The following is a 72,089-nucleotide window of genomic DNA, read 5'->3' on the forward strand; positions in this document are numbered from 1 at the left end:
AAGTCTCTGGCCTTTACCCTGGCATCTTTAGAGACCTGGTGTCCAAGCTTTCCACTGTCTTCTACCACTATGTTTTCAGTGAATCAACGTTTATTTATTTTCCTCTTTTCAAACATATTTTGCATTGATAATAATTTCTATATTCCCTAATTTATTTTGGGTCTTAAAATGTTTCTTCTCATCTAGTGTTTGGGAATCTATAATCATAATTCTAGTTTCACACTTACTGTTCTTAATTTTTAAATGTACACTCATGATATATATATAGATAGATAGATAGATAGAGATAGACTTTATATATGTATAAAGTCTAAAGTATGTGAGGGTTTTTTGTCTTTTTCCAGAACACATATAAATTATCATGTTTTAATGGCCACTGATCACCACTAACCTATCATTGTTATCTAGAGGCTTAATTTTGCACTTTTTAATATAAAACAGTTACTTTTGTAACCAATAGTTTCTGACATATTTTATTAATTTATATATCCCCTCATTATTATTACTTTTACCCCTGCCTTTGTTTAAGTGTCATCCTCCTGCAGTAGATCCTTTATAAATATGTTTAATGAAAACTAACAGTAATAAAATTCTCTGGTCTTCTTACACATGAAAATATAATTGTTTTGTTCTCAATACTGAGTGATACTTTTGCAGGGTGTAAAATTCTCAAAGCTTATGTCGATCACTATCCTTCAGTCCCAAAGTTGGTAAAATATGAATCCAGTTGTTTTTGTTCTATAAATTTAGCTCAAGTCAACAGTAACTTTCTATGTGGTTCTAGGCACTTTCCTAATGTGTTATCAGTAGTAAGATTAGAATATTGCTTGGCATTGATGATCCTTTACAATTAAAGGTTAATATTTCCAGTTGGACAAATCCAAGTATAACATAAATAACAATATTTATTTATAAATAAATAGCTACATAAATTTCCATATTAAATGATACACACAGATTTAATATAGAAATGATCAAGGTTGGAGGGCTGAGATGGCAGAAGGGCCCTTGTAAAACCCAAAAGTTATAGGAAATAACCCTGGGTAAGTTATTAAGAATATTTATTCTGTTTGTCTTACACTATGCACTGTTCTGTGAATTATGGAATCTACTGTAAATAAGACAAATAGAATTACTGCTTCCCAGGAACTAACATTCTAGCAAAATAGGCCATGACAGAACATATTAGAAAATAGTCAATGTGGTCACCACCTATAAATAGTAGTAAGTTTCCTTGCTTCATGGGAATAATGGAAGAATATAGTTGTGCCCCAGATGTAGAAGGGCAATGTATTGTGCAGGCGAAAACTACTGCATGTCCTGTGGTTCATGATAAGGCAAGAAGTGCAAAAATTCTATCTAAATAAATAGGAGGGGGTCTTGTACCTAAGACAGCAAGAGCTGACAGTCGGGGACTCCCTAAGTCCAAACAATTATCAGCATTCACCCTGGAACCTAGGAAACCTGTACACCGGAAGGTCCCACATACATTTTGTCATCCATTTTTACTTACTGTGTGTAGTCTACCCACTTAGCATGGCTTAGAGTGCTCTTTCTATTATTTAAAAATCTTCATATGCCTCGATGATAACAAAGACTGGATTTTATGTGTGGTATTTCTAGAACTAAAATAAAGAAGAATTTGTATCTCAGAACAAACATATTTCATGAAATAAACTATCTGGGCAATTCATCAAATATCACTTGGATTGAGTTGCTACTCATATATAATACCAAGACTTTATTCTATAACTACCAGATAAAAACTTTACAAAATATATATCAACAACTAGAAAGGTGTAGGGAAAATGTTATCATCATCATCTTCACAGTGATGATCATTTGACAGCATTGATTTTAATAATCTAGAAATGTATGGTTCTTTATGGTGATTTTAACCTCTTTTTCATTCATATTCTTTTTTTTTTTTTTTTTTTTTTTTATTTTTGCAGTACGCGGGCCTCTCACTATTGTGGCCTCTCCCGCTGTGGCGCACAGGCTCCGGATGCGCAGGGTCAGTGGCCATAGCTCACGGGCCCAGCCGCTCCGCGGCATGTGGGATCTTCCCGGACCGGGGCACGAACCCGCGTCCCCTGCATCGGCAGGTGGACTCTCAACCACTGCGCCACCAGGGAAGCCCCCTATTCTTAACTGGTACAGAAACTTGCTCTTGGGAAAATCATGAAATTATTCATACATTTTTTATTTCTCGAATTCTAATATACATGATGGCAACTTTCTGTAGATTAAATGCAAGTATGAGATAAAATGAATGTGAAGAAATGGATTCTGAGATAGGCAATTTTTCATTACTATTTAATTGGTTGCAAATTTTGCTATCTCAAAAAGTTTCTGCTCTCTGCCTCAGTAAGTAAGTTCTGTCATTATTCAGTGTAATGATAGCTTTGGGGGAATTTTCCCAATAAAAGCTTAGGAGGGAAAAAAAGGAAGCATAACAATTAGTGATAAAAGCTTAGTTAATAGTTCTGTTTCCAGACCTTCTCAGACTTCTGATCATGTAAGTTTCTATGACCTATAAGGGTAGGTTGGATGAATGTTCATAATTGATTTAGACAAGAGAGAGGGTGTCAGGAAAGCAAACAGATTTTTCTCCACTTAACAATTTCCCTCTCTGTCTGAGCATTTCCTGAATTCTCTGTTTCACTCGTCTGTTTAATATATACTGTGTATATGGAAAACATCTGCGGATTCTCTGCTCTTGCCAGTTTCCCAAATGTTTGCTCAAACTCAATACGAGACATTCTAGAGCCATGTTTAGAAGCATTTCCCATAAATGAAAGACTCATTTTTGACCCATTTAGATCCAATTTTGTTGAAGCATTTGAATTCCTGACATGATTGCTTTCTATCTGTATGGTTCCCAAATGTGAATCAATGCTTTGAATTCTATTATGCATAAGGCATGATGTATTTTCAAAGGGCAAGTTGCCCTCTCCACCTTTTATAATGTGTCTTTCTTCTGTGTTTTCTTATATATTGACTGCAGGGCAATCGGATACGACCTAAGATGTACCAGCTCGTGCAAACATTTTCCTACAGCTCATACCATCAGCCCCATGAGACGCTACCAATCTACTTTGAAGTAAATAGCCCTGTGACCATTTTAAAGATGAGAAACTTAAGACTTAGAAGATTAATGGGTTTCCCCAAACACTTGGGTCCAGCAAAGTAAAAAACGAAGAGAACTTCTGTCTCCTACTTCAGAGTACTTTTCATCATAACAGATACCCCCTAAATGTTGTAACTCCCTCCTTTTTGATGGAGTAATTGTTTTGTTTGAGAAGAGGGAGACGGCTGTCAAATCAGATTCAGTTCCATTACTAGAAAAAAAGGGAAAAGGCTCAGCTACCAAATGATGAAAAATTCTCCCCTGTTATAGACTGTCAAGCTTCTAAAAATATTTCACCACTAGCCTCTTCTTTCAGTGAAGACACTGAAAGCTCCTAGTAGAGGTCAAAAATGGCATCTGTGGGTAGGAGTAAGTTAGATGATGATCCCCTTGGCACCCAGAGTAGATCTAAGTAAGCACAGTTGGAGGATTGAGTTTGACCATTCACCTGATCATTGCGTAGTTGTCAGTTAAACCTGTTCTCCACTCCTGACACGATGATTCATACATGGATATATAGCTGAAAACAAAACCAAAAAAAACAATAGTGAGATCATTATAAATAAATGATAATGATAAAACAACGCAGTGTGATTATCCTCTAAGATGATCAAATTTCGCTCCTTACCACCTGTTTTTAGAAGTAAAAGTTTATTGGAACACAGCTATTCCTGTTCCTTTACACCATTTTCCATGGCTGCCTTCACAGAACAATGTCAGAGTTGAGAAATCACAACAGAAATCATATGACCCGCCAAGCCTAATATATTTGCCATCTGGGCCTTTCTGGAAAACATTTGCTTATCCCTGCCCTAGGCCATGAGCCTTATACTACAGCAACATCAGACTCTCAACTTTTTCAGAATCTCATGTAGTTCCAAATCTTTTTACAGGTGTTTCCCTCTGCTTACATATCATTTATGATAAGGTTCAGTTGTAATTAACAAATCCTACAGTAATGTAAGCTGTGAAAAGATCGAAGTTTATTTCTTCCTCACATGAAAGCTGAGGTAAGTAGCCCAGGTCATTCACCCCATCTTTCAGGGCATCAGGCATTTGTGAACTGTCCTTGCTGCCATCTGTAGGTATGGTCCTCAACCTCAGGATCCAAGATGGTGGTGGGGACTCCAGCTGTCACTTCTAACAGAGTAGAGGAATGGATAAAGAAGAAAATGGGGGGCTTCCCTGGTGGCGCAGTTGTTGAGAGTCCGCCTGCCGATGCAGGGGACACGGGTTCGTGCCCCGGTCCGGGAAGATCCCACATGCCGCAGAGTGGCTGGGCCCGTGAGCCACGGCCGCTGAGCCTGCACGTCCGGAGCCTGCGCGTCCGGAGCCTGTGCTCCGCAACGGGAGAGGCCACAACAGTGAGAGGCCCGCGTACCGCAAAAAAGGAAAAAAAAAAAAAAATAGAAAATAGAAAAAGAGCACACAGCTGATCTGAAGGAATTTCTTGGAAGTGATCACATAACATACATATGTATCTCATTGGCTGGGACTTAGTCACATGACTCTACCCAGCCGCATGAGAAGCTGGGAACTGCAACCTCGACCCAAACCAGGGTGATTTTTTAGCTGTCCACCAAAGATTCCTATTGCCTTTTCATAGTGTCAAGTTGTTGCTGGAAAGTGTTTGCCCAGCCAAGGACTTGATTTCTCAGCTTCTCTTGTACATAGAAGCACTCAGTGGACAGAGATGAGGTGGGTACTTCCACACCAAGGCAACTCAGAGGCAGATGCATCCTCTCCTCACTTGGAAGTCAGATGTTGAAGATGGTGGAGCCACAAGATGGAAAGAACCTAGATCTCCCATTTACTGCTTAGAGGAGAGTTTACCCCTTACTGATTAGAAAGGCACATTTTAGACTTTATGTGTGCAAGAAATGAACTTCTGTTGTGTTTAGTCACTTAGATTTTAGGGTTTATAGTATTTCCCACAGTGCATTATAATATTACAATACTGTGTTCAATATTAATGAGAATACCACGTCAAATTCTCATCAATTTTCTATACTCTCAATCTCTGTTGCATTGCCTGGTACCATAGGATAGGCTGAATACACGCTGGGTACATTATCACTGAGTAATAGAACCATGCACAAATACTGTGGGGACACAGAGGAAATAGTAGTTAATTCAACCTAGGAACATTATTTTTCAATTCAGGGCCATATGTGTAATAATACTCTATGAAGCATGAATATTCCGTTGGATACATTTTCCAGTTAATCTCACATGGGCCTTTTTGTTCTGTCCCACGTTGCACATTCAAATACTGTTGTCTGTGCTGCCTCGATAGACACCTCGTATATTTTAAAGAAGAGACCCTAGACTCTGGGAAGATTTATGAAGAGTGACTTCAAGGAGAAAGATCAACTTACAGGCAATAGGGGTTCTCGTTCAAACCCCGAAGCGGTGACTGCGTGGAGAACAGCAGGGCTTTCTTCATGCCTTCATTTTAAAATACCCACACTCGATCCCTGTGACAGCCAGACACTTTCCCACCAACATGGAAACCCAAAGTGTTGATAATTCTTAATGGCAAGGTGAGTTTCCAAACAGAGCTTTTCCTTCATAAGTGGAACGAGTAGATGAAAACTTGGCTTGGCCCACCTCACTTTTCTCTACCCCTTCTCTTTTAGCAAAACTTTCTCATCCTTGCTCTTAGCAACCTAAGCATTTCCTCGTATTCTTGTTAGAACACTGCATTATGTTTACGTGTATTCGTAATGATTGTCTCTCCTCCTAGAATTTGTCTTGAAGATTGAAACTTCTTTCTTTTTTTATTGATTGATTGATTGGTTGATTGATTTTTGCCTGTGTTGGATCTTCGTTGCTGTGTGCGGCTTTCCCTAGTTGTGGCGAGTGGGGTCTACTCTTCGTTGCATTGCGGTAGCTTCTCTTGTTGTGGAACACGGGCTCTAGGCGTGTGGGCTTCAGTAGTTGTGGCACGTGGGCCTCAGTAGTTGTGGCTCACCAGCTCTAGAGTACAGACTCAGTAGTTGTGGTGCATGGGCTTAGTTGTTCCACAGCCTGTGGGATCTTCCCGGACCAGGGCTTGAACCCATGTCCCCTGCATTGGCAGGTGGATTCTTAACCACTGCACCACCAGGGAAGCCCTGAAACTTCTTCCTTATTCGCCCTTAATTTTCATTTGCACAGTGCCTCCTATGTAGTTGCAAATTCGAGACTTATTTTGAACTAGTTGTCCCTAAGTTAACTGGAACACTGGAGGAGAAAAACTACGTCTGGTAATGGGACGGGAAGAAAAACAAAAAGCACAAAATCAGAGAAAAAGAGTGAGTCCCAGAGTCTCAATATAGTGAAACAAGTTCTGGGCTAAAGGCAGGAGGCTTGGATGCTGGTCCCAGCTTGGCCACCAACTGAGTGACCTTGGACATGCCAGATGACCTCTCTGTCTCAAGATCATGATCCTTAATATGCTGGTGTTAGAGGAAATGACCTCTACAGGCCTCTGGTGCTCTACAGCTTCCTTCGAGAGAGAAAAAGGCCACAATTTAAAATAAGACAGGGCCATGTGTGTGAGCCCCCCCCCAAAATAAGGGGAACCATCAATGAGGTATGAAAGCAGCCCATCTTGCCCTCCCAGGGGAAAGTGAGCAGCCTCTTGTAATTCTAAACTTGAACATCTCTGTGGCCATGAAGATATGTAAAGGTGGAGCCCAGTGAGATCTGCCACGAGGGGAAGAGTGCTCACCTGCCGAAGCACAATCAAATCCTTTTCTTCTCCCTGTAACCTTCTGTCTGACAATCAACACATCTTGGTAGGCAGCATTGGCCATAGCTTTGCAACTAGGGAAAGCTGGCCAACCCTGGAGTCGCTCCCCCAAGACTGGAAAGGGCAACGTGACTGTCAGTTCCACAGGGGCCAGCGTTCCGCATCCTCTCCAGCCAGGCCTTGCAAGGCTACGAAAGGCCGGGCTTGGTCCAGAGACACAGGGATTGTTTGGCTTAAACAGGAAGCTGGGTGAGAGAAACACTGCTGCAGAGTGGACCAGCAACCCCACCTGCACTGCTCTGGATGGCGTCCTCCCATGGCAGAGGGCTGGAAGGGCCATGGTGAAGGCAAGGCTCTGCCCATGGGGGAAATCTTTTCTGGATTCCGTGAGCCCCAGAGTTTATGTAAAAGCCAGGCAAAGAAGAGAGCCAGAGAGCTTGGTATCGGGTTTGAGATGACTCCCCTCGGTCTCCCCACTGCAGTCACTTGAGTCTGTCTGCTGTCCTCAGATGAAATAGACATGGTCCTGCCTCAGGACCTTTGCTCTGCTGTTTCTTCTGTTGGGAATGCTTTCCTCCAGATTCCACTTGCTAATTCCTTCACCTCCTTCAAGACTTCATTTAGATGGCACTGCCCGTACAAGGTGTACCCCCAAGCACACTGTCAGATACCACACCTGCCCCCCCCCGCAACCTCCCTGCCCACCCTGCACCCTGACCCCTGTTCCTCCTTACCCAGGTCTACTTCTCCGTTTGGATTCAGAACTTAACCACTTTCTCACATGCCATAGAAGTTGGTCTAGTATTTCTGGTCTGGCCAGCCCCCTGCCCCAAAATGCATGCTCTTCATAATCACAGGTGTCTAGGAATCCTTGTTTTGCTCACCTGCTCTAGGGCCATACCGTTGATGAGCAAATAATTAATAATTATGATGTAATGAGTTTGATACTCTTCTTTGATAGGCCAGTTCCCTGAGTTTTTCCCCGAGATAAATATGCAGTTGCAGGACTTTCTTCGATAAGTAGAAAAATAGCCCCACCTTGGGAAAAAACTGTTGAGGCAACAGACTAGTAGAACAAGCGTGGGCACATCTCTGTCCTTGGAATCCACCGAGGAGCTGCGAACCATTGCGTTCCTCTCCCTCCTCCTTTGCCTTGCCTCAGAGGATGCTGCCCAACAGCGCGATCTTGGCAAAAGATCACAATTCTGGGAACTCTTTAGAGTGGCATGTGGTCTTTTCCTCCTCCAATCATCTAGCCCAGGGCTCTTCACACTTTAATGAGCACAAGAAGCACCTGGTGGGGCTGGTCCTTGATAAAATGCAGATTCTGACTCAGTAGGTCATGGGTGTGCCCATTCATCATTTTTAAGAAGCCCTCAGACGATGCCAGTACTGCTGGTCCAAGGACCATACTTTGAGTGGCCAGTTTCTAGAGCACCGCCCATGTTTCTGCTCATGGTCCTGTTTCCACCTTGCCTACATCATTGTTTTTCATTGAATTATAGTTCATTTACAATGTTGTGTTAGTTTCAAGTGTACAGTGAAGTGATTCAGTTATACATACATATATTCGTTTGCAGATTCTTTTCCATTACAGGTTATTACAAGATATTGAATATATTTCCCTGTACTATACAGTAGGTCTCTGTTGTTTACCTATTTTATGTATAGTAGTGTGTATATGTTAATCCCAAACTCCTAATGCCTACATCATTTAGAAACACAGCTTACCGCCCTAAAGAAGCTGGAAGACCATGTCAAGTAGTTGGAAAGGTATGTATTTTGGAAGCTGAAAAGCATATATTTCATCCTGGACCCTCCTCTTAATGGTTTTGTGACCCTGGATGAATTAACCAATCTTTCTGTTAGTTTTCTCCTCTTAATATGGACATAATCATTATCGCACGAGATGACTGGCAAGGATTAAATGAGATCACATGTTTTTGATCCCTTATCCAAAATACGTGCGGCCAGATGTATTACAAAATCCAGAATACTTTTAGATTTAAAAAAAGTAATATGGCGCATATGCAATATATTATGTGACAGCCCCCAAGAGGTCTGGGGCAACAATGCTTAATCAAGTGTGTTCATATTTATGCAGTAAAATATGTGAAAACGACACCAAACAGGACGACTAAGCATTATAAGCAGCTAAATTTCTCTACTCAATATTCTGTAATAAGCTATATGGGAAATGAAGCTGAAAAAGAATGGCTATACAGACATGTACGACTGGATCAATTTGTTGTACACCGGAAACTAACACCACATTGTAAATCAACTATACTCCAATATAAAATAAAAATTAAACTAAAAAACTAAGTAGCTAAAGTTCACATCAGGTTTTGCTGCCAGATATGTTCAGGCCAGGTAAGAGATACCAAAAAGCTTTCAGTTTTCAGAGCTTGCATGATTTCGTCAGTATGGATAAAGGGACTGCACCTGTGCCCCACCTGTGAGTGCATCATCTTTTTTGTTGAAAGAGCAGGACACACTTATTTCTTCCTGTGTATCATAGGCTAAGAAGGCAATGCCTCAGAGACTGGGACCAGACGTGGAGCAGTATCAACCTGGGGCACGAGGTGACCACATCAAGGTAGAAGCACATAAACCAGGACCAGGTAGGGTTCAAGGTCAAAGCCACACCAGCACCTAGAATACCTCCATATTGAATCCTGTCAGCACTCTTTTAACCACATGTGTGTGCGTGCACGCACACACACACACGCACACACACACACACGCTCCCATTCACACACCTAAAACCTTCAGGACCTGGGTCTAGATTCAGAAGTTGGGGTCTGGCAGAAACTGGAGGCAAGAAGCCAGATAATTTCTGAGAAAAACACACCCCAAGTCCCCTTTTAGCTCATAAAATTAGATGAGAATCTCTCCGTGGAGGGCTTTCAACCACCTTTCTTAAATATCTACTTAGGAAAATGAGCTAGACAGAAGAACAGTCATTTCATACCTCCTAGTTTACGTGGCGATAAGGTGTTTGCAGGTGCAGTTCATTTATTTTTTCCTGATGCTCTTAAAATGACAGCTCTTTGTGAAGTTGAACACTTTACATGGCACTAAAAATAAAGAAAAAGTAGTTACTTGTCAAGTGGTTACTTGTCAAACCCAGGCTCTGCCATTCTCTCATTTTTTAGGACACAGGCTTCATAACCATAGCTCATGGCCAAATCTAAGTGTAGACAAGCTATAGGGCCACCCGTGTCCTGTGGCTTCAGTAACACGGTGTGCAGACACTGGACACGTGCTGCAAAGAGAGATAAAGACACATCCTGAGCGTCTGGCTGAGGGGTCGAGATCTGATATGAGTCACAGGTTCTCACCCTGAAATGTACTATATTCTGCAACAAAAATTGGACTCTGAGGTTGTTTCGGAGACTAGTTTGGAGAGTATATTAGGAGAGGTAGTTTGTGTGGTGGTTGTGAGCTTGGTTTCTGTAGCCAACCTACCTGGATTTGATGCTCCACTCCGCTGCTTGTGAATTCTGGGACCTCTATCTAGTCGTTTCAGCTCTAAGATTCAGTTGCCTCCCATGTAAAAGAAGGATAATGTGGTTAAACAGCAAGGTCCTATTATATAGCCCAGGAAACTATATTCAATATCCTGTGGTAAACCATAATGGAAAAGAATATAAAAAAGAATATATATATATATATATATATATGTATAACTGAATCACTTTGCTGTATCACAGAAATTAACATAACATTGTAAATTAACTACACTTCAATAAAAAAGTTTAGAAAAGAATGTATCCTAAGGAAATAAAGGAATTAAGCACAGAAAAAAAATAAAAGAAGGATAATAATAGGACCTATTTCATAAGACCAGTGTGACTGTTAAAGGATTTGATATACATGAGATCTGAGAAGAGCCCATTGTAGGTACCCCTGCATTTGTTGCTTCTCTTGTATTAATCTAGCTCCTGTGTCTAGACTGAATTGGATGGAAAGCCAGTCCCTGTTGACTGACCTTCTCTGGAGGATGGCGGTTCTTCCCGACATGGAGGGAGATCTTCTGGGTGTGGATGGGGGCATCCTCACTCTGCTCTAGAGCTCTGAGTGGGTCCTCACTCACAGGATAGAATTATCTACCAAGCCCCACGCACTGTATCTCACTAGGTAGATATTCGTGATCCCCATTTCATGGATGAGGACAGATGCTCCATGGATTTAAGAGACTTGCCTAAATCCACACAACTAGTAAGTGGCCAGGTCACATCTGGAAACTATGTCTAGACATAGTCTCAAATACCAGATCCTCTCCATCAATTTCAGCCTCCAGAATTGTACACAACTTGTGGAATCTTTATCTGGAAAGTTTAAGGACACACATAGGATCACTACCTTTTTCAGGAGAAGGGGACAGGGCAAGGGAGGAGGTCGATCGTGAACCGAACAACCATAACACAGAAATAATGACCAAAAAACACATGAGGTATTATCACCATCGTGTCCTTACATCCAAGGCATGTCAATGACAAAAATGTGGATCCAACAGAATAGCAAAATACAGGACAGAGCTTTGAACCAGATCAGTCCAGCTTTCCAGATAACTCATAACTCCAGCCTCATTTTCTTCATTTACAGTCCAGTCTGCAGACCACGTCTGGGACCCCTCTGAGCTGAGTCAGAGTGGAAGCTACTGACCAGCAGACAGCGGTCCAGTGTAGACTCCCCCCACACACATAGCTCTGGACCCCATGGAGCCAAGAAAAGGAAAACACTCTTCCTTTCAATAACTAAATAATTCTGCTTGGGGCCCCTGGAGAGGTGCGGCTGGGGCCTGTGTGGTCTAGCAGAGGGTCTCCTTGGCTGCCTGAGGAAAGAGAGATGCTCACCTACCCCTCATCTATGTGATGGGGAGAAGCATGCAATTGCTCCCATGTGTCCATGGCCATGGGTCCTGCCAGCCGGGCCATAACTCAGAAGCAGCACCGCTCAGCACAAGCACTTCCAAACAAGTAACCTGTAGCCTGCATTGGAGCCCCAGCCCAGAAACCAAAAATCTGGCTGAGAATGCATGGGACACCTCTCAGCAGAGTTCCAAGTTGGAAAGGATCATGACAGATGTGGCCATAATGTCTCTGCAGAAAAAAAAAGAGACACTCGGGGTCATTCTCAAACAGTCTTGGCAGGTTGCAGCTCTGCTAAGCCAATGCAGTACACGGTGCTTCAGGTCTCTTGGCAAGCTGATGGAAGGGTGTTTGCATGGAGAATAATACATTTTAGTAACAAATGCCCGGCATGTCTGCAAATATTAAATTAGAGGCAGCACAGGTCGGGGCAGGCTGGCGAGGGAGGGCGCATGGCTGAGCTAATGGCCTTTCTCTGGCTGCTGCAGGCACTGGAGAATGTGACTGCAGGGACCTAATGAATCTGATAGCAACTCTGAGTCCAGGCTGGGAGATGACTCATCAGCCAGAGACTCATTAGCTCAGGGTCAACCAGGGACGAGGAGGTTCCTTTCAAAAAGAGAGGCAGAGGCGTCCAGGACCCTCCTTGAATTTCAATAACTCCTTTAAACAACTAGAAACTGCCTCTGCAAGACTGTGGATTTACATTCTCAGAAGAAGAGCTTTATTGCAGCTCATTAGGAGCGGTCTTCTTGATTTCCAATAAGATTTGGGGAATTTTAAAACTCTGGGTGTTAAGTGGAGTCAGCGTTCTTTTGTTTCATTCATTGTTTCTGTCCTGAAATGCTGGCTGCTGCATCCCATGTTCCCACAACTCTGGCCACAGATGCTCCTGTGGGACCTGAATGTGCAGTGTCCCTGTCAACACTGGTAACATCAAATGCCCTATTTGCATTTGTAAAAAAAAATGTCATAGTAGGATTAGAAACATCAGTCAGAGAATCATGTTAATAGTAAAAGACAAAACTCTCCTTCTGAGGATGAAAAGGGCACATGCAGCTCATCTTCTCCAATGGAACCACTGCTCTGGTCCAGCTCCGGTCCACTGGAGGGGACCTCTTTGCAGAAGTTGACATTAGAGTCCTCCTTCCTTAAAACTCATTCTCTCTTGGTTCTGGTGACACCATTCATGTCTTGTTTTCCTCCTGCGTCTCAGACCATTCTTTCCAGACTTTTCTTTCAGGCTCCTCTTCTCTGCATCCCTTATAAGCTGGTGATCATCCAGTTTCTTCCCCAACTCTGCTGTACTTCTCTGCATTCACCCTCAAGATTTCGATTTCCATTTCTACACTGATGACCTTCATATCTACTCTCTAGACCCATCCTTCTCCCAAACTCAAGTCCCAGGGAGCCAACAGCCGGTGCATAAGTCTTTCAGGGTATCTATCCCACAATACATCCTTTTCCTTTGCCTCTAATCCTGCTGCCATCTTGCATTTCCGTCATCTGCTAAGTCAAGTAATCCACAGACCTGAGAATGGTTCTAGACCATGCTCTTTTCTCCATCTGCCTCAAATATTGTGACCCTGACAAGTGGTATCCCTGCCTCTAGCCTCATTCCTTTCCATACTTCCTTTTACACTTTTATAAAATGAAACTCTGATCATATGAGGTCATAGGTAATCCTCCTTTAGGTCTTCCGGGTGCCTGGGGAACCATTTCCAAACAGAGAAGTCCATCATATGAGGCCCTAGTAATCTAGTCCCTGTGTTATTTATCACAGCAACTTGCCTTTAATGTTAATTCTGACCTCGAGTCAAGCATAACCACTTATAAGTCTCCCAAATTGCCTTGTTGCGTCATAGCTCTTCTTTCCTTGAAGCTGAAATACCGCCACCACCCCTTCACCCTTTCTCTCTTGTAGTTCCACCTTCCATCACAGATTCTATCATGCTGCATTGCACATGTTTACATGTCTTTGGTTCTGCTACCTCCCAGCTGTGTGACCTCGGCTAATTACTTCACTCTTCTCATCCATCAAATGGGTATAGCAATACCTACCTCAAAGGCCTGCACTCAGGATTAAGTGAGTCGATATGTTTAAAGCCCTTAGAATGGCATCTGCCAGAGTGACAGGCACAGGGTAGGTTCTTAGTAAATGTAGGATCAAAGAGATGGAATAAACGAACGGATACTAGTACTTTTGGCGGTCTATGTATGAGTTTGCCAGTGCTGCCATAGCAAAGTACCACAGACTGGGTGGCTTGAACAGCAGAAATATATTTTTCTCACAGTTCTGGAGGTCAAGTTCTAAGGTCAAGGCGTCAGTGCGGTTGGCTCCTTCTGAAGCCTCTCTCTTTGGCTTGTGGATAGCCATCTTCTCCGTGTGTATTCACGTGGTTTTCCTTCCTTGTCTGTCTGTGTCCTAATCTCCTCTTATTATCATTATTATTAGGACACCAGTCAGATTGGATTAGGGCCCATACTAATGACATCATTTAACCTTAATTACTTCTCTGAAGACTCCATTTCCAAATACAGTCACCTCCTGAGGTCCCAGAGGTGAGGATTTCAACATGTATGTTCTGGGGGGACACAATTCAGCTCATAACAGCCCATGATTCTCAATTTCTGCAGATGTTTTGCTTTAATCCCTTGAGAAGTAAACAGAGAGACCTGAAATGCCCAGTGGTTGACAGCATGACAGTGTGATAGCCCAGTGCTGCCATGAATATGCTCTGAGGCCTTGGGTGACTCTCACTGCCCCTCTAGGCTTTGGCTCCCCACCCTACAAAGAGGGGAGATGGACCCTAATTGATGAGTTATGTCTCTTCCAGCTCTGATTCTCTGTGATTATATGTATAACAAATGCACATCCCAAAAGTAATTCAGAACATTTCCTCCCTTGCACGTTGGTACCAAGGATCTCCCACTCCTACGTCTGGGTCACTGACTCATGAGTTCCTGGTGGGCGTGGCTCATCTGTTTGGAGATGACTTACTTCTTTTCACCTCACCAAACACTAAATCTGAAACATTTGTATATATTTTTTTAAATTTCATCTTTTTATTTGTTACTGTGTGCTCATTTTGCTCTAAAGTTTCAATGTGAATTTAAATCTAATATAAAATCTTGTCCAAATATAGAAATCAAGATAGTACTAACCTTGAGGGGGTGAATATTGACTAGGAAAGAGCATGAAGGAACATCCAGGATAATGGAAATGCTTGAAATCTTCTCCACTGGGTGCTGGTCACACAGGTATATACGTAAAACTTCCACCCAGCTCTCTACCAGAGAGATTTGGGTACTTCACTATATGCCAAGTTGTTCCCCAAACAAAAAGAAAACAATAAATACCATCAGAATATACTGCATTTGGTGACAGTCACTGTGAAAATGCTGACTTACCAGATTTTCTCTGAGAAGCTGATACTGTCTTATTTGAAATCTGAATCTTAAATCCTGTGATCCAGGAAGGGAGGGAGGGAGGGAGCGAGACGGGAGTGTGAAGTCTTTTCCAGGATTCTTTCTACATATCCCTTGTCTCTAAAAAGTGAGAGGAAAGAAGAATGTCTCAATGAACTGAGAAAGGGCCAGTTCTGTGGGGTCTGACCTACACCAATATCCAGAAATGCTGGAGAGATTAGGTCTCCAAGAAAGGAGAGAGAATGTAGGTCATCAGAGAAGGTTATTAGGAACATGTGAAGAGTCCCAGCTCCCTTCTGGAAGGAGTTTCTATGGAGATGAAATGCCATGGAAATTTGGGTCTGTCTTCTTGCTCAGCGCATTCCTCACCCCAGCAACTGCTACACAGTCAGAGGAGGCTCAGACTCCCTCTGTTACTTCAGTCCCTTGAACTGGGAAAAAAAAAAAAAAAAATATATATATACACACACACACACACACACACACACACACACACACACACACACACACATACATGCATGTACTCACTGTTGATAAGATCTCTAAAGGGGGAAAATCTCCAAGTTCCTTTGGCTCCTCTCTCTCCCTGAAAACCTGGTGTGATGGTACCAATCTGGACACATCAGTGAGAACCTCCAACATCCTGTGAAAAATAAAACTTTCTTACTTACCAACCTTGCTCCCTCCTGGGGCCTTGGACCCATTGCTGCCTCCACGTGCTTGGAAAGTAGCACTGAAGACAAAATTATTTTTCTAGAGTTAGAGTTATGCATACAAAGTATTCGTTATTGTATCAAGGACCACCTCTTAGGGTTTGCCGTCAGGTGAAGGAACTATACAATATTGCCTAAGAGAGCAAAGTCATAAGGCATGTTTTCCAACAAGGCAACTAAATGTGTGTTGTCTTTAGCTTCATATATATGTGTGACAGGGCAATAGTCTGATTTATTCATACATAACCTGTTGTTTTTCTGAGTACTGAACCTCAGCCATGGTTGCTCAGGATGCCCTCCTTCCAGAGGGGAGGTTAGAACTTCTTACAGATGAGATGCCTGTTTGCCCCACAGTAATAAAGAGTTAGGTTCATGCTAAAACCTGGACAGAATTGTTTATAGTAGCTTTCTTAATAGAAATGGAGAACAGATTCATGGTTGCTAGAGATGAAGGAAGGAATAGGAGTAGAAGGGAATTGGGTGCGGCTATAAAAGTGTAACAGGAGGGGTCCTTGTGGTGACGGAAGTGCTCTGTATTTTGGACATTTCTTTTTCAACGTCCAGATCCTGGTTGTAATATTATACTAGAGTTTTCTAAGATGTTACCATGGAGAGAAAATGGATACAGGATCAACCACGGGATCTCTCCGTATGATGGCTTTCAATTGCATGTGAATCTATATTTCAAATAAAAAATATAGTTATTATTTCAAATAAAAAAATTTCAAATAAAAAAATTAATTTAAAAACTGAAGAAAAGAAAGAAGGGATGTCTCTGACAGGCAAGACAGTATCATAGGACATCTGGCTTGGTGAGCGTGGACAGGTACACCCATCTCCAACCACCCCTTAGGGTTTGCTGCAGAGTGAAGGGATTGTGATGCTACCTGAGACACCAAAGGCATAAGGCTTCCTTGCTCCTTGACAGAAGGAGGATCTGACCCAGGGAAAGCCAAGCTCACCCTTCTCAACCCCAGGGCATGGGGGGAAGAGACAGGGAGAGAGAAGAAGGAGAGCACGTTGTGTTGCCATGGTCTGTACTTTCCCCTCCCCGTTCTTTTTATTAGAGCACAAGGGCTCCCTGGCCCTCGTTCTCCTCTGAGAGTTCTGAAAGGCTTCAGCAACATGAGCAGAGCAGTGTCAGCCTTGGGGCTCGGGGTCCTGGGGAGACGAGGGTCCTGAGCCTTGCCCTTCTGAACCACCTCATTGAATTAAATCAACGGCAGATCTGAGAATGCCAGCATGGCCAGCAGCCACCAGGAGGGCAAAGGATGTCACCCAAGGACCAGAGCCCCAGCTCGAGAAGCCCAGCTCTTCTCTTCTGCCAAACACACTGACCTGCCTTGGCGAGGAGCTGGGAGGGGAAGAGGAGCTTCCTGGGTGGTGGGCACATGGATGTGCTGGGAGGTTCTCCATGAGAGCGTGCAGAGACCCCACTCTCCCTCCAAGAGCTCGCCCTGTGTGTATCCCTTATAATAAAACTCTCATCATAAGTATAGCACTTTCCTGAGTTCTGCGAGTTGTCATATCAAACATTAGAGGTTCATGGAAACCCACAAATGTACAGTCATTCCGTCAGAGGCAGGAGGCCTGGGGACCCACAGCACAGCTGATTTCTGAAGTAGGGCCGACCTGCAGAGGTCTAAGCCTAACACGTGGAGTCTGATGCTGACTGCAGGGCCCGCGTCAGGACTGCATTGCAGTACACCCAGTTGTGGTGAAAACAGAAAAGAACCCCATCCCAAGCTTCAGTTCTATGGACAGGCTTCTCAGCAGGTCAGGAGTTCCCCTCTCTGTGCCCCACTGCACTCTGCAGGGTGTCTACCCTAGTTTCTGGAAGGTACTTAGGAATTCATTCGTTTACATGAAGGCTCCTCGCACGAGGCTACTCTTGGGGAAGGACTAGAGGCAGATTCAGGTTTCATGCAAACTGAGGCCTTTATCATGTAAAGAGGGGCCCTCTTTACATACATGTATTGTACAAACACATGTGACTGTGTGAACACATTGCAAGGGCCCCTCCCCAAGCCTCATCAGTGAGGGGCCCTGAAGCTTAAGCCGTGTTAACTTCACAGCAAATCCTCTTCTGGCATCTAATTCCTCCCTGGCCTCTAGCTCACGGTGGACCTTCAGAACCTGTTTAGTGAATGAATGAAAAATTAAGTTTGCAGCCACAAACACAGATACAAGTAAGAATAAGGCATTTCTTAACCTTACATTTAAAAAATGATTTGACTCCTTCTACGTAGATGACAAGGGCTCTTTTTTCCCTTTGGGGCTGACCTCACTTGCTATTTTTGTCTGAGTCCCTGAAGTGGGATTTGGAGGGATTTATAGGCTGTGATGACCAGGTCTAAACACACAGAAGTGGTGAATTTGGTCATCTGCTACTTGCAGCCAGATTAGAAAAATCCCCCCAGGAAACTGTGGTTTCATTTCCATGTTAAATCACAAAAGAACTAAAGAAACAGAGCTAAAATGCAAATTTAGGGCACATTTTAAGTATAGAGGGATTTAAGGTCTTTGTCTCAGAGCCAAAAGCTTTTTCTCCGTGGAGAATCCAAGTCATTATGTTGCCCTGGCATTTTCTGGGGTTTCTAATACGATAGTTACAGGCTTTTCCACAATCATCCAGCCTTGAGACATTATGTAGCACTTTCTGCTTCTCAAGCCACAGTGAATTCTAGAACCTTGAATACCTCCCGCATTCACTCGTTCTTTCCCTTCCTGCTGTCAGCACCCTGGGGAGGCCCCTGAGGCAGGTGGGAAGTGGGTAAGGAGCACTGGATGTGGGATCTCGTGGATCACCATCCTGCTTCCCACCGTCCCTTTCTCAGCAGCTGCATCATCAAAACTTCTCCAAGCCTCCACGTATCCATAAGACCCTGGTACTCAAGAGCTTCCACCATCTTGGCATCTTCCCACACTTTGGGCACCATCTCCAGCTTGCTTTGTATAAAATAGGAACCCCAAATGTTCATCTCAGGTAGGTGACGTGTGACACCTGCAAAGGAATTTGAAATCCCTAGCCGGGCCTCTATCTCTGGCTCTGGGATAAGACCCCACTTCGGAGGGGATAAACCCATAAGGGGCTCCCTATAACCTAGGAAACTGATGGCACTCATGGGCACCTGAGAACAAGTGGAATGTTCTGTTTGGTACCAAGCTGCAAAAGACCCAGGGAAGGTGGAAAGGTCATCCCAGGAAATACAATTAGGAGGTGGAGATGTCACAAAGATAAACCTGGAACGGTCAGACAGTAAGTCAAGAGGTCATGCCCAAGATAGGGAAATAATTCTGTGGGGAAGAGGAGGCCCTTTTGGCCTCTGGGGTTCTAGGAGCTCATTACTGAATAATTAAAATGTTGTTGACTCAATCATCAACCCCAGAAGGAAATGAGTTCCTTGGACATCCTTGCCCGTGTTGACCTTTCGTGCCTCTGAATCTCCTCCCCGGGCAGAGCCGATGAAAGGGTCATTTGTGCCGGGGTCACTGAGAGTTCAGAGCAGCCTGCAGTTCTCAATTCAGAGCCAGAGGGGCTGGATGTGTTTCAATTAGGTTCACAAGACTATGAAGTCATCCTGGATCCCAAACAGTTGATTAAAAATCATCACGTTCCATTTTAAGAGAACTTGAGTGTTTTGAGGGGAGCGAAAATTCTAATGATTTTTATATGATTGTCTCATTCTAACTACTCAGGAGATAGCAAAGGAAACTAATGTTTTTCCAGCTCCTACCACTGACAACTGGGTACTGTGCTCATTGCTTTTCCTGTTACTTCCTGTGATGCTAACATCAAGTCTTGAAAGCAGAATCCTTACCCTCATTTTGGAGATAAGGAGACTAGTTCCAAGAGCTTAAGGTGACTTATAAAAACCCATGCAATAGCACAGGGAGACCAGTTTGGTGCTGTGTGACCACCTAGAGGAATGGAATAGGGAGGGTGGGAGGGAGACACGAGACGGAGGGGATATGGGGAGATACATATATATATATATATATATATATATATGTATATGTATATGTATATATACATATGTATATGTGTATATATATATATATATATGTATAGCTGATTCACTTTGTTATACAGCAGCAAGTAATGCAAAAATGTAATGCAATTATACTCCAATAAAGATGCTAAAAAAACAAACAAACATGCAAATGGTAAAGACATCATCTAATTCTAATCTTGGGTCTGGTCAACTGCAAATTCCACACTCTTTCCCTTGTGCCCAGGCACCAGTTGGCAAGGGAGCTGAAGCCCAGGCAGAAAACCCACTTCCTTCTCTCTGGGACCGCCCTGTCTTCTTTCTTCTGGGTCTGACTTTCTTTGGGATCCACGTGAAGTGGTCAGGTGGGCAGAGCTTGCAGCAGGACCAGGTCGTGTGTCTCCTGGGTACTGTCCTGGGTGTCGTGATGCTCAGGGTCCGGGCTGATGCTGTGTGACCAACACCAAGGGGGTTTTCAAAGTCAAAAGTGCACTAGGCTACGGGCAAGGTTAGTTTACACCATTCAGTCCCTCAGAAAACTGCTGGACTCTCATATTTCTTAGGGGAATATGCTGTCATCCATGTGTTGATAGAATGCTGGCTGTATTTTTCCACCTACCTTGCACTTGGGAATATATTCCTCAAAGGAAATAGACAAAAGCTTTCACACGTTTTGTATAAAATCTCACCTTGGGGCTCAGGTTTCCCACCGCCACGCTTCCCTCCACACTGTTCCGCCTGCCTGGGTACCCGTCTTCTTCCCTCCTCCAAATAAACTCCTTCTCCTGCGTACTCCTTCCTCCGTGAAGTCAGACCCGCATCTTCAGCAGGACGTCACCTCTGCTCTCTGACCTTTGACATCAGCTCCTAGCCTGGCACTTACCACACGGCCTTTGTCCTTGGGTGACGGCTGGGGGCCGCCAGCTCCTTCCAGCCCCCGGCTCTCCCCTGTGTCTCTCATAGATCCTGGCAGTTCCCACTTGAGGTAGCATACAAAGCAAGCGCTGTGCATCCAGAAAGACCCACCTGCCTCAGTTGCTCCATTTCGTACAAGTCCGTTAGCCTTTCTGGGTCACTCCTTCGGTCTCTGCAGGGGCCTGCCTGACTGGGTGTGGAAGGAGCCATTGTGGCATTTGTGGGTATGAACCTGTGCACAGTGAACTCACTTGCCATCAGTCCTAGAGTCTGGGACACAGGAGGCCACTGAATTATAATCCTCCTGGACCCATAATGAGGCCTTGTTTCCTCAGATGCGGCCCTGTGTGCACCTGGCCAGTTGGTCTCTGCCGCCCCCTGGGCTGCCGGTTGAGGCAGTGACGGGGAGGCATCCAGTAGGCTGGCCCAGGCAGGACCCACCTCTGGCAGTCTCCCCACAACCCCTGGCTTTGGGTATTTGAGAAAGTGACTTTCTCCTGAAATCAAGACATGCTAGAGAATGGGCTACTCAAACTTACAGACAACTGAGACAAAAGAAAAGCAGTGGCTGGTAGGAATTTCTCACTTTCTAGTAAGAAAGGAGATGCTAGAAGTTCCCATGGGATTCTCCATGGGGACTGTGGGCCTGGCCTTTCCCTGTGAGTAAAGCCTCAGTAGGAAATGCATTCAGCACCTGAAGTATTCTGGGGGGACCCAGAGTTGCAGCAGAACTCTCTGTGTTTTCCCACAGGTCAGCATCCTCCAGAGAGAGCACCTCACTAAGGGAGAAAGATGACTTCTTTTGGCTCCATCGCCGGCCTGCCCTGGTGGCCCTCCAGAGCCTTGTGACCAATCTTATTGCTGTTCTAACGTGCACTGCTGTCCTCCCAGTATCGTTTCTTTCAGATATATTTTGCTTTTCCAGACAAGAGAGTTCCCTACATCTCATTTTATTTATTTATTTTTACTCTTCTTTCAGCTTTTTTTTTTTTTTTTTTTTTCTAAACATCTTTCTTGGAGTATAACTGCTGTACAATGTTGTGTTAGTTTCTGCTGTATAACAAAGTGAATCAGCTATACCTATACATATATCCCCATATCCCCTCCCTCTTGCGTCTCCCTCCCACCCTCCCTATCCCATCCCTCTAGGTGGTCACAAAGCACTGAGCTGATCTCCCTGTGCTATGCGGCTGCTTCCCACTAGCTATCTATTTTACATCTGGTAGTGTATATATGTCAATACCACTCTCTCACTTTGTCCCAGCTTACCCTTCCCCCTCCCCGTGTCCTCAAGTCCATTCTCTAAATCTGTGTCTTTATTCCTGTCCTGTCCCTAGGTTCTTCAGAATCAATTTTTTTTTTTAGGTTCCATATATATGTGTTGTCATACAGTATTTGTTTTTCTCTTTCTGACTTAACTTCACTCTGTGTGACAGACTCTAGGTCCATCCACCTCACTACAAATAACTCAATTTCATTTCTTTTTGTGGCTGAGTAATATTCCATTGTATATATGTGCCACATCTTCTTTATCCATTCATCAGTCGACACTTAGGTTGTTTCCACATCCTGGCTATTGTAAACAGAGCTGCAATGAACACTGTGGTACATGACTCTTTTTGAATTATGGTTTTCTCAGGGTATATGCCCAGTAGTGGGATTGCTGGGTCGTATGGTAGTACTATGTTTAATTTTTTAAGGAACCTCCATACTGTTCTTACATCTCATTTTAAATGACTAATATTCACCTAGTCTTTTCCTATTCACAAAATGCCTTCATAGACACGATTACATTGAACTGTTGCGATGCACTGTGAGCAGGGGAATGTTATTTCTGTTTAAAAGATGAGAAGATTAAAGTGCAGAGTCATGGGGTCCATGGGAGTGACTCACTCAGGAAGAGCAGAACCAGGATTCGGACCCAGTTCCTCTGACTGCAAATGCCTTGTTCTTTCCATCGATTACATTTGTACAACACTTCTTGTTTTCAGAGTGCGTCTGCCAGCTCTGGGAACAATGCTGGGAGTCAGCATCCTGCCTGCTCCCAGGTTAAGCTCCAGTAGCAAGTGGAAGCTTGGAGATGCAGTAGCTCTATCTGTCCATCGCGCTCTGTCTGGGCCTCAGAAGCCTTCCTGAAAACAGGGGTCGGCCAATCAATATTTTATGAAAGAAAGAATGAAAAGTATATATTAACTTACTCATCCCGAGTTATACCACTAATAGATGTGAAAGCTCTGAATTGAGCCCTGTTTTCTTGAAGTTAAGCCTAATTACAGTCCTAATCTACATTCTGTTTTATAAACTGACTGCAAGACCGTTTTTTCCTATTATTAGAAGCAGTACTTCCCTTTACAAATTCCCTCAAAGGAGGGAAGTCAGGAAGGTAAAATTAAATGTTTTCTTGTGCACCACGCCTTGTCATTCCAAAATCACCACAAAGGGGGGTGCCTTTGAAGTGTCCTCTTTTTTTTTTTTTTTGCGGTATGTGGGCCTCTCACTGTTGTGGCCTCTCCCATTGCGGAGCACAGGCTCCGGATGCGCAGGCTCAGCGGCCATGGCTCACGGGCCCAGCCGCTCCGCGGCATGTGGGATCTTCCTGGACCGGGGCACGAACCCGTATCCCCTGCATTGGCAGGCGGACTCTCAACCACCGCGCCACCAGGGAAGCCTGAAGTGTCCTCTTTGTACAGACAAGTAAAAGGAGTCTGAGAGAAATGGTATAACTTGCTGAGGATCACGATGGGGGACACACATCCACCGAGATGCCTGATCATGTAACATTTACAGCAGCTACTCCAAGGAACGTGGAGAGGGGAGCAGAGACAAGGGTCTAGAACCCTCCTGGGGGCTGCGACAGTACTAATCTCTGGATGAGTTTGCTTCTCCCATGTCATAAAAAATATGAACAGACTGAGTAGTAGGTCTAGCCACTATTAAGCAATCAGACAATTATGACTAATGTGCAATTATTGAAGGGCTGACATGTAGAAAAGCTTAAGGTGCCACGATAGTTCAAGGACATGCGAAATACCACAGATGTACCATATTTAAGGAAGCCTTTGCAGAGACCATGGCATCAAGACCATTGTACTGGAAAGGTGGACATCTCCAGTTTTCAGCACCCACTGTCTGTGACATGAACGGAGAACTTAACCTCGCTTTTCCCCAGCAAATTGGGGTGATAAGAGCCTGCCTTCGAGGGCAGTATGGCAGCAGATGAGCTCCTCTCAGAGGGCTTAGCTTGGTAGCTGGCACTCCACAAGACTCAACAAAGTCTCTCTGTAGGAATAATGAAGGCACTATGTAATCACCATCCAGGGTGCAGGGCGGAGGCCCTTCTTCTTGGCTGTATCTCAAAAAAAAAGCTCAAGGATCTTACGTGAATCCTTTCCTGACTGCCGCCCCACCCAGAAAGGCCTCCTCCTCCACGCGCACACTCCTGTGCTGGTGTCAGGCTCCCTTCTGCCTCGTTCAAGGTCTTCCTCTTGGCAGGGAGCATCTTCATGGATCTCTCCATCCTCAGTGCCAGCCCGGGGCCTGCCACATCTTAGACCCTCAGGAATGATTGGCAAACATGCCAGAGATTCAGAGATGCATGAGAAAATGGACCTTCATTTTTCTGTGCTCACAGTGTAAATTTTAGATTATCTAAATGGTGATTTTATTCTATAAATATTCACTGAGCAACTACCAAAGTGCTACACAGGGTGTTCAAATTCCAGAGCTAAAATTCGGTGGCCTAGCGGAAGGGTAAGAGAAATAAACCAATAATTACGTTAGATTACAGAGCTTCGGACCCTCCAGGACCTCCAGTCTCCCGAGTGAAAGAAGAATCCAAGTTGACCCAAACCCTTAGGTCATCATCCTGTGACACATGTCATCTCTTTCCTAAAGCTGCCATCAGTCTGCACAAGGAGAACAGGCATGTCATTGAACATGCGGGGGTAGAAGTCCCAGCCTGGAGCAAAAGGAACATGTAGAGAAGAGGGAACAAACCCGGCCTCCGGGGGAAGGACAGGGTGGTTACAGCCCAGATGAAGATATGTCAGCCAAGCCATGTCAGGAATTAAGCTGAGATCCTGGAGCAGGAGAAGGGTGATCACCAGGTCCCCGGGAAGGGATGGGCTGGGGAGAGTGAGCATTTATGTTTCAGTGTGGCAAGGACTCAGGCCAACTTAGAGAAAAGAGAGTAGAAACACATAAGCATGGCTTCTGCTCCTGTGTCTCTATCCTAGCCAGTACAGGGCCATGGTCACGTGTTCAAGAGCAGGCTGACGTAGGACAGAGCATCATAAATGAGTGGGGGGAGTCTGTTGTTGTGGGATTCACTGATGGCGGGAGACATGTCATAGGAGAGGAGATCACAGCAAGCCATGGGAACAGCAAGGAAGGCCTCATGACTTCATTGCAGAAACTGGCCAAGGGCAGAGCAGCAGACTCAGTGGAGGAGACATTTGATCTTGGGGTGAGGATGGGGGTGGGAAGTGAGGAATGAAGGTAAGTTTGCCACTGAAGGAAGAGAAAGAGAGTCTTCAGTGGAAAAGAGAACTAGACGATCGAAGGCCTGGTGTGTGAAGAAACATGGGTTAGGGAGGAAGGTGACAGGCCCCAGCCACAGGGGGGGTGTGACAGGAGCAGCAGAGACCAGACTAGGAGAGCCCCACGCCTGGTGGGACAGTTTCCTCCCACGCGCTCCGCCAACTTTGGACTTTGTCCCACAAGCATCTGGCACTTACCCTAACACTGTCTATAGTTTACTCTTTCATCATCTTTATTGTTGTCCTTCTTCCCTTCCCTAAGGATGTAAGTTCCATGAGAATTTTATTCACTGATAAACCCCCAGTGCCTATGACTAAACCAGCACATAGTACCTGCTCAATAAAACTTGCTGAATCAATGGATGCCAACTGCTCGGAAATGTACAGTGTTTAAATGTCACCTATTGCTAGCTATTCTCTCAAATAAGCAAATGACTTTTGCTCTTGAATTGCATTCTTGGTCCATTTTTGGAAGAGCAAGTAAACATGAAGGCAGGGCTCTTACAATTTTATTCCGCGTCTGATTTTCCTTTCAATGATTTTCATGAATGTCCTCCCCTTCTTCCCTCTCCCCACTCCCCACCCCCATGAATTTCTTTGCGGGTGAGAACAAACCCTTTCACCAGTTCCTTCCGACACGAGAGGCCCGACCTAGGGCATGTGAGGATAAGGAATGCACGGAGCGTCAATAGAAATATTGATGCCGAGCTTCCTGCGTGTCAGGCTCTGACAGCTTGCCTTCTGTCTCAAAACTATGTTCATGTCAATAAATCTGCTAAACTCCTCCACCAACCTGCTCGCTCTTCCCACAGTGGAGAAGCTGTGAAGAGTGGTTGTTCTGTCTTAAAAAAAAATAGTACTACACCCCAGAGCACATTGGAAGTGCACCTTGGTGGAAAACTGCATCTTTGAGAACTTTGTACAATTTCACCCGAGCTCAAAAAGTGAGATGCTGACCCCAAAGTGCTACAGGAGCTGAGATTGTATGGGAGGTGGGAAACAGGGTGTGTGTGTGTATGTGTGTGTATGCAGTACGTGTGTGTGATGTGGTATGTGTGATGCGGTGTGTGTGTATGTAGTGTGGTGTGTGTGCAGTGTGTGTGTGATATGGTGTATATGTGTGTGTAGTGTATGTATGATGTGGTGTATGCATGTGTGGGTATGTGCCTGTGTGTGTGTATAGTGGGTGTGTGTGATGTGGTGGGGGGGTATTGTGGTGTGTGTTTTGCCTGTGTTTGTGTGTGTGTGTGTTTGTGTGTGTGGTATGAGTGTGTGTTTATGTGTGGTATTTTTCTTGGCGTAGGTCATAATGTAATGATGGATCCAGTTATGTTTCTAAATATCGGCTCAGGTGGAGGTACTGCCATCCTGATGAGGCTTTCCCATTTCTGAAGAGGCATGTGGTTGGTGGAACAAACCACAGGCTTTGGAAACACATAGGCTCAAAGTCAGATCCCAGCTTCATTCATAGCTGTGTGAAATCAGACATGTTATTTAACCTCCTTGAATCTCATTTATCACATCTAAAGACTGGGGGGACTATCTCTTGGGTATTTACCCTGTTGTAAGGGTTAAATGAGAAAATGTTCATAAAACACTAAGTTCCATATCTGACACTTAGGAAGTACTTTACTGAATAAGCTGGAGACTCTGTCCCATTGATCTGATACATCCTAGGTGTTCCCTATATGACCACATATAAGGCACACATTACTGTTACCCAGAGTGGTAGTGATTATGGCAATGAGGGGAGGTTGGCAGAGTTGAGAGAAGAAGGAAAGGAGAAGGCCAGGTTTTCTTATGTTCAGTTAGAGATTCCATTGGTAGCTTCTGCTGAGGGCTCCCACCTTAACAGGACAAGGCAGTGAAGCTGGAAGTCCCCTCCACTCTCATGAGGGTGCAATCCCCTTATGGCAAGAGAAGGTGCCCACTTCAGTTGCAACTGCTATGAGTCCTCATCCTAACATCCTCCTCTCAGCCACTGTGCAGTTGAACTTGAAGTAGTCCCTTCCCTTTCTGGGCCTCAGTTTTCCAAATTAAAGGAAGTATCTGGATCAGATTGAGAGATCCCTACAGGATCTCCACAGGGAGTACGTGTGCAGCTGGAGGGGGAATGCAGGGAAGGCAGTCCTGGGACCACCTTGGCTTCAACGTCAGCAACTCCATGTTTATCTTTTTTGGATATGGGGCTCCTGCCTCCCATAGGAGATTTAAAGGTAACAAAGGACACCACCTAAAGCTAAAATATAAGCAAAACAAAGATAAGCAAATATGAGTCCAACTTCCGTCAAGACAAAATCACTTTTCCAAAAAGCATCAATGAGGTTGAACAAACCTGCCTCAAAGAGCATTTCAGTCCTCTGGAAATCAAGCAAAATCAGACAACAAACTGAGAAGCATTTCTTCAGAAAACTACTGAATTTCTTGAAAGGTCAACAGGAATTTATGGTGTTCTTGCCCAGAGCCACCGCCATCTCCATCTTCAACCCTATCAATAGCTCAAACAGGTTGGTGAGGCTGTAAAAATAATAAGCTTTGCTACCATTCCCAAAAGGGCTCACTTGATTTGCGGTATTGCCAGTGCAAGTGGTAAGGAAACAGGAAGAGCAGGTGGCTGAGCTCCTTTTAGGGTAAGCAATGGACCAACAGACTAGGCCAGGAATAAACTAATAGACTAGCCAGGAATTTCACAGAGAGTCATGGGAGTTGAGGCAGCCATGAAGGGCCGTGACAAGCTCTCACATATCCTGGGTTGCCCACAGGTCATGCACATGTACAGCAGAGACAGGAGTAGGCCCAAGGCACCCACACCTTCCTGGCCTTCAGAGCTTGTGTGCTTACTTGTGCAGAAGAGATATGAGAGGTGAGTGAGTCTGGCCAAAAGGAAAGTCAGAACAGACTTGAAAATGTACTGTCCAGCCCACATACAGCACACACAAAACTTTCCATGGGATAGACCATATACTGGGACACAAACCACATCTCAGTTAATTTAAAAAGACGGAAATCACACAAAGTCTATTCTTTGACAACGAGATTAAATTAGAGATTGACAAAAGAAAGATACCTTGGAAAATCCTCAATATTTGGAAATTAAACAAAACAATACTATAAAACCCAGGGGTCAAAAAGATATCACAAAGGCAGTTGAAAATATTTTTTAGAAGAATGAAAATTTTAAAACAGCATACCAAAATGCATGGGATGCAGCTAAAGCATTACTTAGAGGTAAATTTATAGCTTTAAACACCTATATCAGAAAAACACCTAAATCAATAACCTAAGCTTCCATTTTAAGAAAGGCAAAGAAGAGCAAATTAAACACAAAGCAAATAGAAGGAAGATTAAAGTGGAAATCAATGAAATAAAAACAGAAATTCAATTTTTTTTTTTTTTTGGCGGTACGCGGGCCTCTCACTGTTGTGGCCTCTCCTCTTGCGGAGCACAGGCTCCGGACGCACAGGCTCAGCAGCTGTGGCTCACGGGCCCAGCCACTCTGTGGCATGTGGGATCTTCCCGGACCGGGGCACGAACCAGTGTCCCCTGCATTGGCAGGCGGACTCTCAACCACTGCGCCACCAGAGAATCCCCAGAAATTCAATTTTTTAAAAGTTATACATTTGACCAGACTAAGATTGACAAACTCTTAGCTAGACTGACACAGAAAATAGGAGAGGAAAATGGAGGCAGAAAGGAGGGAAGGAAGGAAGGAAAGGAGGGAGGGAAGAAGGGAAGGAAAAAGGAAGAGAGGGATGTAGGGAGGGAAAAACCCTAGGAAAAAAGAAAGAGAGATCAGAAAGGAAGAAGTAAACTGTCTTTTTTCACATATGACACAATTCTATATGTAAAATATCGTAAGAATCCACAACAAAACCGTTAGAGCTAACAAATGAGTTTAGCAAAATTGCAGTATACACTAGCAATGAGCAATCAAAAAATAAAATTGAGAAAATAATGCAATTCACAATAGTATCAAGAAGAATAAACTATTTAGAGAAATCCTAGCAAAAGAAATGCATGATCTGTACTCAAAAACTACAAAACATTGCTAGGAGAAAGTAAAGAAGATCTAAATAAATGGAAAGATATTCCATGTTCATGGGTTCAAAGAGTAAATATTGGAGAGATGGCACGTCTCCCTAAATTGATCTACAAATTCAACACAACCTCTATCAATATTCTAGCAGACTTATTGGTAGAAACTGACAAGAAATTTACCTACATTTACATGGAAGTACAAAGAAGAACCAAAACAATTTTGAAAATAAAAAACAAAATTGGAGAGCACTACCCAGTTTCAAAACTTACTATAATGCTACAGTCATCAAGACAGTATGGTACTGAAGGAGGGATAGGCATATTGATCAAAGTTTGAAATTAAGTGTCTAGAAATAAACTCTTGCATTCATGGTCAATCAATTTTCAACAAAGATGCCAAAGTAATTCAGTGGCAAAAGGATGATCTTTCTAACAAATGGTGCTGGGAAAATTGGAGAAATACATGCAACAAAACAAAACACCTTAGACTATTGTCTCATGCCACACATAAATTTAGCTTCAAGTGGATTGTATACTAAATATAAGAGCTAAGATGAAAAAAACTTCTGGAGAAACACATAGGAGAAAATCTTTGTGACATTTGGTTAAGCAAAGAATTCTTAGACACAATGCCAAAATGATTAGGCCATAACAGAAAATAAAACGATAAATTGGACTCCATTAAAATTACAACTATTTGCATTTCAAATGACACTAAGAAAATGAAAAAAAATAAGCCATACATTGGGAAAAATATTTGCAAATCATGTATCTGTTAGAGGACTTGTGTCCAGACTATATGAAAAATTATAATTCAATAATAAGATACCAAACAACCCCAAAAAGTAGTGGGCAAAAGATTTGAACACTTAAACATTTCAGCAAAGAAGCATACAAATGACTAATAAGCATATGAAAAGGTACTTATCCTTAGTAATTAGAAAAACTCCACACCCATTGGAATGGCTATAATAAAAAGGCAGGCAATATCAAGTGTTGACAAAGATGTGGAGTGAATGACCTCCCCATATATTGCCGGTGGCAATATAAAATAGTATAGCCCCTTTGGAAAACAGTTTGGAAATTTCTTAAAATATTAAACAAAAACTTACCATGAAAACCAGCAACTCTACTCCCAGGATTCTACCCAAGAGAAATGAAAACATACATGCACACAAAGACTTATATATAAATGTATATATGGTATTATACTATACACCATCCATCACACAGTAAATGTATAAAGAAATGTATAAAGCTGTAGAATAAAATACTACTCAGCAACAGACCTCAGAAATATTATGCAAAGTGTAAAGAAGCCAAAACAAAAGACTACGTAGTATTCATTTATATGAAATACCTAGAAAAGACTAACTTATTAAGAGACCAAAAGTACATCAGTGTGTGCTTGGAGCTGGGAGTTGGGGTGGGAATTGATTGCAAACAGGCTCGAGGGAATTTTAGGGGGTGATGGAAATGCTCTAAAACTAGGCTATGGTGAAGGGTGCACCACTCTATAAATTTTCTAAAGCAGTAAATTGCACATTTTGTAGGCGAATTTTACGAAATGTTAATTTAAATAAAGCTTTTAAAAAAGCAGATTGGAAGCTGTAAAAACAAAACCAAAAAGCCTTTGAATACCATCAAGTCGAACATTTTTGAGTCTTTAATGCTACATGTGGCTTAGACTCTGGGTTCCAGCTCATTTCAGCCCATTCCCTGAGGTCTAAAACTTTCCAGTTCTGAGAAAATTCCATGCTTAGCTTTCCCTGATTTTTTTAATTCCATTTGCTAGGCAACACTCACCTCTTTTTGCAACCTGTAGTTTATACATTTCACAGACTATCTCTTGCATGCGTCTGCTTCCAAGTACAAGCTTAGCCCACCCTAAGACTGACCTACACAATAACTACTTTATAGTCTAATAATGCTTTCAGCTGCATTTTTAAGCAGAAAGCTCTGTTTGCAGAAGAGTTATTATTTTGTGTTATAAAATTTACCTATTAAATTGAGTGCATTAGATCCAATTTAAAAGAGAAGAAAATGCTCTGTTATTTTCAGATAAGGCTCTTTTTTTTTCTTGGCAATAACGGAGCTACTTTCTCCATTTCCCAAATCCCTCTAGGGAAGGAAATATGTTAGCAAAAGAGCTAACCTAGAACCGAGTTTGAATTTGGGCTTGACAATGGCTCCTTGCACATAGATTCTACAAGAATGTGCAGCTTTGGGGAGGATTACTACCCTCTTTCCACTTCCCACTCTGATTTGCTGGACAGTTCTACTTTCTGGAGCATGGTCACCTCTGGGAATGGATTCTGTCTAAAGGCAAGGGGAGATTTTAACTGCAGAACCAGAAACCACCATATATTGTGAGATTCTGATATGTAAATCATATGGCAAAGAGCTGCAGCAAGATGCCTGAGCCCAGCTTTCTGTAGAGATCTTCACACTAATTTGAAAGCTTCACCAATGTGAAAAGGACATCGTCTTCTTTTCAAATGCACGTCCTGAGCTTGCATGGTGGCCAAGAACAGATCTCATGCTCCAACTCAAGTAAAAGAAAATAGAGTCTAAAGTAAAAGTGACTTCATTTAAATCATAATCAGCATGTCACATCTGTCCCCATTCTCATTCTCCTGATCAGATTCAAGTTCACGAGAACCTGGCCTCAGCACGCTCTCCATTAATCCTCCAAAACCTACCTCTAGCCTTGCTCATCTGGTCCATTCTCCTCCTTACTGCAAGAATAATCTTTCAAAAAGTTAATCTCTTCCCTGCTCATTTATTCCTCATGACCTCTCCCTGCTTCTAGGAGAAAGTCTAGACATCCAAGCCTGGATTCTACCCTGTCATCCACATTTTGACTGAAGCTTCACTGCTAAGTTCAGGGCTCCTTGCGCAGTGGATGATCTGGGGTCAATGGCTTGCCTGTTCCTAAACGGTAAGTACCTGGCACTCACCCTGTACGTTCTGCTTCTTCTGAAAATATTTACTCTTGCTTCAAGACTCAGCTGCAGTATAATCGCGCTGAAAACTTTGCCCATTTCTCTCCACCCAGAATCCATCACTTCCTTCTCTTTGTCCTGTGGAACTTCACAGATATACCACATAAAACATTTCTGTTCCAATGCAATTTAAGTGTTCACATATCAGCGCCACAGAAAGACCACACACTTCTCCAGATGTGGTACTTTCTCTTGTTTATTTGGTACCATTCATTTGATAGAATAGGAAGAATAAAAATAACAAGTCATGAGGACTGAAGAAGAAGGGGTTAGGGTGACTCTCAGCCATGTAGCTGGGAGGTAAAGGCAGGAGGTGAGACAAGAAACAGGTAAAGAACACAGGTACAAAGGAGGCTTTGAGGAAGAAAGGAGAAAGTATATTTGTGACATGGGGTATACAAAGAGCCTGGGGCAACCTCGTGGAGCTGTCAAGTGGACAGACTCATCCCTGAGTCTGAAATGCGGGCGAAAGTCCAGGCAGGTTTGGAAGTGAAAGCTTCTAAAAGTCATCAGTTTGGGGAGAGATCTGAAGCTTCAGATGTTGATAAGACCATAATCTGAAAGTCTGTAGAGAGCAGGCATGAGAACTATAAAACCCTGAGTAATTGAAGAGTAGACAGAAGAATTTAAAGAGCAGAAGAATTCAACGAAGATGCAAGAAGGAAAATTCAGAGTGAAACTTCCAAAAGTAGTAAAGGAGAAAGTTTTCCTCGGATGAATCCCTTCCAAACAATCATCCTGCAGAGCCCCAGCACGTGAGGGATGGGCAGTCACCTGGCTGTGTTTTGGGTTCTGGGAGTTTGACTTCTTTTTCCATAGCCTTTCAACCTATCTGCCTGTTTTCAGTTCCATCTTTATGATCAGAAATACCTGATATTCCCATGAGGTTCTGAAACACATTCTGTTTTTCCTTTTTTGCTTTTCCCATTTCCTCCATAGCATTAAGCTTTTTCAAATCTGTTACATTAAATTATCACTTGCCTCGCAGCTTTCCAGATTCCAAGTCTTTTGCTCTGTGTTCCTTTCCCATTCTGTTACTCCTGTGATTAATGCCATGTCAACAGTGTTACAGGAAAGAGCTGGGGTAAATGTCTATATTCAAAAAGCCACCTTTAAGGGAAATCCAGCTTTTAATTCAGGTTTTCAGAAGTCCAGCTGGTCCTGTCTCAAACACTGAGAATTTTCCTAAAACCATAGAAATTGTGATTCTGAGATGACTGTAGGATCTCCTGAAGTCATAGCATCTAGACTAGTTACTTCTAGGCAAGCATATTACTAAGCTAGCAGATGCTCAATAAACTCAACAAACGCTTATCAATCATATTGACTGATTTCTGCCAATAACCAAGATATTTTTGCCAAATCCCCAGCAGACAGACAAATCCATATTCAGATCTTAAAAAAAAAAAAAAAAGAGACTACTGATACTTCGAGAAATAGCAGTCATGATTTTTGAACACTTGCTCTTTACCAGGCACTGAACAATTCTATCAGATAATTATTAACCCCTCTTAGCAGATGAGGAAAGAAGGGATAAATAATTGTTCTAAGATTACACCACTAATTGGTGTCAAAAAAGACATCTGGAATCTGTATTTTTTTCTCAGTTAAAACATCAGGTCATAAGTTAGCACCCAGAGGAGACAAACTTCCTTGTACTATGGGAGGGCCATTTTTATTTTATGGCCACTCTTCAGGTTGGGTTTGTGGTAAGCTGTGTCCATAGACAGATATGACCATTCCCCTAAGTCAGGTCTAACCTGAAGGGCAGGGCACGACCGAGGCTATTCGCCCAGTCTGGTCCCTCAGAAGAATTAAGATCCCTCAGCCCAGCACTTAATGGGAAGGCTTTGTGTGGGCAACATTTGGGGAAGCAAACTTCATTTGTCAATCTTGGTTGAGAATCCTGATCAGTGGTTACTCAGTCTGGCTGATGATAAACTACAGGTTCTGTGGACCCACCCCAGGCATTAAAGAATCTGAGAAGGCAAGTCAAAGAACAAAACACGGAAAATCTCTCCCCAAATGGAGTTTATCTTCTACTGGAATAAGATATTAGAACAGAGAGTCAGACACAGTCGCCTAGGGAATGTGAGCCCTTGGGTGCGGTGATACACTTCTGATCAGAGGCAGCAGATGCAGGGGAGCGAGACCCCCAACCCACCAGGCATACTTGCCATGTAATTGTCAGAAACCTATAACCAGTAAGCCGATGAGACTTTCTAAAAAAATGTCCTTATCCATTTCAGTTTTATTTTCTCTCTGAACATAGGGTTTTGAAATGTGGAGAACTTCAGCAATTCGGACAGGAAACAATATAAAAGGTCTGACAAGCAGTGAGCATGGGGTTCCTGCGTGGCAGTGAAGACAGCAGTCACACAGAGGGACCCGTGAGACTCCAGATGGAGACCCAGGAAGGCAGTCATCCTGCTGTGTCACTAGCCCCTCTGCAGCCAGACCGTGTCCCTCTAGAATTTTCTCTATGTTTCTGGAGGATCCTATGTTTTGTTTCAATAAGAGCATTCCTGTCCTTACAGAGTCGTTCCACTACTGAGTTATTCGTATTCCCTAATGCATCTGGAGGTGTGCCAGCAGTACTCGGACTTGGGAAATTTATGTGGCCTATCTTCCTGGAGTGTCGATTTTATTTAGTGGAAGAAATTTTAAGAATTACTCTTATATCAAAATAGTGTTATATTATGGAATGGAAGGCAAAATTCACTGCAATTGTTTTAAAGAGGAAAGGAATCATTTTAAAGAAAATTTCCAAAAGCGGTGAATGCTTGATCTGCAGACACCCAGTTTCTCCTGCCTTTAGATGACATTTCATTGATTCATGTTCCCATCATCAGATCCTGCCCAGGCTCCTTAAATATGCCAGGCACAGTGAATGAGGCAGATGAGATCCGTGTCGTCATGGAGCTTAGAGTCTGGTGGAGTTAAGAGGACACACAATGCCGACCCTGAAGTAGGAAGAAAGAGGGTAACAGATAGTGAGCTGGGGGAGGGGGATGACTTTCCCAAAGGGAATTTGGGTAAGCCTCATCAGCGCCCAAACCTGACTGTTGAGATGGAGCCAGCATGTAAAGATCTAGGCAAAGAACAGAGCAAGCAAAACCTCCCCGAGATAGGAGGGAGCTGGTGCCTCTGAGGACAGAAAGCAGAGCCTTGCACCTGAGTTTTAGTACATGAGGGGTGGTGGGATGTGAGGAGTCTCATTCCGCTTGCTCCTCAGGTGCCAGCATCATGATCACCTGGTCCGCATAGAAGAAAATGCAGGTTCCCTGGCTCCACCCCGCACCTGCTTTTCTAGAACCTAAGGGACAAGGACCCAGGACTCTGCATTTTAAACCGATTTTTCCAGGGTTTCTCACACACACACTAAAGTATAAGAACATTGTTTGAAAGAAACTTAAAACATTTTTGAAACACAGTAATGTCAAGTAGAGTGACTCTACTTGGGAATTTCTTCATAGATAAGCCCTTGATGTTATGCAAAAATTAACAGGGTTGTCTTCCAAAACGCTCTCCTATCTTCTTTCCTGGTGAACCCAAGACCTTCTCAGATGTTCTTTATCTAGTGTAACTTTTCAAGGAACATCAGGTAGGTGATTGGCTCAGACAAGATTGGGCTATTATTTCAGAAGAGCAGAGCCCTGTTGTACCTCAAGACCTTTGTGGCAGCCTGTTCTTCGTTGGGTTTCTTGTATGAAATAAAGAAGAGCTGGGACTGGATTGGGCAACAGCTGTTCTCATGAATCAACTATTTCTGAATTTAGAAAATTGCTCTGTTCCACCAAATCTTCCCAGCTGGTTAAATGAAGACAAACAGAGTCAATTATTATAATTTTGTGCAGTTGTGGGGCTTTTTCTGTAAAAGTTACAGTATTTCTATATTTTTTACATTAGAGATAAAAAGAGATGAATGACTTCAATTTTCTTGGAACTTCAATTACAGGGCTTGAATCATCCCAGAAACAAGAGAGAAGTTGAGAATTCTGAACACAGAGCCATCCTGTTAAAGATGATCTCGCTATATCAGGAAAGTACACAGAGCTGTGGAGTGTGCCAGGAAACACGGATTTACTCTCATTTGCAATTATTTTAGAAGTTACCTTTTGATATTTACCTACTTCCCAGGAAGGGGTGTGTCCGTGAAACCAGCCAGAAGACTTGCATAGATGTAAGAGTGGTTGAGATTTACAAAGGGAATCAGATGCTGCTAGGGTTTTAGCTTCCTGTATCTCTCACCTGTTCTACAGGAAAGGAAGAGGAGGGGGCATCAGTCATCACAAAGGGAGTTTAAATGAGGCTTATCATCAAATCTTGGAATATGATATCTAATGTTTGCACAGAATTTTCACAGTTTAGATAGCATTTTCACTGAGTTTATCCCTTTGATGCCCACTAGATTCTTTCCCATGTTGCACTTCACACAGATGTACTAAACTGCCCGGCTTGCCCTCCTCCATACCTGAGAAAAAAATATTTAACCCCATATAAGTAACCTTGACGTGGGAGGGAGGAGACCTGAGGTCATTATGGATACCTTACTAATTTGATAGCTCCCTCTCTCGTCCTAGATTAGGAGAATAAACAGATAGATGATTAGACTGAGATGGATGATTTTATCTGAAATTAACTTATTCTGAGTGGAAGGATATTCTAGGATATATGTACTATAGAATATGTATATATTTTGCATATACATTTATGTATTTTGAAGTCTCATCCGCTATTTCAGAGAATGTTCATAACAGTTGGATTCAATCCTCTCCGTTGGCCAGTGAAATGGACACATGGTTTGAATCAGCCAGCTCTTCAAACAGTTTGGGCCCGAAGGATTCCCAAAGACGTTTGGCTCAGCACTTTCCTTCTTTTTCTTTATACATGTTTGAAAAATATAATTTTACACTAGCTTGATTTATACAAAAGGTGGTCAAGAGAATAGAAAGTTCCACTTTTGTTCCAGAGCCAAGTTACCATTGTGAATCAAGTCCACAGAAGTGCCCATCTGACATGTGTTTCAGAGATGCTTCCTGCCTGATGGCTTTGCAGGCTTGCCCAGCTGGCTCTTAGGCTATGAGCAGACACCCAGGGCAACATCATCAAGTAGGGCTCTAGGAGGCTTTGGGAATTGGGGGAGCAAACACTCCTTGAATGTCAGTGTCACGTTGCACTTGTGACATACGAGTGTTTCCTTCCAAGCTTTGGGAGGTGTATATTCCCTCTCCCAGTCAGAGGAATTCTATTTCTGAGACTCTACAATAAACAAGGCTTCAACTTAAGAAACCTGTGATCTTATGAGTAAAAATAGGCCTTAGTATTTGGAAGTGAGTCTAGAAAAGCCTTCAGAAAAACTGCTGTGGTCACTGAACTGAAACAACTGTGACAGGCAGAGACACTGAAGATAATATGAATGACATACTTCTTAAGTAAAACTTCAATATAGATACTTTACATTTAAATTGTATCTACATATGCTATTTAACTAATTCGTTTCTTTTCTTTTGGTGCCTGGTGTTTCACCTGAACATTCAGTGCTTTTATGAATAGATAGAGATAGACACTTATTTCTTATCAGACTTTCTGAAAACATGTTTCAAACTGAAACACTGAGTGATTTTATCATGAACCATTTAACCTCATTGACTTAAAGCTCAGAAAGACTGTATAAATAGTTTGCATGAAGGGAAATCACAAACATTTAAGGTTATAGAAGGGCTGGGTTTGAATCTGTATTTACGCAGTAAGTACTCTTGGGCTTTGTAAAGAAGAGAGAGAGTTTCTGATTGAAATAAAGAATTTTTCATTACTTCACAATGTAATTAATCCAAGTTTGAGATGGCATTTGTGCTGTCCTTGAAAATTAGAAAGTACTTCAAAAAACTAGTGTGGGGCAAGGGAGGGATTTGGGTGAAGGGGAATTGTGTGAGCAGAGCTGTCAGGCACGTGCGAGTTCGTTCAGGAAGGCAGTGATGGGAGCTGAGTCTTGAGTGAGAGACTGTACCTTCGTTACGGAAGCTCTCACGGTGTGCTTCGCAGGATAAAACATGGGGAGATGTGGAACAGGCTGCACGGTTGAGGTGTTTCCATCAGAATGTTGCTAGAATGCCCCCAACGTGTGTGCCAGGTGGTGTGCTGGACTGTCTCTTGTGACCTTGACATGGCCATGACCCCTTTTAAGGCCTCCACATTGTGGGAGAGGAGCTAGGACTGCATTTCTCAGATGCCTTTTCTCCTGTGATTCCAGGTGCCAGGGAAGGGCACTCCAGAGAGACGAGGAAGCCAGAGAGAAGACCACGCCAGCATTCTGCAAAGGCAGCTTCAGCCAGTAAGTGTGCAGAGGGAGGGTCAAGGCAGAGTCCAAGTGAGCTTCACTGCTGCAGACTGTGGCTCTGGCGCACCTCCTCCCCTCCTTCTCCCAGCCTTCCAAGGGTTTCCTACATGGAAAGCATGGGTAGCTCTGTTTCCTGACTGAAAGCTAACTGACGCCTTGGATGGGAAGCAACTGGAAACAGGAAGAGACCATTTAAGAGGCAATTCATCATCCCAGTGTAGTGCCAGGAGCCTCCAAGCTGGAAGCAGATCTCTTTTTCCGCATCTCATTTACTCACCATTGGTTATTCAGCCACTCGGAGTCAAAGTATAGCCAACGTCAGCTTAGGGGCACTGTGGCGCTCAGTCCCCAATTACATTTTTAAGCCGATCTCACCTTTGCCCTTTCCTTCACTTGGCTTTACCAAACTGCTATTTATATTGTACCTATGAACTTCATTGGGTAACATCATCATTCAAATCCAGGAGGCACACAGCCTCAGAGAGGGCAATTTTGATCCACTTTGAGAGTTGAGCACTTTCTCATGTCAAGATACCAATCAAATTTGAGAAAGAGTCCCATCAGCCCAGTGCATTAGAACCTCTTATAAAAGTAAAGTCGATGCAGCTCTTCTCAAATGCATCCTTTTCCAGCTCTGCTGACTAAGTTAGAAAACAAGACATGTTTTCATACCAAAAGGAAGAGGAAGGGCCAAAGAAAGTGGGCCATGGAAACAGTTTTTCATAATTAACTTAATTATTAGATGGGTATCCCAGGAATCCTTTCTCTGTCTCCCTCACACCATGGAAGTTTGATGTAACAGTCCCATTTTGCCTGTGAGTAGCTCAGGGAGAAGAAACACCTGGGTCAAGGTCACACTTCTGGCTGGGAAGTGGCAGAACCGTTTTCATCAGGTTCTCCATTCTACCCAGAATCTCACGTTCTCCATTGATCAAGTTGTCCTGAAACTCAGCCCAACTGATGAGCAGGTTCCTCAGGACAATCTCCACAGATGAACACATGGGAGGGCAGATGCATGTCAGATGTGTGGAAACAAGTGGAGACAGCTTGCACAACACATTTGAGGTAGGATGTATTTTAACTGAAATCCTTGTCTGCTTCTAAAAGTAAGATGGAGAATTGGAAGTACATTCAAGAGAGTTGCTCCATAATAGGTTCACTTTGCCCATCCTGAATCCAATATTGAAGAGTTCTCCTGAGAAAACTTCACTAGGAAAGGCCAGAAACAGGCTCATTGTTTTTATTACCCTTTTAAAGACTTCGTTTTAATCCATGAGTTGTAAAATATGCCCCATTCCCTGAAATTATAGGATGGATAGAGACTGAGAAATTGGCCCAGAAAATGGACCTGACCTGCCCTAGACGGTGATGCTCGGTGAGGTCACTTTAAATATGCCCTTGACATTTCTACTGAAAAGGCCAAGTTTCCTCTGTTATTGCTATTCCCTCTAGAGTGTGGATATTCACCAGCCAGATCTCAAAGTGTCCTGAGGTTGAGAAAGCAAAGTTGGGAGGGTCCCAGCAGCCACCTGGAGATCACACCCTAATCCGGGGTAAGGACTGGCTCATTTGGAGCTCTCTGTATTGCAAACAATCCAATATGGGCCTCTCACAGTTGTAAAAGGAATTTCTTCATTTGTCTCTGTTTTCCTGGAGGGCTCTCTATAACCCTCAGAATGAAGCTCAGACTCCGTGACTAGGCTTTTGGGGTCCTGTGCACTATGGTCCCTGCCTCTTCTTCAGCCTCATCTTCTGATGCCCACTCCTCCTCCCCTTGCCCCCTTGTAATGGGGAAAAACAAATCCATATTGGACTCCATATTGGATCTGTTTCTTTTACTTTAACCTTTGTATTCTGTTGCTTTGCTACAAGTTAAGAATGTTGCCTATAGCCTGAAATATACAAGGTAGCCCATTCTGAGTCTTTGACCTTAAAGGTATAACACTTTTCTATTCATACAGAGATAAAAAGTTGCAGAACAGGGAATACCATTCGTCTTATTGGAGGTTTACAGGAACATTGTGACTAGACCTACGTGGACAGCTGCAAGAACGAAGGATTCCAGCACCAAGATGTTTGCAGCAACCAACCACACACACACTCTTTTAGTATAAAAAAGCCTGGATTCTAACTTGCGTAAGATGGTTCTTTGGGACACTAGTCCATCTAGATGGACTAGATGGTGGACACTAGCCACCATCTTCTCTGTCTGCTGGCTTTCTAAATAAAATCACTATTACTTGCCCCAATAACTTATTTTTGTTATTTAACAAAATTTATTGGCTAGTTGCATGATGGGCAGTATGAGTTTGGACTCAGTAACCTCTGCCCCCAACAAACCTTGCAATCTCTCCACCACTTCCCACTTCCCAGTTCTCAAGCTTGTACAGCTTTCTGAGCCCCCCGACACCTTAAGCTATGACCTTCTCATGTCTCTGCTCCGGCAAACTCAGTTGAACAACATCATCATTTCAAATCAACCTCCAAAGCGAAAGTTTTTGAAACTCCCCAGAAATGATTACTTTTCCCTCTCTATGGATTTTCCCTGCAGTCACTGAATACCAAATACCTCATATTAAATGATAGTACATACCTTATAATCATTTCTTCCCATGTAATCCTCCAGATCAAGACCACATGCAATTCATTTTATGGTCTCCTGCCTGTCTTTGTGTTTGGCACATTTTAGATGGAGGATTCATGATTTTTGAATAGTTGCCAATTAATGATGTGCCTAAAATGATGCCTTTAGTGCTTTAAGGATGCTTCCCAGGGAATTCCCTGGTGGTCCAGTGGTTAGGCCTTAACGCTTTCACTGCTGGGGTCTGGGTTCAATCCCTGCTTGGGGAACTAAGATCCCACAAGCTGTGACCAAAAAAAGAAAAAATTAATTTTTTAAAAAAGACTATTAAAAAAAAAAAGATACTTCCCAGATCTGGGTTTCCAGGGAGGAGAAGGCAGCTTATCATCATCTTCTCTATTTCCTCCTTAGCCTCTCATCTTCTCTTGGCCCCAGGAGAAGGAAGCTCGCTGGCATTACCTTTGAAGATGAAGACTTCCTGCCATTGGCTCCCAGCAGAGCCAGTGCCTGACACAGCATTTGTTGAATTGGTTTGTATTTCTCAGAGAGTCAGGAGGCTTTTAGGGTTTGGAATGAAAATTTCCTGTGCCCCTATTTTGACAAAAAACGTTTTCTTGACACTCACCTCTAAAATCCTCCAAACTTGCCCCCAGATATTGGCCAGCGCTAGAAGCCCTGATATCAGAAGATGGAGTTTCAAGAGGACACACGCAAAGTCTAGAGTGAGGATTGGAAAAGCAAAAGAACGATTTCCAGGGGAATAACTGAAGCTTGGCAAGAGCGTTACTGACAAAGGCTCTGGCTTATGGCTATAAAGTTAAGAAGAAAGAAAGAAGAGAAAAAAGAAATCCAAATCCCATGTCTGCACAGGAAAAGTATTTCTCTTTGCTGGAAGGTCTCAGAAGGATCGGGCATAATTAGGAATAAAAAAATTGTCACTGTCTTTTCAACTTCCTACTTAATTACTAATTAGCTTGACTCTGTGTTATTAGAAGAAAGACGTGAATAATGTTTAGAAGCCTTCAGAAAAGGACAATGTTATGACAACAGAGAAAACCAACTCCACTGACACAGAGAAGGATGCTTGATTTCTGAGGTATATTCATGTGAATGTGCCTTACAAATATTTATCGTATATCATGTAAGAGCAGCTAAAATTGGCCATGGTAATCAGGGTCTCTGTATTTCTGCACTCTCATTTGTAAAGTAGACCAAGAATACCTGCCTGCGGGCACAGTCATGTCTTCCTAGTGAAGCAGCAGTGCCCTAAAAGGGCTAAGGCAGTCCTGAGGGCTATGGGGTGGGGGGAAGAGGGCCTGATGGATCCATTGAATTGATGCTAAATAATCACTCTCTGGGACAATCAGGTCAGGCACCAGGTCAGTTTTAATTAACGATCATGTACTGAGCCTGGCACGCTGTCCTAGATGCCATGGAGAATACGAAGGTGTCACCCAACCCAAGGCTTCATAGAGAATGTCCAAAGCAAATCCATGTGGCATGCCACCAGAATTAATACATCAGCTACTCGTAGGTCTGCAGTTGCGTTGCACCACACCACCTCCAGTCACTCAGCCAAAGATGGCGTCAGTCATTCAGATGTCTGATCCATGAGAAACACTGGGGTATGTTTTTAGGTGAGTGAGTTCCAACCAGAAAAGAGAAGACGGTATCAATCAAATTAGATAAATGTTTTGCTAACTTAGTCCTGAGCCTGTGTACAGCACTTCAGAGTTTCTAAACCACTTTCTTGTAGGTGATGTATCCCCTCCCCACAGGAAACCAATGAGAGAGACTGGCGCAATTTGAAGATAGACTAAAAATCAGAAAAATCAGATGACTTCTGCAAAGTCACGGGTGGGACAAAATATCTTCATGGGTGTCAGGCCTGGGACTCGCACTGCAGGGTCATCCTGATGCACCAAACAACAGCCACACGAAAGCAAGTCCTTGCTTATCAACAGCCCCTACTCCCCCTCCCGTTCTTCTCTTCCTCCTCTTCCCCCATCACTGGATTATCTGGTAACAGCACATGAGAGACTTTTACTATGGCTCAAAGTGCATTGGCAATTCCTACTACTTCACACACACACACACACACACACACACACACAGCCTCTCGCCTTATTCTTGTAGCTGTATCTAGTCTCTGTGTGCCAGAGAGATCTGGGTGAATTCATTAGTTCTGTTCTTCTGAGATTCTGTAGTTGCACAGAGAGTGGAGCGAGCCTAGCAGTTTGAAGACAGCTCCCAAAAATCTACACATTCTAGATGTTTCCTACTGTCTCAAACAATCATCTGAATCAGTAGATTCCAAACTTTTTGATCATCCACCCGATCAGAAAAAAATATGTTGATCGCAGACTCCTTGACATATGAAAATTTACTGCATTATAAATTTGGCCTGTGTATCTGTAAATCGATGCCTATGCCAACATGTGATATAAACAATGAAACATTCAAAAACTAGGACATTTTAAAATGAAAGCTGCAATGAGAAATATTGAATTTTTATTTTCCTTATTTCATTTATTAGTAGAACAAAGAACTTAATACATAAACATTTTAGAGAGGAGTATACAATTCAATAAACTATTATGTTTTTTAAATGTGGATTTAAGTTTTCCATACAGAAACTGGTTTTAATTTAGATTTATTTCAATCCTTGGCTTTAATGGTTGCCACAGATGAAAAAAATACCTCAAAAGAAAAATATATACAAAACAAAGAAGTGCATTGTTGTATGTGCTTTAATAAATCATGTCACTTACTTTCCAATCCTTTCCACTGATTATGCAAAGACTTTACTGAAATAACTACTGATGTCAGTTGGTAGTTATAGCAAACTAATATAAATGCCATATGTATCTCTCTCAAACAAGTGAATTCGAACAAATGAGTTCAAACTCCATTTCAAAACCCATTGAGGATGTTCTAACTTGGTAGTAATTCTGTTGCCAAGTTTTATTTTTTAAGTATGCAGGCGTGAGCCTATTTAAGTGATTTATTAATTTTAACAGCAAATCACAAAACAGTAGAATCATACCTAACCATGCATGTCCAAAATGTTCTCTTCTCATGAAGAACTTTTTTCAAAAGTCTGTTATGAAATTCACATTTTAAACATACTATTACCTTAAAAGGAAAATTAAATATATGCCCTTCTGTCATCTATCCTCTCATGAGAAAGTCAGGGCATTTGGAATATGTTTTATGTTATTGCTATTAAAGAAAATGCATCTTTGGATTCTAAAAGACTTCTAAGTTATTTGCAAAGAGAAAATCATAAACCTTCTGTATGATATAAAAGATTAAAATGGTTACTTGCATCTCAGTGCAAAGTGTTGCAAATGTTATTTAAAGGCGTTGTCATTAAAATATCTACCACATCGATCATGGTCTTCTATCACAAATTAACTGCAACGCACCACAAGCCTCTGATAAGTGAATGAACCAGCAATGACACCAATCCCACTCTCCCCGCAGGACACCTCGTGTGCCCCTTGGCACATATTATATGCTTGTTGGAAGCCCTCAGTGTCACCTTGTACCCTACATATTTGTAAAGCTTAATCATTCTGACTTTTTCAAACATAAAATACATCATATTGGAAGTCCTGACATGCTCTTCCCACACCCAGTGGGTCATCCTTCGCTTTCTCTGGGGTAGAGGGCCCCACTTTGGAGATCACTCATCTAGGTAACTCCTGCCTCACAGTAATTCACAACATCCATACCTGACCATGGATGTTTAAGATATGGTCTCTTGTCCTGGGTGGGTTTCCAAGAGTCCATCCATCTTCATGAATTCCGTGTAAAACATTTCTTGGACATCCATATAAATATTTTTTTTTTCCTGGAGAGGCCATAGTTTTATTATATTCACAAAGGGCCCCTGAATCCCCAAAAAGTTTAATTGTCACTAACCCAGATAATTAATACAAAAAATGTTTTATCCTATTCAATTATTTTGATAATTGCACTGATTTTCAACCAGACACAGTTGAAACCAATCTTGGTCACTTAGACCCTGAAAAGGAAAAATTCCCAAGGGATGGAGGGATGTGGTTCTGCTATCAACACCCTCCTTAAGGATGAGATAGGGAGACCGTTTGGAGACACAGGGCCTGCGGGACCCTACAAGATGCCCTAGTCCTGCCCTTCCCACGCAGGTGGGTTCAGTGATTTGTCAAACTTGAGGGAACAACTAAGTGAGGTTACAGCCTGAGAGCCATGACCTCCAGCTGGGCTGTCCTTCCCAATGCATGATATTAACCACCAAAGTCTCTCCACTGAAGTCACCTCACTTCTAGAAACTCCTAGCCCACAAGATGTCAAATCTCCTGTAAGAAAATCTGTTTCCCTGGACTACACTCTAAAATTAGATTTTAATTCTTATTTTTCTTGAAGGGGACATCGAGGAGCCCAGGGCCGAGAGGAAACCTTGAGCCTCGGAAGACTTTGATTTCCTGTCGGTTAGGCAACTGCCCTGATTAGAATCGTTATCTTCTTTCATGGATGCGTAGATTTCCAAAGAGGAAGCCTCTTCCAGGCAGCCTTCCCCCAGCAGCAAGTCAGAGGATGGCATCTCCTCTGTGCTGTTTTGAGATTCTCCTTGGCATTTTCTATGTGGGCTGTTAGGAACGCTCACTTTGGCCCCCTGGACTGTCCCCTTTGGGGGCAGGGGCTGTGTGTCCCCTGCCCCCAGCCCTGCCCCTGGCACTTGGGGTCAGTAAATGAATGATGGTGATCACAGACCTTGGTCCCAAAAGGAAGTGCTTCTTGGTGACGGACACCAGCTGACATAGACCCACCTCCCCGGGAATTACACAGGAAGTGGGTCTCACAGTAATACTGCGTTCACTGATTCCTCAAAATTTCAATAGCACCTCTTTTTTTCATCTTTACATTGTGAGAAACATTGTCTGCCCGTCATTGAATCCAGGCATTGGCTTCTGCAGGCTGTGTCATCACTTCTCATTTGGTGATCACAGAGCAAAGTACCTGTGAGATGATTCTTGCCTTTCACAGATAATTTTATATTTTGAATACATTTTTTTCTCTCCAGCACATAAAGTGCTAGTACACTTAGCCTTAAATGACCTGAGGATGTCAAATTACAAGCCAGTGTCTTGAACAAGAGCACCTCACATATCATGATACAGACGTAAAGACTTCAAAACAACTGTGGCCAAAGAGACAGCAACACTAGAAATTAGAATGTTCTTGAACATTCTGGGGACAGGGAGCAAACTTCATAGCAACCCAGCTCCTAGGAAAGGACATCCATGAGAAGACCCGCTGCTTCCTACTTCTAACCCTTCCTCTATTGAGGTATTCACTCGTCAATGTGCATTAATAAAGGAGAGTTTGATCAGGCGCTGAACCACGTCTGAGGAATTCAGACATAAATCACATACTGCTCTTCCTCTGGGCATCGATGCAGTACTAATGACAATAAAACAACCACATTTGCTCAAGTACACACGCTACACCAGGCTACCTAAATTTATCATGTCTAAATCTCAAAACAACACTTCAAGGAAGGTATTAAGGTAGAAATAAAATCAGCTCTTTTTGTTTGGGGGCAATCTGAGTGACATACACCATATTGTCCTCAGACTCTCTCTTCCACTGGGCTCAGGTAATTAACCAAACCTTTGTCGTTAACTTCCTCTGTCCACACGTTGCATTTTCTCCAGGAGGCTTGGGTGACACCACTGTGCCCAGTAGAGTCCAGGGTGGACAGACGTGGAAGAGACTCAAGGTTCCCTCACTGCACACACTCACTCACACACACACACACACACACACACACACACACACACACACACCCTTCTCAAAGTGAGGACCTCTTCTCTGCAAAGCGGCCGCCATGTTATTTTTCTGTCTTCTCCAGAGCTGAAGCTGTACTTTGCATGTTACCCAGCCTGAAGCTATGCAGTCAGCTAGTGCATTGAGACTGAGTGTGCTGTCACAGGTCTGGGAGCATCCTTTCCTGGGAAGTCTGCATATCCTAAGTTTCACCTGTAAGCTCCAGCCATGAGAAATGCAAAGGAGGAAGCAAGGGAGGACAGACAGAATGCAATGCTCAGGCTACGAGCATGCAATCTCCCTTTAAGAACAGGGGAAGACTCTGCCCAGTGATGAGGAGAGAAGAGGGAGATGGAGAGAGGGTTGGAGGCCCACCGCCTCCCTCCACCGTTAGCCCACAGCCCCACAGGGACCAATTTACTTCCTCGTTTACGCTGGGCAAAGCAGCCAGAAGATGTCAGTGCAGCAGGGTTTGCAGAGAGCAGGAAGACTCCAAGCAAGGAGGATGTGGTCCAGCTGTGGGAGAGGGTACTGCAGCATGACAAGGCACATCTGTGGAGCCCCCACCAGGCTGGAGCTCCTCCGACTTCCCAGAGCCCAGACCTCCGCCAGGCAGTCCTGACACTTCCTGCTCCTGCCAGATCGGGTCCTCTTTCATTCCTGTCTCTCGTCATTCACACATGTGCATTTATTCCTGCACGCTTACGTGTTGAATGTCTGCCCTGTGCCTGTACGTTCATCTAGATGCGTGGGACATGGCAGTCAATAAAACAGGCAAAAATCTCTACCTCTGTGGGCTTCGGTCTTACTGGAGAGAGACAGGCAGTGAATATGATCAGTCGGCAAGATACTCACTAGGGTAGAGGTGAAACTGCTACAGAGAAGTATGACACAGGGAGTGTTGGGACCTGGGGGGAGCAGCTAACCGAGGTGTCCAGGGAAAAGACTCCCTGCCCAAAGGGCACAGGTGTAAAGACCTGGAGGGGTGATACCTGCCAAGCGCTGGGGGAGGGTGCATGCCTAGAACATTCAGGGATGGCAAGAAGGCCTGTGTGGCCAGAAAGGAGCAAGGCAGAGGGGAAATAGAAGAAACCAGAGAGGTAGGAGACACCTAGCACCTGTGGGGCCATGTAGACCCTTGGAAAGGCTTTGGGTTGGCCTTAGGAAGGAAGCCATCACAGGTGTGAGCAGAGAAATGACATGATCTGACTTATTTTTGATCACCATGGCAGCCATGTTGAGAACGGATGAAAAGGCACAGAGGCAGAAGCAGGGCCGTCAGTTAAGGGCACTAATCGAGGTGAGAGATAATGGCAGCTTGGCCTGGTCCTTCGCCATGCTGATGCTGAGAACTGCTTGGATGCTGGGGATGCTTTGAAGGCAGAGACAGCAAGATTTGCCAATGGGTTGCATGAGAGACTGAAATATAAACTGGAGGTAATGTGAACCCAAAGTTTATTAACCTGAGAACCTCAAAGAATGGAGCTGCCTTTTCCTGAGATGGGAAAACAGTGAAAAGAGCAGCTTTGGGGGAGAAAATCAAGGATTCAGTTTTATACCCATTAGGTTTGATAGGACCCATACAAGGAGGAGGACAAGGAAGCAGCTGGGCAGACGAACCTCAAGTAGGAGAGAGGTCTGTGCTGCATACACGAATCTGGGATGTGCCAGTGCATAGACGGTATTTAATTCCATGAGACTTGATGGCATCACCTGGGAGTGAACATAGATGGAAAAAGGAGAGGTCCGAGGACTGGGTGCTGGGGTCTCAACATGAAAAGATCGGGGAGATGAGGAGACTATAGTGGAAGAAAATGAGCAGAGAACAAATCCAAGTGCAGAATTTATTTCAAAGCAAAGGGAAGTGACCAACTGTATCTGAGGCTGCTGGGCGGTCAACTAAGATGAGGACTGAGAGTTGACTGATTGATTTAGCAACTGGGTATCCTCTTGTTGGTGACCTTCCTGTGGAACAACAGGAGAAGTTTTCATGGAGTGATGGGGGCAAAAGCCAAATTAGAGCATCACGGTGGGGCTGGCGAGACACTCATCAATCTCACTTCCTATTCCTGGGCACCGAGGAGGACCACGGCTTTTCCCAGGCAGTTTCATAAGTAAGGAACACACTAAAATGTACTCCTAGACACATCGTTCTTAAATGACCTCTTTGCTTCTTCAACACATTCTCCAATCTCTCTCTCTCTCTCTTCCCTATCCCCTCCCTCTCCCACCACCAGCCTTGAATGGGAAGGTCAAACCCTCAACCTGATCTTTGCTCTGAGTCACTTTATTCAATTCAGAAGTGTTCTGACAATTTTTCACTCAAAGCCTGATTAAATCCTCTATCTTGTCATTTAGAAATGGAAACAGTTGGCTTTTCCAATCCTGTCAGACCGCACATTTCTGGACTTCATGTGCTTTTATTTTTGCTTACAAACTGGCCAGTTCATCCAGAGCACATCTGTTTTGAATCTAATATCTCGCGCCCTCAGTCAACAATAGTCTCCACGCTTCGCTAACGTTCGGCTTTCCAGCTTTATCTTAGAGCTTTACCAAATAATGCGCTGCTACATAACATGGATTTTTAACTCGCCAATGTGTTATATCTACTCTTCTCATCTCTAAAATTTCCAGTAAGCCAAAGTCATCTATTTTAGTTTTTTAGCACAGCAAAGACCTATACCAATGTCTGCATTAGTCAGGACAAGTAATACTAGAGGCTGCAACAAAAACCGTCCAAATGTTAATGGTTCAGCAGGAGGAGGGTTTGTCCCATTTCCTTTTCCTGGGTACACTGGAATACTACATCCTTCAGCCTCCCTTAGAGTTATGTTGGGGCCCTGTGACCTGGATCTCAGGCATAGAAATGTGAGGAGGAGGATTTGTGCCTGCCCACCAAGACCCCCATGCGATCCTGCTCACCCTTCACATTGTGGTCACCATGGAGGATGCATGTTGAAGAGGGAGGTGTCACAGCAGAAGTACAGACTGACAGCCTGGATCACCCACTGGAGGAGAACCACCCAGGAGAGACATCAATCCACACCAACTAGGATGTGAGAGACAAAAGAAATGTTTATGGTCATTCATTGCAGGATTACTGTACTATCCTGACACAACAAGGGGAGAAAAATTGAGGCAGTGAGTTAGGACATTTTTCTTTGAGGACATTTTGGTGTAAAGGAAGGGGGTAAATAGAATGATAGAGGGGGAAGTAGATTAAAAACAGAGAATTTTGTTTGTTTTTTGTTTTGTGTAAGGGGAAAAATGACTATGTCTGCACGCTTGTGGGAAATATCTGGTAGAGAAGAAAAACTGATGGTGAGGTCAGAGGACAGAGAAGTGGGGTGAGGGGATGGAATCTGGAACCCACATGTCGGGAACAGCACTGTCTAGGAGCACAGACAATTTATCTGTGCAACAGAAGAAGTAGTGTATACAGGCACAGATGCAGGTTCATAGGTGGGTGAGTTGATGGCAGCTTGCACAAGTTTTCTGAAAACTTCAATTTTCTCAACAAGATAAACAGCTGAGATTGAGGATTGGAAAGGAGACATCACAGATTTGAGGAGGAAAATGAAGGTGAATCATATAATTGTCAAGGACTGTAAGACTGCGTATGTAAGGCAAGAGAATTATAAAATATCGGCTGGGTTGCTTTAAGGGTCCACTTGAAATGAATGATCATGAACGTAAAGCAAGACCAGCTTTTTTTCTCCAGGCAAGTCCAGCTTCCCACTGGTTATACTGAAGGGCCATGGGATTTCATTTGGGTACATAGGGCAGTGACAGCAGAAGGGTGAGAGACAGTGACAGAACAATGACAGGCTGAATAGATTGAAGGACCCTGTGAGGTTAAAGGACCCTTGGAGTCAAAGATACTAGAAGAAAGGAGCTGAAAAGGTGATCAAGGAGAGAAGGTCGCTTACAATGGGAGTTATGGAGAGTAACGGTTGGTACTGGTACTGGTCGTGGTGAGATCTTGCATGTGACTGTAGGACGCACAGCTGAGCTGGGTGGAGGAAAAGGAGGAAACAGAGGAGAGGAGGCCAAGGAATGTTAGAAGGGTCATCTAGATGCATACCGAAATTGCCCATGGTGGAGATGTTTCTCATATGAACCATGAATCCAAAGCTAAAGCAATGATGGGGGAGGGACCTAGAGGTTGGTGGATGGCTTCAACAAGGAGGGCAGTGGGGGTGTACACTGATGACCCAGAGATCCAGCAAGGAAGGTTAGGATATAAGAAGGAAAGAAAGGCCTGGAATCTCCACAAAGAAGCGAGACTCCTAGGCAACAGAAAACAGTCTTATTCAAGGGCACGAAACTCCCATTTTATGCCTGGAATGAATGAGTGAATGAATGATTGTGTCAATCAACTAGTCCAAACCTTTCATTTTAATAAGGAGGAAACCTAGGTCTGAGGAGTAGAGTTCCTTGTTTCAGACCACTTGGTGAGTTAAGGCCTCCTCTAGAGGGAGCACAGTGATGGTTGGACACAGCTCCTGGACACATGCCAACCGGGTGGAATACCAGCTCTGTGACTTAAGGCAATTTCCTTAGCTTCTAGGACCCTGGTTCCTCATTTAAAAAAATCATGGATAATAAAAACACCTGCCTCGCCAGTTGTTGAAAAAAAAAGGGGGGGTTAATATATTCTCAGAACAATGCCTAGCATTTAGCAAATAATCTTTAGGTGTTACTACTATTATTAACTAAGAACTGTGGTCAGTCTCTTTATGCCTGAAGTTTTTAATTCACATGTCCCCATGTCTTCCAGCTGTCTGGGCTCGGCCTTTCTTTGTATCCAGATCAAAGGGCCTAGATCCCCATTCCTCGTGCAGTGGGAAATCTGGCCCCTCCCCCAGATTTCCAAGGATTCCCAAGGATTTACTCTTCTGCCAAAGGCGAGCACACACACACACACACACACACACACACACACACACACACACACACACACACATCTGTTCTCTCCACCCTTCCTATGAGCCAGCAAGACCCCAAATTCCTGCAAATTCCTGTTACTTTATTATGCAGATCAATTTTCACTGTCAACTGCAACCATAGACTACGAAGATGAGTCCTACCTTTGTTTATACTAAGGTCTGCTCTTGTGTATATGAAGGACTGACCCACCTTTTTAAGATTATTTTGTTCGTTTTCTAGCACATTCAAGTTTCTAAACAGGGCTCCCTCCTGCTAACAAGAATTTATCTGCTGGTCAGGTACCACATAAATCACTAGCCCGTGTACAAACCTCTGAAACAAGTAAGGAATTTGTACGGAGGGTCTGAGGGCCAGGACCCTGGATGGGAATAGAGAGTGGTTATGGAAGTGTCAGAAGGCAGGCTTCATGTCTGTGGGCTCCCTGCCGCTCCAGTAGGAGCCGTTGGAAGGGAAGAAGCTCAAAAACATGATAGATGATTTTAAGTCAAGGTCAAGAGCACACCTTTGGCCAGCACCCATGCCAATTGTGGGCTGACCCTCCAGTGAAGGGCCAGGCACAAATTCAAGTCACACAGCCCTTCCTGTGACCTGCAAGAAATGAACAGGAGAGGCACATTCGTAAGAAAAAACAAAGCAACACTTCCCTGCACGAGCTACTTCTGGATGTCTGTGTTTCACTGTCCCTCAGAGAATGGGGGAAATGAGAACAAGAAAATGAGCAATGTTTTTTTTTAAGGAGAAAAGGGGGAAATGAGAGAGCAGCAGCGCTGGAGAGATGAACTTTTGAGGGGCTGGGGACCGGGGACCAGGGAGCGAGGCTGTTGCTTCGGGCAGGAGAGTCCCTCCTCCTCTGTCTCATGGCTCATCAAGGGTGAATTAAGGACTCTGGTGTGATTCTAGGTGACAGCACAGTATCGATGCAACTGGCTCCTTTTTAAGTCTTCAAAAGAGAAAACACCCAATCCTCTTTGTGAAAATTCAAGCAGAGTTTGATTTATTCTTTACTATGGATAATCCATTTAAAGTAGGAACTAACTTGTGATATCAAAAATTAAATCCAACCTCAATGCACGGATTAAATCTTCACTTTTCTCTCTTAAATCCAACTATCAATTCTCTTATTTGAAATACACATTGGATCCATCCACCTATTTCAAATACAGCCTCTGTCACACAGCTGTGCAGGAAGAGTCCCTCCAACCATCATTACCCCTGCACACACTGGGGAGCGGGTGTCATAAGGCAACTCTCTCTACTGGAGAAGCTGTCACCATTTCAGAATGAACTGTAGTCTTTCTTTCTAGCTCATAATTTATGAGAGAGAGAAAGACGGGTGGTGGGGGGAAAGGAGAGGAAAGAAAGAAGAGAAGGGAAGAGCATAAAGAAAAGAAAAGGAAAGGAAAGGGAAAAGAAAGAAAAGAAAACTCTTATATGTGACTACCCTGAGTTTCATTACCTAGACGTTTCTTCAAAGACATGACATTTTTTCTGAATGTTCTAAAAACAGATGCTATGTATCAGCTAAAAATATGATAATTAACAAGTATGCTTTGAATCACATAATAGCAAATGTCATTTTCCCGTAAGATAGGAGTGTTACTCATAAGCTCAACAGAAACCAACAGCGCCTAACGGGTGCCCAGAGGGCACTTCCAACTTGGCAAGTAGATTGCAGTCTCCTTTGGCAAACAGTCCATAAAAGTGCCCAAGAGCATGTGCAGCCTTGGGGCCCTGCTTGGAGGGCAAAGAGATTTTCCCAAAATCTGGCTCCCTGAGCTGGGATTCACACTGCTATTAGGAAGCCACCTGCCATCCTCTCGGCTCAGGTCGGATGCCCACAAAGGACAGAAAACACCACTGTGGCGGGTTATTTCTGTTAATAGCTTCCAGTTACAGAGGACACAGGGATTTAGTATCCTGGTAATCCCAGTGGTATCCAAAAATAAACTCTTTCCGGCCATCTTGATTAATTATTCCTCTGTGGATGAAAGTCAGGAAACACCGAGAAGGGAAGTTTGTGGTAAGTCATTCATTTTATTTCATTGAGCTTTTGTTCCCTAAATGCCTGTTCCTTGCCAGGCAATGTGTTGAGTGCTGGTCACACAGAGAGATGTCGACACACAAGCAGTCGAGGACAACAGAGTCTGTGATGGAAGCCGCTCAGGAGTTGGAGTGGCACAGAGGCAGGGAGAACGGAAGGAAAGCGTAACACAGGAAGAGACTTTCGGAGTTGGACCTTGAAAGATGAGCCGCGGTTACCCCCGTTACTAGTAGAAACATGGAGACAGGGCTGTGTAGGCAGCCCTGGGAACCCGTGGGTATTCCCTATAGGATGGTGGTGATCCAGGGCACTCTTTTTCCTTGGTGAGGCACCTTCAGAAGAGAATTATTGTCGCACAGGGCACTGCAGCATCAGTATTAGTCTTCTGTCCTTTTTCCCTCCAAGAAGTACCTGTCCTCCACGCATGCCCTCACTCAGCAGACCCCCATGTGGTTCAGGCTCTGCAGACAAAGAGGTGACCGTGCCTTCAAGCTGCTCATTATCTAGTTAGTCAACAAATTCGCGTGTGTGTAATAACATAGGTACCTGACCACCGACAAAACTTCGAGAAAGAGATCAATGCCACAGGGGGTGGGCAGGAAAGATGGAGCGCATCCTTGGGCATCTTCATGGTCCTCCTGGACCTCTGGTCCTCACCCTGGACTTGACATTGCCCGAGGCTCAGCCAATCAGAACACCGTTAATGGCTCTGCTCTTTTCAGCCTGCAGGATGCCCCTCAATGGGCCCCAGCTGAAGTGAATCGGGGTACTTCCTCCTTTATACTAGTCCTCAAATGTGTGTTCTCCCCTCACTACTCAGAGTGTGATTTGGGAACCAACAACATCAGATCACCTGGTAGCTTTCAGGCCTCCTCGCGAAACTCTGGAATCCGAATCTTCATTTGAAAGATACGGAGTGGTTCAAACTAACAGTAAAGTTTGAAGAGCACTGGTACTCAAATTTGGACGCACATTTTAATCACCTGAAGAGTTTTAAAAAATAAAGGTGTCTGGGTCTCATATCAGAGTCTGATTTACTTGTTAAGGGTACAGTCGGGCATCATAAGTTTTCAAAACTCCCCAAATAATTCTAATATGTAGCTAAGTTTGAAAACTCCTAAGTTACCTCTTTAGTCTGACAGCCACTGGCATGGATGAGAGGTGCCTGTGGTTAGTCCAGAACAGGTGAGGAGGGAGGAAGAATAAAGGACATTGTTAGAGATGGTCTCTAATTCACCTCTAATTAGACAGCCTCTGCTCTAATGCCCTCACTCTACAAGACTCCCAGAATGGGTTGGTGACTTGCCACTGTCATAAAACAAGAAAATCAAAAGAGATAGCAGTTCAGGTGGGGGAATTGGAGAACACAGTTAGCAAGACCTTCAAGCCTCCTAAGCTGTTGACTTTGAGCTGTTCTCATCCCCAGTCCCCCTCTTTGGTGCTGAGCAAAACCCACAGGTGCCTCTACTCTGTTACCTGCATCACTTCACATGTCACCTTTTTGTAAGCCATAGATGCCTTCATGGTTCCTGCAATTCACCTGCATATCTGGCTCTGAGTTTCCTGATGGTCAATCCAGAAAGGAGGATATAGTCAGTCTTGTCACCAAAAAGTTACAATTGCCCCAGCTCCTCAAAGGAAGCCAAGCTTTTCCTGACCTTTATCTTTACAGAAGAGTTTCTTGCTTCAGGCTCCATATAGAAGGAATTGAATGACCTAATGCATAGTACTTCAAAGACATCCCTACAGTAATAGTTTTCATAAAGCTATTATGTATAATATCCCTGGATGTAAGCCAAGGAAATACCATTAAAATGCATGAAAATTCTACTGGGGACTAAGAACATATGGTCCAAGTGCACAGCTTGATGCAAGAATAAAAATTAGCACACTAGAGGAAAGGATAAACAGCATGCCCTTCAAACAAGTCCTCATAAATATCACTTCCATTACCCGGGCTTCTGATAAGGCGGTAGAAGATTGAGGTTTAATCCACTGGCCTGCCATGTCATTGCCCTGTGTCCTGGGTTGAAGGAAAAGCCCAAACAACCAATGTAGGGCTATCATCCATTTATGAAAGTTCATAACTCTATCCAAGACTTGTGGGAGAATGGAGAATCGTCCATTTCTGTGTAAAGCTGGGCCACGGGTATATCCAAAGGATAATCCAGGGTTTTTCTCAAGAGTTTGTCTCCATCAGGGCACATGAATATATAAATGATGAATCAAGTCCTGAAGTTCTATACACCATGTTTGGTGCATAGAATGTCTCTGTGCCTTTCCTTGGCACTTGTTTCTAATTGCTTACAGGATCCCCAGGTGATACCATGTCAGAGGGCTTGGTACACAGGGAATTCTTGCAGAGAAAATGAAACTTGAAATAAATCTTGAAAGATGAGGAGGATATCAATAAGTCAAAATAAATGAGAATGATTTGGAGTGAAGAAAATAACTGAAGAACAGTGTTAGCTTTAGAGATGAGCATTGCTGGACTCCTAGACGGAGAGTGGGAGCAGCCAGGCAGCCTACCTGCCTAATAGGAATAGTTTGTATGGGGTAGTCATGGGAAGTGCAAACCAGTTCTCTTCATTCCAATATCCACTCCTCCCACCTTCAAGAGCTCAGCTTATAGAAAGACCATCACTGGGTGGTTGAAGCTAGAAACTGGGCATCATTTGGACTCCCTTCTCTTGCCCCTTCGCAGGCTACTGGCACTATGTCAATCCTACTTATGGAACAACTTTTGAATCTATCCCTTCCAACCACCTCTACTTTCCTCAGTTCAGACAGCATCATCTCTCACCTGGTCCATTGCAAGAGCCGCCTAACTCATCTCTGCCCCAGGCTGCCCTCCACATTCTAGCCAGAACGGTCTTCCTAAATGTCTCAGTCACCATCTTTTGTTTTAAGAAACGTAACCCCACTCCAGCTGTTTAGAATAAAGAGGAATCTTTTAAAAGCTATAATGGGAAATCTCAGGGACACAAGAACAGAAAGGGCATGGGCTTTTTGGGAAAAGGAACAGGGAAGAGCCAGGATTCGATGCCATTCTCTCTGATTTTGGAATCTGTATAATCACTCTCAATATTGCCTTTATTTGCCCTTTTCTCTCTCCTCTCTCTTGACTAATTTCCCCTCTTGCAGTATCCCCAAATGGCTTCCACCTCAAGACTAGGAGATGTTAGGGATTCAACACTTACCATCAACTGACTAGAGCTTCAATATCTCTTAGTTGAGATCCCTGAGAGAGAGAATCTGATCAGTGGACGATCAGCCAATGAATCAGCTTGGCTTGGTCCATTCCCAATTCAGAGGGCAAGCTGCTCACATGCCATGAACCAAGGTCATTAAAATCTGGTCTTTAGCAAGATGTGTGAACAAGTCGCCCATCCCACAACTATTTATTGAGCACCTACTATGTGGCGAGCATTGTACTGGGAACTGCAAATAAACTGTTAAAAAAACAAAACTAAAGCACAATGTGATAAGTGCTATCAAGGAAAAGAAACGGACACTGCAAAATAGACTGATGGGATAAGAGAGTGGAGTCAGGAAGGTCTTTCCAAGCAGATGATAAATGTGCTGAGTCTGAGAGGTGAAAGGATTCATCAGCACAGGAGCCTGAGAAAAGCATGTGCGGCAGAGAAGAGAGAGGTGGGAAGACTGTGTAAACTTCAAGGATAAGAGGAGGAGGTTGTGCATCAGGTGATGGGACGAGGCTGAAGGGGACGCAGTGAGCCTGGAGTAGTCAGCAAGATCCAGACCTGGAGAGACCCTACATGCTACAGGAAGACGGTTGAAGATTATTTATTGAGAAGTCACTGAGATGTTTTAACATCTTAAACGTTAAGATGGTGATATGTCCACGTGATGGGATTTGCATTTTCAAAGATATCTCTGGCTGCTGTGTGAGAAGGGGAACTTGGGAGGCATAAGTGGAAGAGGGAAAATCCACTGGGAGATGGTTGCAGGAGTTTGGGTGAGAAACGATGATGGTTCTGACTAGGAAGCAACAAGGGTGACCGAGAGAAGTAGCAAGATGCGAGGTAGCCTTTAGAGGTGTGATGAATGGACTTGGGATGATTTGAATGAAAGAACTGAGGAAGCAAGAATCAAAAGGATTGCTAGCTTTTTGGATGAGCGATTGGATGATAACACCCAGAGGGGAAAGTTATGGGTGGAGGGGGCCAGCCAACATGGCCACCCCAGTAGAACACAAGGTGATAGGTCATCAGCCTCTGCTGAAACACTCTTGTTGTCACCTCGTTCATTCATGACAATGTCCAGAGTCTTTAGCATGAGGTTGAAGTTCCTTCACCATCTAGCTCCAGCCTAACCTCTTAGCCCTTCCCACTCCAGCCTCATCCCTGCTGCCTACATTCCAGGGATATGTCTGACCCTGTGACCCTCCTGTGCCTTTGCACAAGGCTTTCCTCTTCCTGAACTGCCCTTTCTCTGAACTAATTGACTAACAAGACCAGTTCTTTAGCCAGCAGCTAAGAATGCATTTTGACGCTTCCAACGTAACTGCTATGTCACTGACCCTACCTGTAACAGTCTGCGGTTACCTCTTCCAGGGAGAAGTCTAGTTTCAATGTGTGTTATTTCTGAAATGCAGTAAAACCCACTAAACTGAAGTTGTTGAGTTGTGCGACCTCAGATCCCCTGTGTGAAAATAAAGGGTCATGCTTGGTGATCCCTATGGGTTTTCCAACTCTAACTTTTATGAGTCTTTAATGACGAATGAAATTGAAGAAGATGAAGTGACAGACATATCTGTATGCTCACTGGAGTGAAAATTGGAGACCAGTCATCACCTCAGGGGATTAGTCATGTCATAAGCAGGAACTATGCGTATTTTTAAATCCCTAAAGAATACATGCTGGGAAGAAAAAATAGTAATAGATAATATTGATTGAATTCATATACTTGCCAGGGGCTCTCCTAAGCATTAAAAAAAAGTTGGAGGAAATTATCCCAAAATGCAATGTACTTTGTTTGCCATGGGTGATCTGGAAAGCATGGCAGGGGAGCTGATATGTGCATCTCATGGAGATGAGCGAACCCAATGGGGAGCCTGGGGCGCCCGATTCCTGTATCACACAGTCATTTTTGCAACTTTGCTGATTTTGCTGCACAAATGACTCAGGCTCAAATAGCATGAGGAGCTGGTGATTTTGTTTTTAATTAGAGGAAGAGGATTTCAAAATAGAATCATAACTGAAGATGGAAGAGGTAATTATCATTTTTGAAATCGTCTGTGAATCCAGGGAAGAGGCACCATTTTTTTTTAACTTTTTGAGAGTCTCTGTTTTGGAAAAATAACAAGCAGCCCCAAATGGAGGGTTCTCAAAAACCAGATGAAGAAACCAAGTCCAGAATTGGGAAAAGATGTTTCCGAAGTGACATCAGCAAGACCTTGTGAGCAATTAGATGTGGCTGGTGAGGAAAAGGAAAGTGGAGAGGATGACTCCCATGTTTCTGCCTCTTTTCCTGATAGGGAATGAGAAGAATTGAAAGGGAAGACGAGTTCTACTGCAGCATTTGAGACCTCTGTAAAAAATGCAAGTGAAGGTATTCAGGAGGCAGTTGACTTAGGTGAGCAAAAACTGGGCAAGAACTTTGAATGCAGGATGTGAGAGTATGTGGGTGGAAGCCGAAGCCCTGGGAGTGGATAGAACTGAGCCGGGTTCATTAACTCCTGCGTTAACGATAGCAGTCCTATGCCCCAGACACAGCGCTCACCACACCACATGGACAGGTAATGGTCAGAAGCTTCGCTGCAGAAGATAGAAACCTAGGACTAACTAGTAAAGTTTCCCCCATTCCTTTTTCTAATATCATCAAGGCATCCTTGAAGTACCGCATTTCCTCTCGGAAGTTCAGTTTCTCCATCTGTGAAAGGAGATAAAGAGTCCCCCAGGGACCGAGTGGCTCAGAACATGAGTGTGGAAAATAAATTAGGAAAAATTAATTCAGTCTCAGTTCCCATTTCCAAACTAGAGCTATGTCATTTGCACTCATTCATTCATTTGAGGTACATCTATTAAGCACCTGGTCTGGGACAGGCACAGGACAGAGGTGACCGAGGGTGCAGAATCAAGGAATGTACAGTCTGCAAGGGGGACAGAGACTTGATCTCTCTTCCGGAGGCATGAACCAGGTACTGGGAACACTCAGAGAGGCGTTGATTCCTGGCCTGGGATGGTTAAGAAGGTCCATGAGCAGGGAATTGTTGATGCGAGTTTCAAAGGGTGAATAAGGGCTCACCATGCAAAGCTGGGCAGACAGAAGTCTGAGGAAGGAGGCATAGTACTGAGGTGAGGAAATGCAGAGCGGGTTTGGGTGCATTAAATAGTCCTGTGCAACTGAATCTCAAGACTGGTGAGAAGTGAGGCTCCAAGTACAGGTGCTAACCAGCCGTGGAGGGCTTTGGGTTTTTTTTGTTTTGGTTTTTGGTTTTGGTTTTTTTTTGCGGTACGCGGGCCTCTCACTGTTGTGGCCTCTCCCATCGCAGAGCACAGGCTCCGGACGCGCAGGCTCAGCAGCCATGGCTCACGGGCCCAGCCGCTCCGCGGCATGTGGGATCCTCCCGGACCGGGGCACGAACCCGCGTCCCCTGCATCGGCAGGCGGACTCCCAACCACTGCGCCACCAGGGAAGCCCCGTGAAGGGCTTTGAATGTCACACCAAGAGCTTGGGTCTTATCCAACTGGAAGGGGGCAGCGTGTCATGACCCTGGTCAGACAATTATTCAATTTCCTAATTCTAGCCAAGGGATGAGAGGATACTGACTTCTCCTAAACAGCATCTCCTCCAGGGCACCCCTTTGCCTTGAATCTTGCTTATTCTTAACTTGTCATCGGATGTAGTTTTTAATGCTAGATGCACATTATAAACATCTGGGGAGCTTGAAAAATAATGATGGCTAGGTCTCACCCTGAGCAATTATATCTGAATATTTTCTGTAAGGTTCAGTCACCAGTGTTTTTTTTTTAAGATTTCCAGGTGTTCATAAGATGCGGCCAGGTTTAAGAAGTAGTGCTTTAGAGTCAGACCTTCTGTCACCAGAGGAAATGGCCACCAGCTATAGTCCCCATCCTTCTGAGGTTGTCTCTAGAAGACTCGTAAAGGTCAAAGAGCCAAAGCAATCATATTATTCAAAAAACATATTTGACAAACATTCGGAAAAACTCCAAAGCGCTTGACTTTAATAGGTTCCTCATCCTCAGTGAGCCTAGAATTTGATGCAGATGAACACACCCTTTAGTTTTTATTCAAACAAAGAAAATCTAGGCAGCAATCCACACAGCTGAACCCCTCCGGCCCCTCTGTCTGAGCAGATGCCCTGGACTGCTCAACTGTATCCTTGCGCCTACCCGGAAAACTCACATGAACCATCTTCCAGCGTGGGAGGCCATGAAATGTTTTAGATGATAGAATTTTTCTGATACTTTTGATATTTATCAAAACAACAACCAGACGAACATGTATCTTGTGAAAAGCTTCAATATGCATTGAAGCTTTGCCTCTTTCTGCCCCAGATGTAACCTGTAATATCCTTGAGATACACTCATTAAATACAATAAATAACTCATGACTATTAACATAAGATATGCATATCCACTGGAACATGGCGCTTACATATCTAATAAACGTGACTTTTAAGATTTTGGTAGGACTTCAACACTGACCCAGAAGAAGAACGTATAACTTCAAGCCTCACAGTGGAGCAGAGGCTCATCTCTGAAGGCAGCCGTGGGAAGGAATCACATCACCTTGGTTCTGACCTCTGCCCTAAGCTGACACACCACGTGACTTTGCACAAGCCCCTTTCCTGGGACTCAGTTTCCCTATTGGTATAAGCGGGGTGGGGGGGTCGGACGTTCAAAACTCTTTTCCAACTCAAAAATTTCATCTTTACCAATCAGCAACTTTGACTAGGAAGGAAAAGTCCTTTCCTTGGTTTGTATCACAGCTGTTACTCATTCTCTGGGTGATGCTAAGTCACAACCTCTTTTTTTTCTGTAAATGGGGACAGAATGCTTTACTGAGCAGAGCTCGCAGGTAAAGCAAAGTGCCTGAAATTCTAGGGGCTCAATAAAACTAAAAGTAAAAACAGGCATCATTTACCGAGTGCCGCTACGTACTCTGTATTGATGATTTATCTGCATGATCCAGTTAATCAACAGCTTAAATTTCTCCGGAACCCATCGGGGTTAGAAATAATTTGACATCATTTCCCGGTTGTCACAATACAGCAGTTTTACAGATGAGGGCAGAGAGACTGGGGAGGGTCTACAGATTCCCGGCGATGCCAAGATAGGCATCAATGGACCCAGGACTCGAACAAGGGACGCCCTGATCCCAAACTGGCTGCTGCCACGGGTCTCTCCACAGCTGGTGCCACCTCCCTTTGTCACTTTCAGAAAGTCACTTCGTTCTCGGGAGCTCCCCCTAGCCCCCACCCTCTGCTTTGCTCACAGAGTTGCCATAAAGGGTAAATCAACTGGGAAAGCACCTTTTAAACTGTGGCGCACACACAGAAGTGAGCAGCTACTGATACCGTAATGACTTCTCACTTGCTGAAAAAGAACGAAATAATCATGAAGAATCCTCATGTAACCTTCTTTACAGAAGAATCCCTTTTAAACCCAGAGTTTCAATCCACTTTCTGTCAGATCTGCTTGGGGGAGGGGAAAGGGGCAGGGAGGAGAAGGGCGGCCCCAGCTCCAGCGCTGCCCGTGACCCCGCCTGCACTGGGCACCCCGCGTGCCATCTCACCAAGGATTCCCCACCACCTGCGCACGAGATGCTCTATATCTGCCTTTCGGGTCACGAAGCAGAGACATTATCCCAAAATGCAGCTACTAAGCAGCCTAAACGAAATCCTGGTTGAAGTTTGCCATTAAGTGATGGGGTTTCTAAAGCCCTTCTGAAGCATCCCCTACATCCATTCAACATGAGATCTTGTAAAACACTGTCTTCTCTCCACAGTCTTTTAAGAACAAAGTCTTTACATCCAGACGCGTGGCCAGTACCTCAATTAGGATGTGACCTCAGCACTTATATCCTGCAAAAAATAGAATACAGTTGTCCTGCCCAATCTAGGGTAGAGTCCTCCTGAAATCCAGCCTCCACTGACCCTGCTCCCCGGTCTTGGATCCTGGAAACGCTTTCCCCAAGGAGCTTGTGAGCGACAAGGCTATTATGGGATGGCGTAGGCACTCAGGGCACTCAGCACCATGACTGCAGTGAACGGCAGTGGTTATTTTCCCCATTAGAGAAAAGGCCAAGCTCTACTAAACAGCCCGAGTCCATTAAGAAGAAATCTAGGTCATTTCTGATTTGAACAGACAGTGTGATCCCCAGCGGCGAAAGAACAAAAATGACTACTTCAGAGAAATGCATTCCCAGTCGTAGCCACCCCCTTGACTAAATGACAGGGTGAGATCTGTCTTTGTACCTTCCCAAGCATCTGTAGGACAACATTTTTGACCCCTATTTTGTGAGTCGCTGTTCTAGGCCCCCTGGGGGAGCAAGGAAGCAGGAAATTACTGCCTGGCCCAGAGCAGCTCCCTGATCGGTGGAACGGATGGGGTCGGATACAGGACAGCACTCCTTATGGGGGAGGAGATGAAAAAGGCAGGGTGGTGGCAGGAGTGGGGGGCAGAAAAGTAGGAGCTGATGATAAGAAACCTTTAGATTGATAACAAGGGCCCAGGCTCTATCCCCCAAGGCACATTAGGGAGCTACTGAAGGGTTTATGCAGACACCTCAATTGGGCATATCTGTGTTCTATGCACATCATATTCTCACGGACATTTGAGTGATATTTATGAGTCCTGTGGCTTCTAGCTGAGGCTAGAAGTCCTGTGGCTTCAGGCACTGCCCCGTGTACTTCTGGGCCATTGTTTCTTTTAATTCTCACCACAACACTAGAGGGAATTACTATCTCCACTTCATAAATGAGAAAATGAGGCCTTAAGTAAGTTGCCTGAGGTTACATAGTAAGTGACTTAGTCAGGATTTGAATCCATGCTGTCTGGTTTTAGAATCCATGGCCATATAATTATAACCTAGAGCTATAGCATTCAATAAATATGCTCTGAATAAATAAATATTAAAAGCAACAATGGCCGATCTCATAGCCTGTATGGTTGTACATTTCTAGACGATAAGAACTATGTCATATATTCCTTTGGTGTTTTCCAATACCCATTACAGTTCTGGGAATAGAGCAACTGAATTGATGATTGCAAAAAGCAGGAACTTAGGGGACTTCCCTGGTGGTGCAGTGGTTAAGAGTCCGCCTGCCAATGCAGGGGACGTGGGTTCAATCCCTGGTCCGGGAAGACCCCACATGCCATGGAGCGACTAAGCCTGCGAGCCACAACTACTGAAGCCAGCATGACACAACTACTGAAGTCTGCAGGCCTAGAGCCTGTGCTCCACAACAAGAAAAGACACTACAATGAGAAGCCCGCACACTACAGAGAAAAGTAGCCCCTGCTCGCCGCAACTAGAGAAAGCCCGCGCACAGCAAAGAAGACCTAACACAGCCAAAAATAAATAAATTAATTAATTTTTAAAAAGCAGAAATTTAATAATAATGCAACCTGTGGCAGTGGTCCTGAGTATAGTGACACCAGGCTGCTCATATGGAGCAAACTGCAGGATGTAGAGCATGTGCAACATTAGTTCAGCTCTTCTCTGTACAGGCTCGCATTTGCTCCCAAGTCCATGTTCCTCAGCAAGGCACGTGTGGCCCTCCGTGACCTGCCCTTGCTTCACTCCAGCCTCATCCCCCAGCTCTGTTCCCACCCACGTCATCTTCAGTAGCCAGAGAATCTAGAGCCCATAGACCTTGTCCTGTCGAGGAACTTGGGCTTTAATTTTTAGGTAGAGGAACCACTGACAAGTTTTAGTCGAGGGATCTAGCAGATTTAAGTGGAACACAGCAGACCAGATTGAAACTCATGGCCCGGACCACCACTAGGAGTGCACGGGGCTTACACCCAATCGGTACTCAGTGAATAACTGTGGAAGGAAGAAAGCCAGGAATAGAAGGGATTGCCCGTGGAATAATCCAGCCAAGTGAAGACAAGGGATTAGTTAAAGACCATGGTCTTTACATTTCAGCTGCAAATATAATAGCATCCTAAGAGTGGGGGATTAAAATAAATAATTTGGAAGGTGCCCTTCAGCTTGTGCCATTTCTCTGTCATCTCTTCAGCAAGTCACCAGACAAAAACAGAGGTGAATAAGATAGACTTCTTAATATCAAAGAATTCACAGGGCAAAGGTGACCAAAAAATCTGACTCTGCCGGGAGGAAAAGCCAAAGATAAAGTGAAGTGAACACGACCCTAGGCTGGTGCCAAAGAGACCTGAGTTCTAGTCCTGCCTCGGAGAACTTTAGTAGCCTGCTCAGTGTGGTCGAGGCAATTGAACCTGTTCCTCACATTCCAAACCTCAGGCTCTTTACAATAAGATTAAATCATCCTGTCTATGAGTCAGCCCATCCCCCACCTTGGAGGACCGCAAGAGAGTCAGACAAATGGAACACTAAAGAGCTGCTCATCTCAAGTGGTTGTTGTTAATCATTGCTCCCGTGCACGCCTCAGGCTTGGAAAGAACCTGCCTGCTGCTCTGGGAGCAGAACCCTTCAGCAACTTCACATGTTCTTCCTCGTGGGCTCTTTTTACTGAATCAAACCACTGGGAAGCTTGCATAGTAAATGGGTTGGTCTTCAGTGTCCCCTGAGGCCAGAGCTTGGAAACTTCCATCATCCTTTCCCCCTCCAAGTCTCCCTCACCTGGTCCCTTTTCCTCTCTGTCTTCCCCTCTGTTGGTGCAAGCCACCTATGGCGATTTCTACACAGAAATAGATGTTTTAAGTTACTTTACTCATTACAAATAATGGCCTGGTTTTTGTCTTATTGTGAAACCAATACATATTAAAAATCGGTGGCATGGGTCTCCATTTTTTTCTCATATGAAATCTAAGTTCTCCTCCAGTTCTGCCAATATGTCCTTTCCCATCTTCTGAATTTGGGGCTGCAGCACTCACTCCCCCTTTCATGGTTGGCCTTGCTTTGAAAGTCCTGTTTTGAGCAGAGGTCAACATTCTAAATAACCATCCTCAATTCTCTAATGATGTGGTTCAGTTTGTCCCTACACTGTGGGAAATGAGGACGGAGGTTATGGTATGGTTCCTCCCCTCGAGATCCAGGAATACTAAGGTCTCCCACAGACCTGCAGCTGTTCTTATCATTTCAGACCCCAACACAGGCATCCTCCCCTCACCCCAAATCAGAAGGATGCACATGTCCGTAGGTCCATTCTCATTAAGAGGTCACTCTGATTACAGCTCTTCCAGGACTCATATTTCATCCTGAAGAATGTAGATCCTTTGTCATTTCTAACACCCAGGCAGAGCAAAGGATATTTAAGGACTCTGAAATAGCATGGCAGGAAATTGAGATTCACTTACTGCATATAAAGTGATCAAAAAAATCCCCTCTTTCACTATCTCTTTTCCCCTTGGGTCTGTGGTTCACAAACTGCAGAGCATAAATCATGGAGCAAACCATGCTGGAATATCAATAAAGCCACATCAACCCAAGGCAGGAACTCAGCTTGCAGCATGAGGATTTTTTTTTGTTTTTAGACATTGGTTGGCAGCCAGGTTGATGAAAGGAGAAACCAAAGAGAATAACAGCTTTGCAGCAGCAGCAAAGGAAGTTAGGATTCAGGAAATGTTATTCATGTGCCTCTCTGTCAATTCATAAGGGATGGAGTTGCATGTGGTAAATAATGGAAATGCCAACATGATGCCAGAGGCCACAAGACCCCAGGTCCAGGTGGCCCCCAAGGGTTATGGGTTGATTTGCACCCCTCTTAAAATTCATATGTTGAAGGCCTAACCCCTAGTGCATCAGAATGTGGCCTGATTTGGAGAGGGTCTTTACAGAAGGATTCAAGTTAAAGTGAGGTCATTAGGGTAGGTCCTAATCCAATATGACTGCTGATGTTATAAAAGGGAAATTTATACACAGACACTCATGGAGAGAAGCTGATGGGAAGAAATGTAGGGAGAAGACAGTCTTCTTACACGTCAGAGAAAGCCCTGGAACAGATCTTTCCCTCATAGCTCTCAGAAGGAACCAACCCAGCTGAAACCTTGATCTCAGACCTCCAAGCTCCAAAACTGTGAGATAATGAATGCGTGTTGTTTAAACCACTCAGTTTGTGGAAGGCCTATCCAACGAGTATACCAAGCTTCCAGAAATGACAGAAAAGGAACGAGAGAGCTGCCATCTTCTTCTGCAGATGTCACCTACCTTAACTCCCCAGTCATTACAGATTCTTTCTTTAATTGCCCCCACTCTTTGTCATTTTTCAAACAATTTTGCCTACCTGTAAAAGTGCATGTATAAAATAACCAATTTTTTATTATCATTCTACAATAATCGAAGAGAAAACTGCCATCAGAACATCTGATCAACATGAAGAGAAACTGTGACCATCTTGAACTAATACGATTTCACTTAAAGACAAAAACACGTGAAATTGACTAAGTTTGAATAGATTCCTCATGGGTAAGTGTAGCAATTCCATCAGGCTTTCAGAAATGTGGGAAATACTTCATGAATCTCCTTCCTTCTCCCTACTACCATATATGACCTTCATGGGCACCAGGTGGAATTAAGAATCTAGACCTGAGAAAGACAAATATCATATGAGATTGCTTCTATGTGGAATCTAAAAAAAAAAAAAAAAAGATGCAAATGAACTTATTTACAAAACAGAAATAGACCCACAGACATAGAAAGCAAAGTAATGGTTACCAAAGAGGAAAGGGACAGGGAGGGATAAATTAAGAGTATGGGATTAACTTATACACACTACTGTATATAAAGTAGGTAACCAACAAGGTCCTACTGTATAGGACAGTGAGCTCTATTCAATAATTTGTAATAACCTTTAAGGGAAAATAATCTGAAAAAGAATATATATATATATATAACTAAATCGCTTTGCTATGCACCTAAAACTAACACAACATTGTAAATCAACCACACTACAATATAAAAGAATTTTTTAATAAAAAAATGTTTTTAAAGAACTAGGCTTATGTTTCTCAAGGGCTAGTGGAAGACATGTACAGAATTAAAAGCCCAATAGGTTATTTTCATAAGCCACTGTCACCACTCCCACAGCCCAGCTCAAGAACATGAATTTCTTCCCATTATTTTTTTGAGAGATGCCACCACTAAGTCAATGTTTCAAGAACCATATATGAAACTCATACTCTGAGCTCAAGATGTGCCAGACATCAGATGATTTCATAAAATACAGTCTTTTCCCTAAGTAGTGCCACATCCTGTGAAAGATTCAGACATTAAAACAGGCAATGACAATGCTGGGCTGTGTGTGAAGTGAACGCCAAGGAAGGACTTAGAGTCAGACTCAGGGAGTCAGCGAGCTCTTCTGAGAAGTGCCTTCTTTTTTGTTGTTGTTGTTTTTAACACCTTTATTGGAGTATAATTGCTTTACAATGGTGTGTTAGTTTCTGCTGTATAACAAAGTGAATCAGCTCTACATATACATATAGCCCCATATCTCCTCCTTCTTGCGTCTCCCTCCCTCCCACCCTCCCTATCCCACCCCCCTAGGTGGTCACAAAGCACCGAGCTGATCTCCCTGTGCTATGTGGCCGCTTCCCACTAGCCATCCATTTTACGTTTGGTGGTGTATAGAAGTCCATGCCACTCTGAGAAGTACCTTCTAAGCAGAGTTAGCCAGGCGATAGCAAGGCAAAGAGGATGGGATGAGCAAAGACACAGGGAGGTGGAGCATGTGTGTGCAGGCACGCGTGAGAAAGAGAGAGAGAGAGAGAGCACATATGTGCCCACATGATACAGGCATGGTGGGAATGGGAGAAAGAGTAGACTTGTGTCTAGGGGACAACAACTATAAAGAGCTTGAACTGATGGAAAGCCACGTGTGATGTGCTGAGGAGCATGACATGAAACTGGACCAGATTGTGGAGGGCTCTTTAGGTCCATCTAGTGAGATCAAGTGGTGGACACAAGGCCACTGGGCTAGTTACCAGAGATAAGTGGAGTCTTCTTTCTCCCGATTCAATGCTACCTCCACTAAGTAACAATGGCTTACGGGTATTAGTAGTCATGGTGAGACATTACATGCATTAAACCATTTAATCTTTACCACAATCCAATAAAATAATTATCCTTATTACTAACCCCACTTCTATGATAAAAACCATGAGGCATGGGGAGTTTGAGTATTGCTCAAAGTCACATAGCTGACAAGTAATATTAGCTGTCTTAGTCATTATTTCATGGTTCCTCTGTACTATCTTCTATGATGATAGTATGTACAGAAAAAGGTCAGCTTTTATGATACATTTGAAATAGCAGGAAAATATATACAAGCAACCTTGCAAGATATAAGTTGATCTTTATTGAGGAGAAGAGTACCATTTTATCCACTTATTTCTCAATATGGTGAGAATGTACACTAATTTCAGGGATGTCTAACATTCGTCTTCAGTGGAAATAGCAAACCAGAATCCAAAATGATTCCTCTCTCACTTTAGCCTTCCAACTCCCACAGTCCAACGTCCAGAGGAGCATTTTGGTCGGATGTCATTTATACGCCCATGCATCTACTTTGAAAACTTCAAATATATCAATTGCGCAGTCACATATAAAGGGATTCTTTTAAGAAGGAAACGTGATTTGAGAAAAGGAAGACTAACCTGCAACACCTTTCTGGATTGATAAGCATCAGTTGTTAGAAAAGCTAGGGTTGGGCAGAGGGATTACACTTTAAATGCTATTGTGAGCTCTAATTCCCTGCTGTGCTGTATCAGGGCTGTGGTGGAATGCATAAATGTACTCTATTGGAGTAATGACTTCCAAAGAATTAATAAAGATCAAAAGCAGTCATCACTGTTTTTAACACAATGCAGAAATTTATATGTGTTCCAGGCTTGATGCTCTGTGAGGTGGAGAGAACACAAGAGAGTGTATTCCTTTCTTGATGTACAGCCATGTGGAGGAAAGCAAAAACCGAGAGGACAAATACGATGTTGGCTCGACCGAGGCAAGGCAGAGTGGAACAGAAGAAACTACAAGGGCAGTGAGCAAAGACTGGAGCGTTCAAAGTGCAGAGCAGTGACAGAAGTGGAGATCGTTTCTAGAAGACTGACTGACTTGGCATCGGTGCTTAAGGTGTTATTGCAAGTGAGGAGCTGGAAGCTGTGGGGAAGAATTAAAAGGCTGTGGTGGTCTCCTGAGAATTGGCCAGGGTCGGGTGTTGGGTCTTTATAAAGAAAAAGGCTGTCTCTGTCTGGAGAGCATCACAGAAGTTCTCAGAGGGAGTCAGTGTGTCCCCCCAGTTAAAGCCCAGCTGTGTCAACCCTCCTGCATTCAAATCTATGGACCACTTAATGTTTGAGCTCAAGCAATTACGTCACCTCTATAGGCTTTCGCGTCCTCATCTGTACATTTATAATAAATCATAGTCCTGATTTGATGGAGATTTGTGAACAGCAAGTGATATAATTTCTATAAAACTCTTAGCACAGCCCATCCCGGAGTTAATACTCTTCAGATATCAGCCATGATTATTATTATTTGAAGAGCTGACATTCGAGCCAGGCTATGAAAGATGAAGAGTATTTTGCTAGGTGGAAAAAGGGTGGGGGAGGACATTCCAAGGAGCCAGATTAACATCGGAATTGATTTTCCAGGCCAAGAAGAAAAGTACCTCTTTTGTGAAAAGTTCCTTTTTTTAGCTTGACTGTTAGCAAAAGCAAGCCAAGAGTTTCACACGGGAAATGGGATCTGAAACTCCACCTTTCATTCTGAAATTCAGGAGATCTAAGCTTGCATTTTATTATTCTCAGTCGTTAGTCTCTTCTTTTCCTTAACCTCGGTTCCACCCAACCCCAAGTGCTTTGCTAAAGCACTTTGCTCTCAGGCCAAGAAATGAATAAATTATTTTGGAGCATAAAGGATTGAGATAGGGATGCTGGTAAATGAAAATAGAAGCTATTCAAGTTGATCAGCCCTTTGGTCATTTTGTTTGTCGAGCATGTATTGGGTTTCTACCCTGTGCCAAGCATTATGCTGGATGCAGACGGTATAAAGGTACTTACATCATTGTTCCTGTCCTTGAGGGGCTCTGACTAGTGAAAGAGAAGGGCAGGTAACCAGACATTTCAATTTCAAAGGACAGAGGGAAGAATCAATGTAGACAATAAGCCCAGCCCAGAGGGGTAACGATAAGCCCAGCCCAGAGGGCAGAGGGGGAAAGTCACATGATATTTAAAATCAATATTAACAACCTTTAAATCCCCCTCTTGAAAGAGTGTTGGAGTTACGACCATGTAAGATGGAGCTGTTCGCAGGTATCAGCTGGCTTGTGCTAGCAAGTATGCATAATGCAGCCCAATATATAAGCTATAGCGAGCTTCTTTTCAACTGAAAGCCACACCCGTTAGAACCTTTTCCTCCCATCCTGTGTTTCACACTTTCAATTTCCTCCTTCTGAAAGATAAGATTTAATCAGGGCTGAATTAAATTAGAAATGTTAATGCTGAGATAATTACCACTACTTTTGGAAGAATTATCTTTAATAACACATTTCATTCATCAACCCTAAATGCAGTTTTGATCCTACCGTCTCCTGATGTGAGGAAGTGCTGGATTTTCATACTGAATTGGAGCTTTCAGGCATTCATCACACACCAAAGGCTTGGATCTGGCATAGAAAATGATGTCCAGCCACTTCTCATTTGAGTGCGAAAATTCAATGTGCAGGTGCACAGCTGCTCAAAGATTCTTTGACTTTAATGAAGATGATTCACAGAGCTGGAGGCAGGAAGGACAGATTCTGAGGGTGTTGTCAGTCAGGGAAAGCAGCAGAAGAAATTTCAGTTAGGTCTCTTCAGCTG

The sequence above is a fragment of the Aethalodelphis obliquidens genome, unplaced genomic scaffold (assembly GCF_003676395.1).
Source record: "Aethalodelphis obliquidens isolate GAN/ISIS:26980383/991018 unplaced genomic scaffold, ASM367639v1 scaffold12, whole genome shotgun sequence".
Classification (NCBI taxonomy): Eukaryota; Metazoa; Chordata; class Mammalia; order Artiodactyla; family Delphinidae; genus Aethalodelphis; species Aethalodelphis obliquidens.